This window comes from Phoenix dactylifera, chromosome 15, assembly GCF_051530095.1.
Source record: "Phoenix dactylifera cultivar Ajwa chromosome 15, Ajwa_hap1_PhDact_Kaust_v1.1, whole genome shotgun sequence".
NCBI lineage: Eukaryota > Viridiplantae > Streptophyta > Magnoliopsida > Arecales > Arecaceae > Phoenix > Phoenix dactylifera.
In genome coordinates this window covers 23003171-23058658 of record NC_143204.1, presented here as the reverse complement: position 1 = coordinate 23058658, position 55488 = coordinate 23003171, and the positions used below count along the sequence as shown (strand labels likewise).

Below are 55488 nucleotides of genomic sequence, written 5' to 3'. Positions count from 1 at the left end.
TTACATGAGATTCAACTTCTCCTTCCTGATTTTTTTTTAGCAGGAACTCGCTACTGATAACCATCCCTACAATGCATGTAGTTGTAAGAATAAAAACATTACTGTAATCGGCATAATTAAGTTGTTATAGTCTAATGGTACATGCAATGACAACAAAATTGCAGTATATATTTTTTTGCAACCATTAATATAATAAATTGTTAATATTTCACATGAAATGGTGATTTAAATTTATGCATCAATATTGTTTCATCCCATAAGCAATGAAAAAGGTCAAACAATGGTCTGATTCGGTTGTGGCCCTTGCAACAATAATAATGGGCAAATCAGAGTCATTATGCGAATACTTATATTGCATATGTGAAATAGAAGTGACAAATCTCTCTTTTTGCCTTTTTTTTTTTTCTTTTCTTTTCTTTGGTGCATTGGAGCCCTCTAAAGACGGTTATGGCAGCTCTTATTTATTAGTTCAAAAAAAAGATGAAAAACAAATTGAATGCTCTATGTATTTAGAATGCTAAATAATGAACCAATCAAGAAAGTTGGTCGAAATTTTTTCTTATCGCAGTGAAGTATATGGTGGTCTATTTTTTGTAAAAATAAAGTAGCTTAATTTCTCTTGCAAGATTTCCATGAATAAGTCATAGAAAAGACAAACAAGATTAGTTAATCCACAGGACTTCACTAAAATAGGTTCTGAATCAAAACATGGTAGCGAACTTGGTAGTAAACTTAGTTGCAAAGTTAACGTGATTAGCTTTCAAGATGGGATCCTTTGGCTCTAAAAATATATTAAAAAAATCTAAGTATTTACAAAATTCTTATTTTCTTTCTCTCATATTTTTTTATTAAAATTTATCTTCACTGCCAATTCTAATATAAACCCAACTTTTCAATCGTCTCTCCATCAGCATATCTCCATCATCTATCTTTAATTTTTTATCTTAAATAAAAACAAATTTCCTTTCATTTCACTTTAAAGACAAAAGTATAATAAAATATCTTCAAAAATCAAAAAATATTTATCAATATATATTATATTATATTATATACAATATAATAACTGACATGTGTAAGAAAAAATAAAATTATATAAATAAATCTACGTCAAATTTTTAGGATTAATATGGTACGAGAGCAGAGATTCTGACTTCGAACCCCCTCTCACCCCACCCGCATCGGACTCGTCCCTCCCATTTCTCCAATCCACTTTATTCCCTCATTTCAACCCCCTCCATTTCTTCTTATCTTCCTCTCGGAGGTGAAAATAAATGACTGCTTTTACCTCCCTTCTTTCCCTCCCTTATAAAACAAACTCTCTCTGCGCTCCCCACCCCCGGGCGCCCATTTTTCGTTCTTCGAATTCCGATAATTTCCCTCTAAATTCCCTTTCTCTCGATTGCTCGGTTGTTGTTATTGTCCTTGGAGCTGGGGTATGGACTGGGAATCGGTGCCGTGCGGCCTGAGGATGGTGGAGGAGGTTTTCCGGGACTTCAAGGGCCGGAGGGCCGGGATCGTCAAAGCCCTTTCCACCGGTGAGCTCAGTTAATCTTCCGTTTCCCCCTTTCTCGAGGCATTTCCTTTTTTTTTTAAGAAGATGCCATTTCGGTTCGTTTATGTTGATTTCTTGGACGATTTAATGGCCTTTTTCGTCTCGAGTGATGCAGATGTGGAGGATTTCCACCAGCAGTGTGAACCTGGTGAGGAATTCGCATTTTTTTATGCCTTTTTCTGCCATTTTCTTGTGCCGTTTTCCTGTCGTTCGTTGTCCTTGCATGTGTGGGTTCTCAGAGAGGGTCGGGGGCCATCTTTCGAGCGAAAGAAGAGTTCACCTTCCCTCGCGCGAAACCACCGTTGGATCACCCACCTGTCGCTTTGCGATCTGTGCAGGCGGATGAATGATGAGTTCGGGGCGCTTTGAGAGCTGTGCGATGGATGATCCAACGGTGGATTCGCGCGAAGGAAGGTGAATCCTTCTTTCGCGCGAAAGATGCAACCCCGATCCTCACGTTTCTGTGCGTATATGTTTTATATTTATCGTTGTTAGTTTAGTTTTTTCGCTGTCATTTTTTTTTTTTTGGCAAAAGGTGCAGGTAATTTGGCAGGGTCCTTAATTTGTCCCTTCGTACGAACCTGTACTGTAGCTTGCCTTGTTGATTTAATTTCTAGTAATGTTTTTACTCGAAAATTACAGTAAGCTTGATAATTGCGATTATTTTAGTCTCTCGATACTGCTCAAGACAAGCAGTTCTAATGAGGGGTTTCTTTTGGTTGCGGTATTTATAAGTTTGCATTGTTTTGTTTTGGAGTTTTAAGAATATTCCAATATGAGGTTTTTGAATGCAGTGAAACAGCTTCATCAGTTGTTTTTCTTTATGTGATGTCAACTTGCTCCATTTTAGTCGAAGCCAACTGATTGGATATGGATAAGCAATGTTGTGTGTGATTTTTTTTTCCTTTCTGTATGCACTTATTGTTTGTTTCATTCTTATATGATGCTCATTTCTTGTATTTCGCCATACACGGTTATAATGTCAAACATTAGAAAAGTGGTACATATCATTTACAACGTCCCCTTTATCTGGCTTCGCTTTGGTGTTATATGGCTTTGTTTTAATATAATGTTCGAATGATAAGCTGAGGCGCCCTATCATCTAAAATGGTCAGCACCTTAAGAATGGAAGACGCTAAGATCATTGATAAAGCCAAATCAGTCTTTATGGAGTTACTGATTTTTTTTTTTTAACTATTTTTTTAACATATCTTTGCAATTATGTAAATATTGTAAATCATATTGTAAATAATAGTTGCTGCAATGTGAATAAAGTGGCTCGCCCTCTTCTATTTTTTCTTGCTTTACTAATATATACATATGCTGAAATTATGCTTGACCTGTGCCATTTAACTTACAATCCTGAACCCTGATGTTGTGTCAAGTAGTTTCATATATAATGAAACAAATTCTATCACATGCCTGAATGACTTACTGAGTTTATTTGTTGGCTAAGCAGATTGTCAATCAGATAGGATTTTATGGTTCCATCTGAATGATTCTTGTTGCAGAAAAGGAGAATTTATGCCTCTATGGATATCCTGATGAACAGTGGGAAGTTAAAATCCCTTCAGAAGAGATGCCTCCAGTGATCCCAGAGCCTGCGTTGGGCATTAACTTTGCGAGAGATGGAATGCAAGAGAAAGACTGGCTCTCTCTAGTCGCTGCACACAGTGATGCATGGTTACTTTCTGTTGCATTTTATTTTGGTGCTAGATTTGGATTTTATCAAGATGACAGGTGATTAATAAAATCAAGCTTCCCAGAGAGACTTATAGTAATGACTTCTTATTTATTTAAATATCACTTCTTCCCATTTTTATTTGTCCATTAGATTTTTATATTCGTTCTTTTGCCTTGATTTTCCTTTTAAGCACCCCTAGTTTTTTGATGCATAAAAGTTGAATAATTTCATGTGTGTATTGCCTGCATTTTGTAGCTTATTGAAACTTGTGTCCTTTTTTTACTTAGGTTTGACAGCATCATTATCTTTCTGCTTTTATTTTTTAATGTCCCATGTGTGTGGCTTTTGCATCCCATCAGAACAGCTTGCAAATTGCACATCAGATTTCAATTGCAAATTGCAAATTGACTTTTGCCATAATTATGCTGCATACATGATCTCTGGGCTATAATAATGTCAACATGGCTTGTATAATGGCATGATTCTGTACCAGGTGTCAAGTTAGATAGAATGGAAGTTTTCCAGGGCATCTGTCGAGGAGGCTCTGCAAGTAGACTACTAACTAGGAGTGAAACCATGAAAAAGAAACAAATATAAAAAAAAGAAAATTTTGAAGCTATTTGGTTGCTTAATTCCCTCTTAGATTAGAGTTGATGCTTGTCTGATCCTCCTATTACGATAGGAAAATGTCTCAGCTGCCTGACCCTGAGTGTTATGAATGCCCTCTACTTTTAGTAAATACTGAACCCCCATGCCTCCCAGGCACAAAGTTCACTCTTTTAATAATTAATATACTTTTATATTCAAGATTGTTCTGAGATATTTTGGCATATAGAGATTTCTGCCTTGAAGGGAGAAGGGAGAGGGGTTACAGTTGTGGTCATACATTAGTTCATTACATATACAAAGCATGGTTAACTCTGTAGCAATGCTAGAGCTTTTTTTAACTCACTTTTGCGGATTTAGTTGGATCAAAATATGAAAAGATATGTGTTGTTTTGTTAAAGTCCTGGCTTGAAGCTAATGAAGTAATTTGTTATGTTTCTTTTTTTTAAGATTAAACATGCTAGAAAGTCAGAAAATGTAGGTCTTAAAGAAAATATTTGCTTAGCACAGTTCAATTTAATAATAAAATGTTTTCTGAATTTTTTTTATCATTTCTTAGCTTCAAGTTATTGCTGCAAAATACTTGCCAGCAGCTTTTTTTAAATACACTGCATTTACACATGTTGGTGAAATGGATGTAATATATGTTTTAATTTATTTTATTTGTTTCATAGGTCTGGTTCATTTATCAGTTGTGAGCCACACTTCATCTTCTTTATGTTTTATGCTTTGCAGTCCTCCATGGTTTGGTACTGGTAATCTATTATAATACTTTGTTATAGTTCTTATTTCTGGTATACAGGGCTAGATGTCTGATTTTCATAGAATAGAGATAGATGCATATACATGACTCAGTTGTATTGATAGGTTCTTATTTCTGGTATACAGGACTAGATGTCTTATTTTCATAAAACACAGGTGTGGATATCTGATAGTTCCTATGGATATTGAGGAGGCAGTTTTATTGATATTGGCTCAGTGTTCTGCGATGGCTCATGCTCAGAGGCTCAGGAAGGTTAACATGACTAAGGCAGGTATGGTTGGATAATGATAATGGTTAGACATAAAAAAAAGGGTCCGAGCAGGTTTCTCTTTTGATTTGAATATTGCACCACTGGATCAGTATACATGAAGAGGTAAAATACCAAAGAGTTCTGACAAGTTTGCAGCTATGAGAATCCTGAAATTAATGTATCATATGTGTGGTAGTAAGAGGAAGAGTAAATAGTATAGTGGTGATCTTTATTACCTTTTTCATTTCTTATTTTTCTTCCACTGAAAGTGGCTATATCTGCTACAGTGAGTTGTCACGAGAAATATTGCAATACTGTGTGCGGTTATGATTAAATTGTGTAGGTTATATGAAGCTTAGGCATTGCTCCAAAATGCTGAACATATCACTGACTGAAATGGTACATGCATGGAATGCCGTACCGGCCCGTACCGGCCGGTACGTACCGGTACGTACCGGTCCGGCCGTGGACCGGTACCGGAACGGATAAAAAACCGGTATTTCCCGGTACCGGCCGGTTCGCACCGGTACGATTTTTTTTTTTTTAGAACCACAGCGCCGCGCACTGTGGTTTTTGAAACCACCGCGTACCGGCCGGTACGGGACCGGTACCGGCCGGTACGTACCGGACCGGACCGGTACCGTACCGGTCCGGCCGGCCACCGGTACGCCGACCGGTACCGGTACGGCAGACCTTGCGTGCATGTGCTTAGGAGAGCGGTGAAGGTCCAATAAAGGCATGGATGTTGGTATTTTCTTGAAGAGTCAGCAATGTTGAGGGGAAGAATAAAAGTCCAATGGAAGTTTGTAGCATGAGTAAGGCTTTGGTGAAGTATCGAACTTGATTGTTGATATGATTTGATGATTGCATATATATGGGATCAAATGCTCTCCTTGGAACTAGTTATGGAATTTGGTTGAATATCCTTGCTTTACTATTGTTGCATAGGACTAATTTGGTCAGAAACCCGGAATAGCTTGCCATCCATTGACTAAGTTGGACCTGTTGACAAGTTATCAAAGGACAGAAGTACAATGTAGTTATATGAAAAAATGACAGCATCAAGTAAATTCTTTTGGAACCTAATGTCGTGAAATTTAATGTATCTGACATTTTGTATCCGACTTTCATAGCTCGAATTGTTATTTCTAAATGGACTAATTTCTGTATGTAGGTATGCATGTTTTGAGAGTTATAGTTGTTTTTTCCATCTTTTGGTTTCCTTTTTATTTCAATTCCTCCAGAGTTTTATTATCTTGTCCCATTTTTCTGTTGAAATTAAGTGATGACAGATTCCAATGTTTAATTAATGGCAGTCCAGTAAATTTTAGTTGGTATTTCTGATGCAGGAAGCACCTCTTTGGCTTGATTAACAGACTGCCTACCATATATGAAGTTGTGAATGTAAAGAACATAGTGGAAACAACGGGTACCAATCACAGCAGTAACAAATCCAAGTCAAACTCTAAACTGGTAAAGAACCTTCTGATCCTTGATGGTTCGACTGAACTTGCAACAGGTGTTGCATGGTTATCATCACTCTCCTTAAATATGGACAGATCAAATTCTCCAGAGCAAAGATTTAACTGGTTATATGGTATTAGAATGACATAATTTTCTTTTACCCTAAAATGGCATACCTGCTGTCATAAGATTCATGATTGTTCAGTTTATACAAGATCTTCTATGCATATTAGAAGTTGAGTCTATGCAGACTTTTAACGAGGGGAAAACATTGATTGATTTTTTTTTATCATGTATTTATATTTGCATGACTGTCCTTGCTCATGATAATTTGTGGGAGGGTGGGGAGTAAATAACAGTTTTCTCCATGTAGAATTAATGGGCATGTAAAACATCTTTTACATTTGCATGTTATCATCTGGGCTGATTAATGTAATTACATGGGATTGGTATTTTTGACTATCCTCTTTTTCTCTGTATCCCTTTTTTTGAGTGAAGGCTTGCAGCATGCATATGCCATTTGTTTTCTGAATATCATATGAGAATTATGGCCTTCTTGTCATCTTGATGGGGTGCCAATCCACTTGTAGGCCCATTATCTCCATGAAGGATGGAAATTTGCTGCTTTCATCCAACATATCATTCATTTAGATTTATCCATGTTCGCTTGCAGTCAAATGATTATCTACCACTTTTGTCTTTTTGATCACCTCTGCCCTTTATGTTGTCTGAAAATAAAGCAGCGTGCATCAGAGCCCCAGGCCAAGTATGCAAAGGGGCAGCGGAAGGAAGAAGATGAAGGTCTGGATGGGGAAGATGAAGAAGAGCATGTGGAGACTGTTTGTTCTGCGTGTGGGGACAACTATGCATCAGATGATTTGTGGATCTGCTGTGACATATGTGAGAAGTGGTTTCATGGCAAGTGTTTTAAGTTCACCCCAGCTAGAGTTGAGCACATCAAGCAGTACAAGTGCCCATCATGCGGCAACAAGAGAGCTCGCTCCTCCTGAGTTTTGGTGCAAGATTCTCTTCGTTGCATTTTGGTGGCAAATTTTCTACCCAATTCATAGGAAAAGGTGGTTCGTCCTGTTAACTCATGTAAGAATCCTTATGATAGTCTAAACTCTGGCATGTTCTTGTGCATCCAGATTTGCAGGTCACTGTCGTAAGGAGTACTTGGTAGATTAGTACTCTATGTTAAAAAAATTTTGCTCCTCTTTGCACAGATCTGTGGCTACTTGGATAAAGAAACTTCAGTTCTCTTCGCGGCGGCTGGGAGCAATTCTGTGACTCTTCTTCTGCTCTGTTTCTGTGGCTACAAGGATAAACTCTGGCTGGCTTTCTCCATGTTGTTCCTCCTGGTGCGGACATTCTTCTCTCTCTCTGAATATCTCTTTGGATCTCAATTCTGTCAGATTACATTTCCCTCTATGGGTGTAGTTCTGTTAATCCGGTTTCCATTATCTTTGTTGTACTGTTTTTCTCTCCTTCTCATCTATTCTTTGTAAATATCATGTAAGCTTTGTCTTTTGGGGTATATTTTGGTTGGGTAAATGACTTCTATTCCAGTCTGTTTGGTCTGGAGGAGTCCCATCCCCATTCCTTAGGACGAGAATGCCCCAATCATTTCAAACCTAATCCCTACTATTCTATGGTATTCAAATTTCATTTCGATTTCAGTCACGAACCAAACATAATAAGAGATATGGTTATTCTAATTTTCATTCCAAACCCTTCCAATTCTGATTTTAATTTTGATTTTTTCTAAATGCGGTTTTAGTTGCTTTAATAAATTCTTGGTGGACTTTTCCAGTGTCCTTTCAATAAAAAAAAACTCATGCAAGGATCCTCCTGTTTAATGCTGTACGATCTTCCAGCTGGATGTAGAATTTTATCTATCTTGTAGTCATGCTTAGATGCTTTTTTGTAGGCATTATTGTTCTCCCGTGGTTTAGTGAATGGTGTTGGCTTTTGTTGATTCTTCCGTAACATTCTTCCGATGTTTATAGTTTTGTGCGCTGAACGGTTTCAGGTTCAATTGTCTTGGGATCTGAGGGCCGTTTATAGTAATTTTCTATATGGTTTTTGTCATTGCTTCATGACGTGGCCTTGATAAATAAAGATTGAAGAGGCAAGTTTCTTTGTTGCTGAATTGGTCTTGCTATTTAGGATTTAGGTGTCGGATTCCATATAAATAATTTTATGGCTTTGATCACACAAGATTATCAATAAGTGCCATCATAATATTTAAGCATACTAGGATCATTCAATGCATGTCATTGACTCAATAAGTAGGAGAATTTCAGAGATGATTCCGGTCCTATGGATCAATCTAAGTTCATGTTGTTCGGGTAGCTTAGATTACAAGCTATAATATGATAATTTTTAAAAATTATTTATCTAAAAAATAATTAGATAGGAACATAAATTTTGCCATATTTGGTTGATGAACAATTATTTTTGAAAACAGTATCGAAAAAAGTTTACTATGTTTGATTGGAGGTAATTTTATATGAGAATATTGCAGAATTCTCAACAATTCAAATAATAATAATTTTTTTTAGTTAATTTGTTGGTCATTTATGCCCCGCTTATATAATTATTGTCAATTGTAGCTATTTCGAATATTGAAATATATTTTTTATTATAAATAAATCTTAGTATGTTTGGGTATATAAATAAATATATTAACTATTAATAAACTCTATGTTATATATATATTGATAATTAATATTTTTTGTCAATTATTTATTTATAATTAATATTTATAAATATATATTAATATATTTATAATATATTAATATAAGATATTATAAATATAATTAATATTAATTATAGCATATTAATATACTATGATTGAGGGTATTTTCATCAAAAAATGATAATTGTGGATTACCTCTACTTAGTAACCTAGCGTGGAAAAATAAAATGCCACCCATTATATTTATTAATAAATATTAATTATTAATAAATAATAAACAAATATTTATTAATTATCAATAAATCTAGTATAGGATTTATTAATAATAATATATTTATTTATACACTAAAACATACTAAAGTTTATTTATAATAATAATTTCTAATATATGTATAATGAATTATAATTTTTTTTATTAACTCATGTAAATATATTTTAATATTTGAATAGTTAATATTGACAACGTTTATGTAAATGGGCTATAAATAGCCAACAAATGGACTAAGAAACAAAAGTTATTACTTGAATTGTTTATTCAAAGGTATTATTGAAAATTTGGCAATATTTTTATATAGGATTACCTTAATTTTTTTTCGATGTTATTTTTTGGAGTAATTTGTCTACGAAGCAAATATGGTAAAATTTATTTTCTCCCGCAATCATTTTTGCAGATAAATAATTTACAGAAATCATCAGATTATTCTATGATATGATACACCTAACCAAACAAACCCTTAAAGAAATAGACATAGAATTTATTATTTATTTTACCATCTCTCTTATTCATTTTTGATACCAAATATGGTAATCTGCTATTGAATTTTTTGATGCCAGACTATCCCCTACCAAATAGTCCTTAATGATTGCAATCCAGCAAACAAAAGATAGAAAGGACTAGTTTTCTTTCTATGTTGGACCACTGTGGTATTGATCAATAAAGTACTACGCATTTATTATAATTAATTAATATACCTAAAGTTATTACTTATTAGAGATGTTTTAAATACAATTGAGTTTTTCGTGGTTTCCTAAAACAACTAGTTTTTTTTTTTGGTTAACCAAAACAACTAGTTTTTCACTAATAGATAACAGCTTCAAATATGATTGTAAGAGCATCGATGTGAACTTTGATTTCAGGAACTGGAGATGTCCTACTTATCGTCATTAACATAAAGGCCTTATCTTTCTTTCCTCACCCTCCATCGTCTGTCCTTTTCCCAAAACAACCTCTGGATCTCGCAAATTCTGGGAGCCAGGATGGCACCCACTGCCTACCTCACGCTCTACCCATTGATTATCCACGAGAAGCCTCAATCCATGGGCTGTTATCAAACGACCGCCAATCCGACGGCTATTCTTCATCCTATCCACCGCCTGTGATGAGCTCCAGCCCACCGTTAATCCCAACCCCTCCCTTTATGCGGGCGCCGCCGGCCCACCGTATCGTGAAGCAGCACACCTATCCTGCTTAGCAGCATAATGAAAATAACGGCCGTTATGCTTTTCCCGTTCTTGTAAACATAACGGTCGTTAGGAAATCATAATGGATGTTTGATTTCTGGGTGCTTGCCAATGGATGTTTGTGGGATTTAAAGAACGAACCTGGCTTTAGCCAAAAAGAAAAAAAAAAAAAAACTGGAGATGCCCGTAAACGAGGGTACGGATACATCGACAACAGAACATCTAATTATTAGATGGGCTAGGTTCAGTGAACCAGTCCAATAGTCGCTCGCCACGTTTCCCCTGATACATATGCTCCCCGATTTGGATTGGGCCACTGGACCTGGTCCATAAGGGGACAGGGCTCCACGTCGCGCTGCGTGCCTACCTGGGAACGGCCTTAGGACACGTGTCATTCGGACCTCCTCGCTCGCCGGTAGAAGGAGTCTATAAATATGCAATAAGGCCCCCAGGATCCATAAAGATATCTCCTCTCCGCGCCATACCCGCGAAGCTGTTCCCTTCGTTCTTCTCCACTCTCCCATTTCTTCGTCTCCTCTTCTTTTCTCCCAAACTCCTAACGCTGCTTTTCACTGGAGACGTTGCACTCGCTTCTCGTCCGGCTCTGAATTGCCCCGTTCCAAGGCGATATTGAGAAAAAGAGGGATTCCTTTGAAGGTAGGGTAGTTTATATATTACGTATAATCACTCTCGATAACATCACCATTTCAGCATTATATATATTCTTTCTTTGTATTCAAGATTGGCCTATATTTCTTCTTTTTCTAGAAAATATTTTTTTTGAAAATATTTAGTTTGCCTATGGATATCCATCTTGTACATGAATAAGATTGAAAAGAAAAAAAAATGACTGATGTTTTTTTTTTTTCTTTCACAGAGGATAGTGCTCATAGGAAGAGAATTAGGATCAGGGTTTGGTTGGTGGTTGTGCAGATGGATGGAGGAGAAGTTGAATTTAATATAATAGGTAGGAGAAAACACGGAGATATGATCCTTAGGACGGCGACGGGGGCGGAGGATAGCCGGACGGCGGCGGCGGAGCTCCGCGTCCCGGCGGAGGTGGACTGGAAGATGCTGGACAAGTCGAGGTTTTTCGTCCTCGGGGCGGCGTTGTTCTCCGGCGTGTCGGCAGCCCTGTACCCGGTAGTGGTGCTGAAGACCAGGCTCCAGGTGACGCACCCGCCGCCGCCGTGTCTCCGGGCGGCGGCTGCAATCCTCCGGCACGAGGGGCTCCAGGGATTCTACAAGGGGTTCGCGACGTCGCTGACCGGGACCATCCCCGCCCGGGCGCTATACATGACCGCGCTGGAGGTGACCAAGAGTGCCATCGGCACCGCCACGGTCCAGTTCGGGGTCCCCGAGCCGGCGGCGTCGGCGGCCGCCTCGGCGGCCGCAGGGCTCAGCGCGGCGGTGGCAGCCCAGGTGGTCTGGACCCCGATCGACGTCGTCAGCCAGCGCCTCATGGTCCAGGACAGCGGCGCCGTCGCGAGGTACCTCGGCGGCGTGGACGCCTTCAGGAAGATCCTCCGATCGGACGGCCTCCGCGGCCTCTACCGGGGCTTCGGCATGTCGATCCTCACCTATGCCCCTTCCAATGCCGTCTGGTGGGCGTCCTACTCCGTCTCCCAACGGCTTATCTGGGGCGGGCTCAGCCGCCTCTCCGCGGCGGGGGGCGGCGGCGGAAGAGGGTTGAGGCCGGACTACGGGACGGTGGTGGCGGTGCAGGGGGTGAGTGCAGCGGCAGCGGGGGGAGCGGCGGCGGTGGTGACGATGCCGCTGGACACGATAAAGACGAGGTTGCAGGTGATGGACGGCGGGGATGGGGGGAGGGCGACGGTAGGAGCCACGGTGAAGAGGTTACTGAGGGAAGGGGGGTGGGGGGCGTGCTACAGAGGGCTGGGGCCGAGATGGGCGTCGATGTCGGTGTCGGCGACCACCATGATCACCACGTACGAGTTCCTGAAGCGGCTCTCAGCCAAGGAAGGATCCATTTGAGAGGTATGGAAACGTAGGGGGAAAAAAAGAAAGAGAGATTTTTAACTTATATTGGTTTTTTTTTTTCTCTCTCTCTCTCTCTCTCTCTCTCTCTTTTTCAGGGTGGGGAAAAAATATCACGGTTGTGATTCCACTAGATAATATTTCAATGAAATCTCGTCCAATGTATGCTTTCTCTTAATTTTTTTGGCGTGTAATTCATTTGGAAATTCTTGTGTTGGTGACTGCTTGGTTAGAATGGATATATAGGAATGATAGAAAGTGTAAAGATGTTAGTTTGGATAGATAGAATTTAAGATGAAACAAAAAGGCACCATTTGAGCTACAAGTGGGTGCTTTTAAGTTTGAATATGCTGTTAATGGCGAGTGTGAATTGGTAGCATATTATGGTTTTGGGGACTTGGGAAGTGTACAATCGAGGCTTTGCATTTTGTTTGCTGCGAGCCTCCATGCGATCCTTTCTGTCCTCTCAAGTTATAGCAGCTTCAAAGCAAACAAAAATTAAGAAGGGGGAGTGTTTAATGGTGAGAGGAAGCCGGTGGGGGAAAGGACCTGAATTTTTGGATTGTCTCTGCTGGCTTTTTGGATAAACTACCAGGATTGCTTGCCATGATGATAAGTGTTGGTTAGGAAGTATGATTTATGTTAGTTGTTAAAATGTGGGTGAAAAAAAATTGGGTGCTGCGTGGTATTATTTTTATTTTTTATTTTGTAAATAGAAAAACAAAAACTTTAAATTTTATATTTTTAATTTTTTAAAAAATATAAATATATAGTATAGTTAATTATTTTTTTAAAATATAAATATGGCAGTGGTGCCAATGATGATAGTAATGATAATAGAAGCAATGATAGCTATAGTGGTGTTGGTAGTGTGGACGGCGATGATAATGGTATTGTAGTAAAGTGACAAATAGTGGTAGTAGACTAGTAGGCAACGACGCTAATTGTGATGCAAAGATGATGATGTTGGTGGTGGTGGTGGTTGATGAGATTTTTATATAGTAGTTGTGGTGCAAAAACAATGGCATTAGTTTTTGTATTTTTTATTTTTAAAAATAAAGCAACAACTAAAAAGTTAAGGTGAAACAATTTGCTTATAGGTTTACCAGCAATGTTACTGCTAAGCCTCCAAGGAGTTCGCGAACCACCATCACTTTTATGGGTCGGAAAGGGGAAGTTGCCTCGGGCACTCCGTGAGTTTTTATTTTATAATTTTATTGGATGTATTCATGCATATATTGTATATATTGTATGATGATTCCGCCAAAAAAAAAAAATCCCACCATCACTCTTATTCACAATTTGGCTGCAGCTCCTCTTTCTTAAAAAAGGGAAAAGAAAAAAAAATCGGACCACCATCATGTGTATTCTTCTTTGATATTTTGGAAAGGTGCATAAGTTATAGGAGCAAAAAATCGAGAAGACAAATAATGGCTAAAATTTTCTTCAGCAGCCGATTTTTTTTTTCCATTAATATGATGATTTTTAGAATAGCGAAAAATCAAATGGAGTTGAACACATATACCCATATTTAACAAGTTTCTTCTTTAGCTTACCAAATACTATAGAGATTAAAAAAAAAAAAAAAAAGATGGGAGGGGTTCTGATCTCGTACCCCTCGAATTCCAAATTCCTGGATTGAGCCCCCGGAATTGAGGTACCAAGCAATGGGGTCCGGAAGGACAGTTGACGTCTCTTGTCTTACCTTGAGAGGCATGGATTGTACCATCAAACTAAAATTCGTTGATAATTTTATTTTTTAATGAGCAAATAGATAAGTTGTGTCTCTCTGTGTGTATATATATATATATATATATAAAATCAAAGGATAAGATGTCACACCAATCATTCTTAGATGTACGGGTGGTATCCCTTTTGAAATCTTGGGCTTTTTTTTGTTCCTTTCAATGATAAAGTGGGCTGGCGAGGTCCATCCAACCGGAGGCGGAGGCCGGCCGCCCACGGATGGCTCCACCCGGTGTTTTGGACGCGGAGTGGTGACCAATGACCATGGTTTGTCCCCACCATTTTGGCAAGACAAGTTATAATATTGATATTTGGATTGAACCGTGACCGAGGCAACCGATTTCGAGTCATGGATACTCGCAAGTTGATCCGACTGAGGGGTGTGTATTGTTTTTAGAAACAAATTACACTTATATTCAACACTTTAAAAAATCTATATTTCTCGCCTGAAAATTTATTTTTATCTAATATTTTAATTCATAACTTAATAAAATATTAGTTAAACCATTAATCTTAAACAAAATTCATATGTCACATCAAAAAAATTTAAGAGCAACTAAGGATATGAGAAAATATGTGCATTTTTCTCTCCACCCAAAAGTAATTTTAATTTTTCATATGAGATAAATAATTTTATTAACGCCATTAATTTAATCAGATGTTAAAGATAGATTTTACAAAATATTAGATGTAATCTACTTCTGTTTTTGAAGTTGATTAGATCTATTATTGAAGCAGAACGGATACTTGATAGCCTTTGTATTGGTGCTCCATTACTAACACGTTTGCCTGTAAGACCACAAGTCATGGTAAAGCAGTGCAAGACTCATGGTGTAACAAGAAAATCAACACAAAAAGAAACTTATACATTAGTGTTCAATGTTTTTATCGTTACTTTTTAAACTGCTGCTATGTAAGCTTATAGACCTCGGGAAACACTTGTTAATATTTTTATTAGTTATATTTAGATTAAACTACACTCTTACTCTCTCGATTTTACCTAAGTTCCATTCCGACATCTTCTAATTTAAATATTTTTAATTAGATCTCTCAAGTTACATGAATGATCCGATGTCATCCTTCCATCCATCTTCATCAACATAGTTCGCATGAATTGCACCATGTGTTAATTGCGTGATGTTCTTCTAACTTTTAAGGATCGAAATATGTTAGCACAATTTGTTTGGAGTGAAAGCCTTTGACACCAAGTGGACTCGAAATCAAGGGACCTTGTGTGATTGTCATCTCATACAACCAAGGTTTCTCATACACCAAGTAAGAGAGAAACAAGAAGGTGAGAGGGAAGCATTAATTGTCACCATATGGGCCATTGGAAGGAACCCCAGCTACTGGGTGGAGCCACTTAAATTCCAGCCAGAAAGATTAATTGGAAGGCGAAGCATGATCGATGTCAGAGGGAAGCACCATTATGATGAACACTTTGTTAGCACTATAGCTTATCCTGCCATCTCTTGGAGCCATAATGCAGTGCTTCAAGTGGAAGGTTAATGGTGGTGGAACCATGCGCATGATAAGCTGGGGACCAGGCTTGACACTTCCAAGGGCACAACCACTGGTGTGAGCCGCAGAGCCATGCTTGAATCCATTGCTATCTTCATTGAAAATTATTCTCGGCAGCATCATTTTTGCAATTGGAAGACTGCTTTTGATTAGTTGAGCATGTTTTAAGCTTTTAACAAAATTCTGTCATTATAAGAAATTGTGAGGCCTGGCTTGGACTCTCTGAGGCCTGAGACTGAACCCAAGAGTGCAAATGGAGTTTTATTGGTGTTGCTGGAAATTGGACCCGGGGGCCACCGTGAAGCCGGGGAAGGAGGAGCTCCGCTGCTGCAGGGGGCGGACGGTGGTGCGCCGGCTGGCTGCGTCCTCCGCCGGGGGGCGTGGGAGCGTCCGAAGAGGGGTGGTGCGTCCAGTCCTGTCCTGTCCTGCAAAAAAGCCGGTGGCCGGGCTCCCCGGCGCCGGCCCTCCGATGCCTAAGTCAGAGGGGGCAAGTATGTGGAGAGAGCAGGGGAGAGAGTATGTGGAGAAGACAGAATCTTGTGTTCAATTGTGTCTGTGCTGTTTTCTTCCTTTTTCCCCCGGTCTAGGAGGGTTCTCTCCAGCTCCGGGTTTTTTTCTCTTGCTTTTTGTCCCCCTTTCCTCTTCCCCCCAGGTTCCCTTTTATAGGAGGATTCGGTTACCTGGGAGGTGACATGAGGTTTGTCCTGTTATGTGATAATTGGGCACGATTTGGCCCATTAATGGCGTGGTGGAAAATAAGGCCGAATCAGACCGGAACCAGGGAGTTGTCACGGTCGATCGGACCTGTTGGAGTGGTTGAACCGCCGGCCGTAGCGGGCCTGGGGTCTGTGGATGGTAAGTGCATTTATTACCGAATGAACCGGCGGTCAGGTAGAGCCATGCGCTCTGATGGTTCAGCGATCCGGAGATCGTCTTGGGCCGTGTTCATTAAATGACTGAGTGCATCGGAGACTTGAGAGAGTCTCGTGCATTAATGGCAGGTCGTGCCGAATACCTGCGAAGATCTTATGCCTTGATGGCTTGGAGATAGTGGCAGGTCGCAAGCCGTAGGAGTTGTCAGTCCCTTGGACTTTAGGCGGAGGTTAAACATTTGGTTAAGGCATCGGCTCGGCAAGAGTGCCGAGCCGAGCTGGTCGCCCAATGGGGCGCCCTGTGGCGGGGTTGCTTCAAGTACTCCTGGTCGGCGCCCTTTAGGCGAGCACCTTCTAGCAAAGTGCCTTGGCGCTGTCTTTGGTCGGCACTTTCTAACCGAGCAGCTTTGGGTGGGGCACCTCTTGGCGCGCGCTCTGGTCGACGCCCTCTAGTCGAGTGCCTTCCTGGTCGGCATCCTTTGGCCGAGCAGCTTTCCGGTTGGCGCTCTTCGGCCGAGTGGCTTTCCAGTCGGCACTTCTTGGCCGAGCAGCTTTTCGGTCGGCGCTCTTCGGCCGAGCGCCTCTGTGGATATATGACTTAGGGTTATTCCCCTAACAGAATCTAGCATGGTGGCCTGGCCTTCTTGAACCCAGGCTACCCTGGCCAACACCCAAGTTTAATTCACGCTCTACCGAGCTCCACTCAGCCATGCTTAGCATAACCCATTTTGAGACAGTGGGAAACTCCTTTAGGACTTGATCCTGACACAGTGTCCTTGAGAAGAGGTGCCAACCAGGAGATTAATTACTGCTTGGGTATAAAGCTCTTGAAAATTAGGTGAAAGAGAGCTTGGTTGGCTAACAATAACTATATTTGACCCTCTTGAGACATTATCATGGAAAGCATAGATTTCATTAGCTACAGACTTAGGTGGGCCAAAACACATGTTGAGGGATAATACAAATTTAAATTTGATGCGTGGTATAAATTTGTTTCGAAGAGTTAGCATAAACTTCTATCACCGACTCCTTTTCTATGGATAAAATTTTAAGAACAAAAATTCTCCTTATTTTTTACTCTTTTTTTTTAAATGTTCGTGTGAAGATTCGTGCCGTGCATGTGTTTAGCCCTACATTGGCTATGCGCTGGGTAGATCTTGAATACTTATACAGAGCTAAGGAACCTAATTAATAGTATCTTTTAGCTAGACTTTTTGGGTGTCCTGGGTTGTGATAACGATTCCAACCGGTCCTTCCCTTTCGGGAGTTTTAATCTATTCCAAAGACATAAGAAAAAACTTGGAGGCAAAGATGTCACCTAGGTCAGCCTTGATGGTGCAATCCTGCTGTATTTGAGAAACAGATCTGCACGAGCGTCAGCTTCTTCAGATGTATGACATTACTGAATCTCTTTTGCAGCTGGTGTTGAAGGTATTGGCAATCCATCACAAATGCCTGCATTCTCCAAGTGATGACCTCGTCTTGCTCAACAACTTGAAGTAATATGAGGAGTCACTAGAGAGTATCACATATTTTGCATTCAGTCTTGAAATCATGCAGGGGTGACGCAAATTTAACCAGGTAGAACAGCAATATAATCCAATCCTTGTAGGATCCAAACCCATCCACCCGAACTAAATGTAGTCTAGCCAAGAAATTGGAATATGTGCAGCCTATCCTTATTACTGGTTGCATGATTGTGACTGTAGCCAACATCTGTAAATGAATGCAATAATTCTGCATCAGCTCACTGCGTTTGGATTATTAGCTCCGGTATGAATTGCTAAATCACCCGACGGCAGCCGACACCCTCCGGTCGCAGGTTTCGCAGCGTTCGAAATTGGTTCAGTCTAGCTCAGCAGCGGAGTGTGGTAAACTTGGCTGTTCAGCTCTTAACGAGCACAGGTTTGTGCAATTTTTGGAGAAAAAAGAGTTGGTGCAATTTTAAATGGTTCAATGCGATTCAATCAGATGTAATTCAGAAACATTTTTAACAATCAGACACTGTTTGATTGTGACTGACCATGGTTAATTTATATCATCCATCTAGCCACCAGGCTCTTAAGATAGTAGGTCATAGTGCACTCAGAACAACAAAAGATTGTGAATCAGAAATCTCTGTTGAGGTGAGACCAACAAAAAATTTTCCAAGGCTTATTTAGAAAGTACCTGAAGGAAATAATTATAGTGGTTGTTGATGTCTGTAGTCATGCCTTTTATGAAGAATCTTTTTCCATAATATTACATCTCTATTAAGAGCTGAGGTAGTTGCCTAGTTTTGTAATATCCCCCTTCAGAAAATTATGAATGCTGGCTATCACTCCTCTTTTCGTACCTTGGTCTGGTCTTCTGCAATGATATTTCTTTATACTATTTTAACCTCTTCTTTTTTTTTTTCCTTTTTTTTTTTTTTTGCTAAAGCAAAGGGGAGGAAGGGGTGAGGAGAACCTCAACCGCGTAGCAACCCCCACTGGAGAATGTTCGATATGGGCAGACAAGTTTTACTCATACCCTTCCCAATCGTAGAAAGCCTCATATGTGAGTACGTCACACCAGCACCATCTAAGCAACCGGCAGACGAGATAGCGACTCCACTGGACAAACAAGGCGGAGGGCATCCGGTCCCTACATTTAATCGACGCCCGCACATTTCGAACCTGGGCTACTCTGGTAGAATCAAAGCTCCATTCCCACTGTGCCACCACCTCGGTGGTTTTTAACCTCTCCTTTGGTACAATGAGTGGGAGGCCCAGTTGCATTCCTCGACTTGACATGCACGGATATGGTATACCACAAAGGACGGAAATAAAGATCAAAATGCAGTGCTATGTGAGTTCAGAGCTTTACCCATTTGCGATGGGTAAAGCTATAAAACTAAATAGCTGTTGAGAATAGGCTGTCAAGAATCCCTGGAGGACTGCAGATCCTTCGCTGACCTAGTTGTAATGAAAACTCAGCGTCGATATCGAGCAGACTTCCATATTAAACTCCGCCAAGAATCGGAGTTGTAGAAAATTATGAAGGATCCACTCTTAGATCTTCAATACCACGTGAGAATGGAAGCTTGGTGATGAAAATGGTAGGGCAAAACTAGAAGCAAGGATGCAGAGCAATTTATTATGCGCATGCAATTCTTTTTGGAGGTTATGAACTAGGAAGAGATCGTCATACATAATATGTCCCAAGTAAATGTTATCTGAGTCCAAATCTAAGCACTTTGCAGTGGAATCATGTCATATCTACCCTCATGATTTCCTAACCATCATAATCTATTACAAGTGCTACATGGCCCACATCAATTTTAGTAAGAAAGAAACAGCAGTCGTGACAGTGAATTGATTGCAAAGAGTTTGATTGACATTATATACATTGGGTCGGAAGAAAATTTAGTTGAATTTATTTTTCTAAAACCACTTCAGTTATTATAACAATATTTTTATTTAAATGTACGACTTCGAAGGGGATCTTAAAGCGCTTCATCCTTCATCTTTCATCTGCCTACATAAATCTCAAAGCGCTCATCATTTATCATTAAGCCACCGGCACATATCTCAAAACACTTTATCCTCTATCATCCATCCATCGACAAAGATCACAAAATGCTCCGCTCTTTGGTATCCGTCCACCTGCACAAATCTCAAAACACTCCATCCTCTATCATCCATCTACCTACACGGATCTCAATTGATCCATCCTTTGTCATCCATCCGCTTGCACGGATCTCCAAGCGCTCTCTTCTCTGTCATCCATCTATTTATACAGACCTCGAAGCACTCTATCCATTGTCATTTATTTGATTACACAGATTTCAAAGCATCTCATCCTTTGTCATTCACCTGCTTGCATAGATCTCGAAATGTTTCATCCTCTGTCATCCAACCAACTGTACAAATCTCAGTGCTCGATCTTTCATCATTCATCCGTTTGACTGAATCTTAAAAGCTTTCTCTACATGATTCTCCTTCCCCTCCCCCTTCAATTCATGCTAAAGAACAACCCTTTCCTAAATAAGTGGGAAGGGCAATTCTAAAATTTTATAAAAACCTCGCATGATAATATTTTATAATAGAGATAGGCAGTTGTATCACATTGCATCGAATTTGAAATTTTAGTGGCTAATTGATATTTTTTAAAACTTTTGGGGTCTAAGTATAAACAACCCAAACTTGAAGGGAGTACTTCTATAATTTTACAAAAAAAAAAACCTAAAAGAAACAAGCCTTTGTAGGTTCAAATAATTGTTCCTCCACTATTTTCCTAATTATATATCAATTTAGGTTCTAAAATCTATGATCAGTAGACTGATAATACCGCACATTTAGACATCGTTTTTCTTTTCTTTTCTTTTCTTTTCTTTTGTTCTTGGTAAACTGCATTTAGACTTCGGTGGAAGTCAAATGTGGAACCCAATGAAAATTAGGGACCTAGAACCTTGACAAAGTGATGATGAATGGGTCAAGATTTTTGAGTTCTGAGCCCAAGCTCACCAAACCTTGTCCCTCCAGCTAACCCGTAGAGCATAGCAGCGTAATTAATTCCATCGTTGCCAGAACCAAGAGAGAGTGCAGAAAGCCAGCTGGGAAGAGAATCATACTCCAGCCAGAGGAGGGGAACCCCATTAATTATTTCACCCACACCATCCTTCCGAGTGTTTTAATGCAAAAAGCCACCAGCTTCTAAAGAAAGGCGCATGAAATCCACCAGGTCTACTATGTTATTCCACGCCCTCCACACTTTCACTCCCCCCACATCACGTTCTGACAAAGGTCATGGGGCACTGCCACAGGTAGAAGGGAATGATTCCACTTTTCAGCCTCTTCCTCTCTCTCCCTCTGTCTCTCTCTCAATTGCACTGCTCGATGCCCTTCTTCATGTGTCCTTGCTCTCCTTCATAAGTAGGCACCTGCCACCAAAAGTGGACCACAAGGCCTTAGTTCACACTATATGAAGGGGCTCAGGACGGTCTCTAGGTTTACTCACACAGCAAGGATGGGTCATTTGATCTCGCTTCATGTTGTACTCTCTCTATTCCTTCTCTTTCCCTCGCCGTCCCTTGGGAAATTAGGCCACCATTCCCCTCCATGGCATTCGCCATTTTGGCCGCCCAACCACTACCATGGATTACCACCAGCAGCACCTTATACTCGTAGTCCACCAGAACCTCCAAAAACACCACCATATGGGTACAAGTCCCCACCGCCGCCGCCGCCGGAGTACAAGCCGCCCATATACAAGCCTTCACCACCATCGCCACCACCGGGATGCGAGTCGCCACCACCTTACAAGTCTCCACTGCTGCCTCCGAAGCCATACAAGCCCCCACCAGCGCCACCTCCAATATACAAGCTACCACCACCACCACCACCTAAATATAAGCATTTGCCACCAAAGACATACAGGTCTCCACCACCAGCACCTCCAAAATACATGCCGCCGCCGCCGCCACCAAAATATAAACCTTTGCCTCCAAAACCATCCAAGCCTCCATCTGCGACACCTCCAATATATAAGCCACCACCACTGAAAAATAAACCTCCACCACCGAAGCCATACAAGTCTCCACCACCTCCAATTTACAAGCCGCCACCACCACCATCTCCCGAACATAAACCTTCACCACCAAAACCATGCAAGTCTCCGCTGCTGCCGCCTCCGAAATACAAGCCGCCGCCACCGAAATATAAACCTTTGCCGCCGAAGACGTCCAAGCCTCCACCACCGTCGCCTCCAAAGTACAAGCCGCCACCACCAAAGTACAAACCTCCGCCACCGAAGCCATACAAGCCTCCAACAGCGTCGCCTCCAAAGTACAAGGCACCACGACCACAGTATAAACCTTCACCACCGAAGCCATACAAGTCGCCACTGACACCATTACCACCAAAATACAAACCTCTGCCACCGAAACCTTACAAGCCTCCTGGCCCTCCACCAACCCCACTTCCAAAATACAAGCCACCACTACCACCATCACCATCACCATCACCAGTATATAAGCCTCGAACACCACCTAAACATGAATATTGCGAGTCACCACCACCATCTCCAGCACCCATGCACAAGCCTCCGCCAAAATACAAGACACCACCTGCACATAAGGCCCCGGCGCCACCACACAAGCCTGGCTACAAGCCGCCTCCACCACCATATGAACCACACCCTGTTTACAACTACATTTCGCCGCCGCCGCCACACCATCATCAACCAGGAGTCCACCAGTGACCTGGAACTCGCACGATGAAGGGATTCCTAATGGGCATTCTACTAGGCCGCAATATGATCTACCATCAAGCTCTCTCCCACGCCAGTGCCTTGGTCATGTTTAAGAGACATCTAGTAATGTTGAAGTCCGGTTAAGAAGCATGTAACTAGATCTTTTGATCATTATGTATGGCACAAGCAAAAAATATATGAATCATGACTTGCTAGCAAAGATGCTGGTTTCATCTGTGTGATGAAATGAAGCGTTTGAAACAAGAGATTTATTTTCAACCGTGAGGCATTTATATCACAAAGCTCAGAACAAACTATCTTAACCCTTCAAATACTAAAACATGCTATAAGATCAAACACCATCAAGGCAATAGCCAACATATCCTGCACGAATTCAGCCCGAGCATTCTTAATGACCAGAAACCAGTGATTCCTTCGTCCTAATTTGTTGCACTCCTGTTAATTAACCATAACCATAATGAGCATACAAAAATGCTACCATCTACTAAGTCCAGCTGGCATCTTTCGACCACTGGAAACCTGATCGCAACATTGCTGGCAAGCCAAAAGAGGTCACAACTAGCTCATCCTGTGAGACCGCCAGGTTTTGAGAACCGTGACTCTGGCTTCAAACTAGCTCAGCTTGCAGAGTCACTGGATTTTGATAACCGCGACACGGCTTCAAACTAGCTCAGCTTGCAAAGTCACTGGATTTTGATAACCATAACCAGGTTTCAAACCCCGCCCTCACCCAATTTCGATTAGGGTTTCTCCCATCCTATTATTTCATAAAAGAAAAAAAAAAAAAACAAAGAAACCTTTGGTGGCACTTTGTGCTCACCGGAAAAGTGGTTCAGGCTTTTGTGCTCCTTTGCTTTGACAACCTTCATTTCAGATTGCTGATCTCATTCAAGTTCATTTTCATCTGGTAAGCTCCTGCAAGCACCACGCAAGTTTCTGCACTTATTTATTTGCATAAATGCACCACGCAAGAATATCTCAGGACCTTTCACAGGAAACCCACTGTGATACACACACTGTTTAACCAATGAATATCACCAGATAACAAACAATAATATTTCGGAAGATTAAGCCAGTATGCCACATCAGCTCTTTTCTTCCAATATCAATGAAAATTGAGTGGTTCATAATAATTTACAACTTCATAACGTTTCTCAATAGCATTCACTTGTCCCGGGCAATTGCAGAAGTGATCGAATCCTATGGGCCACAATATTTATCCATGTGCCATATCAATGTGTTGGAAAGTGGTGATTCAACCCAATGGTCAGCTCTAGGTTGGCAGCACGTCAGTGGAGGTCCACGAAACCACTGGAGAACGATCACTGTTGTATTAGAAATTTCTCCCTTTGTATGGCATTTCCTGTAACATTAACAAAAAATCATACAATAAAGATCAGAAATTATGAAATCATGGCTACAGCAAGGTAAAAGATGATCATAAATGATACATGGCTTCTCAAATATCTTTTTTTTTTCTTTCATATATCAGAATTAAGATCATCAATGGTAAAATAACTAAAGTCCACAATGAGTTTTAGAGTGCAATGATTTTAGAGTTTTTTTTATGCTGAAATATATATGAATTGATATATTATATGGTAAAAATTATGGACAACCAAATATGGAAGTTTATTTCGACAGAAATCACTTAAAAAATCTTGCAGACATCACCAAGGACTTGATAATGTATATAATGATTGCATAAATACATGATTGCAAGCAAATTTTCTTCATTTGAGCTCCTTAATGCATTCCTTCTGAAGCAGAAGACAACAACTGGCTGCATGCAAATGGCTTGAACCAAGCATTCCCTCTAAAGATCACACAGATGTTTACTCATGCTGAGACAGCACTACAAATTTTTAGGATCAATTAAGGGTCATTCTTTACAATCTCAAGTGAGATTGCAAAATTAGAGGATCAACCAGCTAACCAGTCCATACTTAAGTTTACCAACTCTTCAGCAAGGAAATGTTCAACAGATGCCCTCGGCAATGTCAACACGACTCTGTTTTTAATAAAAGAACAATGTCTTTCACTCCAATAGAGTAAAAAGAAATCTGAAACATGATCTCAGCCACCATACATAATTTTGTCATCTTGCTCATTAGTTTATAAGCTGCATTGCATCTTGGTTTAACTATTTGCTATTGCATTTGTTTATAATCTTTTGTTTTGCATTATATTAGTCTCATAATTTAATAATCTAAATTGGTCTAGTTAATCAATGGCATTTGCATTGCATCATCTAACAGAGCATATAGGTTGGATCTTTCCTGTGTCTTATATTGATCCAAAGTCAATCTAAGTTATGATATGGTCATTATTAGATCTAAAATTATAAATAGTAAAGGTAAAGCAGACCACTGGATCTCAAGCTACAACTCTTGAAAGGTATAGCATTTATTATACCCAGAAATAATCAAATAACTTAAATTTGATGTCTCAACAGAAGAACTTTTATTGACTTTTAGTAAATTTAAATTATAATATTAAATTATATTATTCACTTGAAGGTAAATTTACTTGCTTAAAGGTAGGGCCATTATTCACTTTTATAATATTAAATTATGAATATTATCACAGAATTTTGTAATTAATGTGGAATTTTGAAATCATATTGAATAATTCAAGTTTTATGCCTCCCATCATTGGATCACTAGCATAATTAAATGACGGTAACCAACTTTGAAACTCCCTGAACATGAACTACGGAAGAGGTTGATTGTGCTAATTGACCATAACCATTGGGTCATGCATAGAATCACTAAAAATAGAATAGTGGATGCCCCAGTTGCTCATAATTTTCGAGCAAACATAGATCACCTCATTAACTATAAAAAATTACATCAAGTGACAGACTGGCAAACAATCTGGACATCCCTAAGCACATGAACAGCTGTTATACTTAGCTTTAGATGTAGGAATTTCATTGAGTCTTCAAAGACTAGATTCCTAGTGCTCCTGTCCAATTATGATCGATTTATCCACAATTGAAACAATTATTGATTTTTACCGATAATCTTCAATTGCTAGATTCAGAGTTTGTTGATCTTAAACAAGTGGATACTTAGCCACGATATATTCAAAAGATAGAACGTTTATCAACCATGACTATTTTGATCAGGTCATAAAGTAAAATGTAGAGCGAATAATCAAACCTCAAGATCGTCAACAGCTTAACTCAAATTTCAATCACATTATGAGCTCTTCCTTAGAACCATGCATTCGCATATCCTTGACGGAGAAGGGAAAATTTAGAAAAAAATAGTTCATTTTAAGATTTTTATTGTGTTTTAGTATTTTATATTCATAATTTTATGTTGCTTGTAGAGTCCTGGTTTAAGTAGAATTGTTGTACAAGAATCCTACTTTATGTATATCTTAAGCCGGGGACTTCACAAATTTGGATTTGATTTCAGCTAATTTAAGTATCTTTTTATAGGGAAGACAATGTCCATATGGAGACTGGCTACTGAGTTGTTATTTGTTGCGAAAACACCAGTGTACTTGTAGAAAAGAGTAATGAAAAAGCTACTAATGGATCCAATACCTTGCCACTAGAAAGCATTAAATGTAATTTTTATTGCAAGGAAAATTTTTCTTGAGGCCAAGTTCAATCTTAATTTCCCTCTCTTCTTGGTGTCTTGATCTCTGCTTACATAATCATTCTCCACATGCACTATTAACTGAATATCAGTTATGGATCGATTATGGACTCCCTTGTTTAGTCTCAACCCATTTGAACACTATTCCTCCTACACTCCCATCCAAAAAACTAGGTGCCAGATTTATTATACCTCTTGTTTGCCCTTATCAGCAACCGTCATCACCAGTATGAGTCCTCAAGCCCAAGAAAAAAAACTAATCTAGCAATAGCTCCCATACAGGAGAAAAAGAAGATTATCAAAAAACTAAACTGAAATTTAAATGAATATAAATCTTATCTTGTGGGAATGGCCCTTACCCTCCACGCAAAACCATCAAGAAAACTTGAAACCCTGAGAAACCTTGACTAAGCCCTTATGTCTAACAACTAGTTCTAACCATTAAACTGAACTCGTTAAACATATATGTCAAGTCCTTGTCACACAACCTTCAAACTAGATAACTTCGCTCAAATGGACCCTCTGCATTGTGTCATTGAGACACCCTGAAATCAAACATTACAAAATTGAAATAGACTCCTTGATGTAAGCTTATGGTCCCCAAAAAATATATGACTATGCTTAGCACCAAAATAACTATTCAATCAAATCTAAAGACTCATCAGTCTCATTGCAAAACAGAAACGGTTGCACAAAAAGAAGGAACCCCTGTAAATTTGTTCTCCTTAACAAAGGAGAAGTTCACATCATGTCTAAATGGCATATTTACTTTAGAGCTAAAAGTACCCATCTACTATAGTAACAATATAGAATCATATATAAATAATTTCAACTAAAGTTTCAAGGATATATGTATACTAGATTAGCAAGTAATTGATTTCATAAAATTGATAAGATGTTGCACTTCATTATAGAGAAGCATTGCAGATCTTCCCTTCCAATATTTCCTTCTGGGCGCACCTGCAATTACCAACTTGGCAATGACATGATTTGGCAGTTCTAAGATGCTAATAGAAATGTGTTCCATGGTATCATTTTTTCCATAATAACAAAAAGGAAATAACTTGGTGGCATGTTGAAGATGATCAAAACAGTCTAAGGCTTTGACCAAAATTAAACATTTTGAACAAAACAATCTGAGTTTTTGCAAGGACTGAACCAGAACAATCAGTCAAAATCTATAAAATTCTGTTTTGTCCTGTTTCAAAAGTTTTGGCCTGTCTCAACAACAATACCAAGCATCAATCTGGCTGTAGCAGCAAATAGTCACTTGGCCAGATTTGGTCATATGATTTTGCATGTTAAAGGGTTTCAGCTAATTTTCTCAAGAACTGACTGAAGTCAATGGACCATTAATTGCCTGCCAAAAGGTATGGCAAATTCAAAAATAAAATTTGATGGACGTATCTTGGTCTTTAGGACCGTCATGTTTAGTTTATTTGTTAATAGTAGGTATATAATAATAAACAAATGACCAAGATTTTGTAGGAAATTAACGACTCTTTGAGTACATGAATTTTATAGAAAACTAATAATCCAATCATTAGAAACAAACTATTTTTGGTAGGATCTGAAAATTTTTGGAGGCGCACAGTGACCACATCTAAAGTTCCTACTTTATAAATATTAATGTTAGTTTATTTCCACAGCCGAAATTTTGTAAAAGGAAAATTATAATTACATGCATTATAAAAGAGTATTCACTATGAAATTGATTTGCTAGGAGGAAACACTATTAGTGGTAAAACCAAGAGGAAGAAACATAGAGATAGCTCACAGCTGGATAAGTTGGCATGTAATAAACTGGCCGAGGCTGCCCAAGAATCATCTGCTGTCCATACTGCAAAAGATGATATTGATGATATCAGTACCTCCGTTCGCACACATCAGGCAAGTAAAAAAAATAATGAAGTTGCAATCCTCATGCATAGATTCAAGTTATATTATAAAAGTTCAGATATAGGCAGATGGCATACCAAAGGAGGACCATTTGGATGGATAAATGCTTGGGGAGACTGCAATTGTGCAGCCTGTGGACTGTAAACAACAGGCTGGTGCCCACCAAAGGTCGGTCCAATCTACAAAAATCATTCCATGTTAATAAGGGGTCTTGTTGTGACAGAAATCTAAAACTGCAATTCAAACTACAAACTACAACAGAAGGCAAAGATGAGCCAGCAATCAAAGAAAAGAAAGTATAGATAGAAATAGGCAATCTGAACTTCTACTCGAAGAAGGGAATGCAAGAAGCCAAAAATGAATCATTCCCCATGAAACTCTGCAAGAAGTACACCGAAGTTCAATACTTATTTTGGAAAATTAGTAGCTCACAGAGACCATTAGTAGGGGTGTAGATGTAACTATTGGTATCCATCAGGGAGAGTGCCAAATCAGTATCAGTTAAGGAGAGTATAAGTTTTGGCAGACAGAATCCTCCTTTAACAAATTAAAAAAAAGGTTTCTCTAACAGCTAATAAATAGCTTCTGGAAGCATAAGTGGAAAAATAAGACTAGTAATTCGACTCATGAGTATTGTTATGACCGATCTGCCAAGCCTCTGCCACAAGTTTAAAAGAGTAAATTCCAAACAACATCACCAAACAGGTCACCAGCATACATAACTTGCAAACAGGAATAAGTGATGAAATTTAATCAATCCTTTTCAAAGCAGAAATTGATAGTAGAACATGACAAGCATCATATTTGTACAATATATGTTAGACAACATCACGACTAATTTAGCACTCCACTCCCAGTTGGAGAAGTGCAAATTTCTCGCATTAATTTGGGACATCAAGTTGCACGACATGGTGGTATGAACATACAATGCACCGTAAAGGTGGGTCAGCGGGTCGACCCCGAAGCAACTGCAGTCAAACCATTAATCTGAAACGTTATAAATAAAATATTTTACACTTTTCTAGAGCCTGATTCTATCCATATCATTGCCCTCTGCCCCCAATTTCCCTCAATCTCCCCAATCCCTTGAACTTTCTTTCATCTAATCTTTCAAGAACCTGATGCCAACAATAAACAATGGCAAGGCTCCTCCAGCAAGCCAACCAACCTAGGCCATCTTGGACCTGCTACTATGCCTCTTTGCCACCTCCTCCATCACCCCTCCCCCTCGAATGACCACAACTTCGCTGCCTGCGACTAATGGTGCACCTCTCTGTTAAGGTGCCCACTCCCACTCCCTCCCAAGGATTGAAGCATTGGTACCGAGGGTGGCACTGGTTTTCCTAGGAATGGTACAGTACCAACCCATACCATACCATCTCTTAGGATGGTGGTGCCTATTGATATCTTAGAGCTATTCAAATTGAGGGTTTTTTGTTCTTTGTTTTTAATTTTTTTGAGGTTTGATATACATATGGATATTAAGTGGATCTTGTTTTCTTTTTTTATGCATAATATTGATATGAATTGAATTAAAGTTCATCTGATTGTTTACCATATTGATCTGATTGACATTTGTTACTTTATAGCAGAATCAACTGCGAAAGCGAACTGCCTCCAATGTAGGAAGAAATTTTGTTCCCTAATCCCTGTGACTCATTAATAAAACATACTTTGACAGATGGATGCAAAGTTCATAGATTTGTAGCTGGAAACTTCAACATTAGTTTTCATCGGGTTTCCAAATTTTTTTGGTTGAATAATTTTAGTATGTTTCCTTTCGTTATTGAGTCAAATAATTCTATTTCTACTATAATTTTGTACCGAGCTTAATGCGCGATCGATTTGTCTTTCACACTTCACGCTGCATCAGCCAACATGGGCCTTCACCTTTTGATGAAAAAATTGTCACCCTGATCAGGACGGGTATCCTACTAATTGTCCCAGCCGGTACCCATTGAGACAACTGGTACATCTTGATTCTATATTGTTTGGTATCCCAGAACTCATACTGGTGCTGATTTCATGTCAAAACAGTACAATGCAACTACCATCCCATTTCACCAGTTTTTGAAGTCATGCTGCCTCCTCTCCTGCACCCACGACAACCATGCGGCAGATCAAAATACTAGAATTTTGATTCCCCCTCCTCAAAACCACTAGAAGCCATCGTGGAAGAAGATAGAGAACCCAACAAGGGGGCAAAGAAGAGAAGGAAAAGGTAGGAGGTAATAGACGGGATGAGGACCTTGCTTCGATGATAGTAACAGCATTGGACTCGAACTACTCCCCTTCCCCAATCCTCCTGGCCAAGTCCGCCACCCTGAGGGTTGGCAACACCACCCTCGCACTCACCGCTCCCAACACTGCCCACTCCTTTACCAGTGATGGCGTCCCCCAGGGCATACACAACCACCTATGGTCATTGATTTAGATGGGTTGAAGATTGTGTTGAACTGAAAGAGTCACATGGGTCAATAGGTCAGATCAATGGTCATCCGAGTTTTTGAGAAATCCACATCTGGGATTGACTTGACCAGTGTAGGCTTACAAGTCATAGGTCTAGCACGTCAACCTGCTCAACCTGATCAGATCTTAAAAAATGGATGTTATTTCTTTACATATTCCATTTTTAAAAATATTTGAAAAAAATACCAACCAAAATATTTACCCGTCTACGACAACTTCATTTTAGAAAATTGCTAATCGAGGCCTCAGATAAACAATAATTTGGGCAACAATGAGACTTTATATATGAAAGGGCTAAAACTAGTTTGCACAAAGATGGAGTAAATAATAACATTATATACTAAAACTTGTTTTAGTAATTTTAGTAGAAGCAAGACTTGATGGAAAGGTTGTCCCTAAAAACTCACCCCCATGCCCATGGATATGCCATGCATATGAGGGGCAGCTGATATGTTGCTGGCATAATAAAACGATCCATCAGATACTGGTGTGTGCAGCCTTACAGAAGCAGATGGCATAAAACTTTTAGCATTAGGATTGAGCTTGAATTCCTGCACCACAAAAACAAAAAAAAAATAAACTACTACATAAAACATTTAGAGGCAAAAGAAAAGAAAATAGGTGCCAGTTAATCAAGTCAGGAACCACAGCTTGTAGCAAAAAATTACAGTCAAACTTGGATTTCAAGCATGGACAATGATCACACCTTAGCATTAGGATTCAATGTTGACTTTTCTGAAGATAATGATCCTACTGATGAGCTTGGTGATAGACCAGGACCACCTGAAACTGAACCAGCACCTACACACTCAGAAGTCGATGATGTAGAACAACCAGGTCGTGGAGAGGTATTTACAGCTTCACTAGCAGAAGACAATTTGCCAGATATTGCAGAATCTGAAGATTCACCAGCTGGACATTTATTTACTTGAACAGAAGATGAAGGATCATATGTAGCAGCACTAGGTGACAGTCCTTTAAGATGTGTTGATGGGTGTACATCTGCAAAACATGCAGAAATTTGCATATGGGAAGACATAATTATATATTTGCAAAAGCAAAACTAGAGCAACACTAAGTTACAGAGGAAAAAAAGTAATGCGCAGACAGGTATAACTGCATAATAACCAACCCTGCAGGAAAAATACTACTTGATACCACCTGCAAAATTTCCAATCAATATATTTCAGAATGGTAGCTACATAGTGTACAATTTTGTACAATCATATATATGTATATGTGCATGTGTATACTTATATGTGTAAGTATGTTGGTATCTATATGTGTATACACATATACATACATACCCACATACGAGTTGCACACTCTAGCCCTCTCCCCATAGTCAATAAGGTAGGTGGGAATAACATTAAAATCACAATACTCTTAATTAACAAGTCGAGTAACTCTTGTTGCTGATAAACCATATGATTTCAATAAACTGACCAAAGCAATAGCGAGAACTGCTTTACCATATCTTCTTTGTTCAAAATATCTAAAATCATGCAGTACAATTTTTTCCCATAGAGGGTCATGTAGGCTTTGCTGCAATCCTTCCTCGCAAAAGTTTCTTTTAAGGTTTTAATTGCCTTTTTTTCTATCAACTATGTGCAAAAGCTACCCAGCACTCCTCTTAGTAGGTCCATCTATGACTTTTTATAAGCATATGTAGGTAAAATTCGTGAAAAAAATAAAAATTCTACAACATAATTGAAATTTCCATCTCCATATGCAATGCTGATGCCTCCAACCCTTATTTTGCTCGGAACCTTTTATAATTTATAATATATTAGCACCCATTACATGCGATGCATGTAAGCGAAAGGTGTAGTTCCAGTGTTTGGGACATTTTCAGACTAAGGGAGAGTGGAGTCGATGCAAGGGTGGAGTCACACCACCGAGCATTCGCAATCTAATAGCAAGATGCGCAAAGCCCATAGTTGACCTCATAAACTTAACATAAAGCAACATTTTTTAAAATGAAACCCTAAATTCTAACATTGGAAACAAATTTTACATATAATAAACACATAAAAGAATGGAATGAACTTCTCTCGAGTTTTAGATTTAATATAACAACCAGCTAGCATAAAATATTTTTCGGTATCCAAAAACCAGTTTCTAAAGGAGTTCTGCATACAAAACTCATCATAAAGTTAATGTTCAGGATAAACTGTTTAATTAGTTAAGACGTAAGCTGTATCTCAAAATATCTTAACTCCATGCTTACTAGCATGTTTTAAGCTTCTGGTAGATGGTTTTTTTTTTTTTTTTTTTGGGGGGGGGGGGGGGGGTTCGCCACATGTATGCTTATAACTATATAAAACTGCAAGTTCAGGTGAAGAAAACAGTGTTTATTAGCTTTTTAAACTACAAGGTCACCCAAAACAATCAATTATATTAATACTAACCAAACATATATATAAAAGCAGAAATGTAAAGAAAAAACATATTAGACTTCTACTGACCCTTGGACTTTGATGTTTGAGCCTCCTCAGAAGCCTGAACAAGGTGAATAAATGAGTCAGATGCAAGTGAAGAGGTGAAGATGTTCATGTATTTATCTTCATAAAAAGTAGTGCTACTCAACATTACTTACAATTCTATCTGTGCACCCATTCAGCAAAATCTTTTCTGCATCTTGATCTTTGGTCGTCTTCTCATCCAATCTAACATAGAGAATGCAAAATTGAAAGATTGATGTGATAAAAAATATAAAATCTCCATCCTTGATAAGCTCATATATGATTGCCAAGCTAGCAGAACAAAAATAGGAAATTTCAGGAAAGAAAAATAACAACAATAATAGTTAGGCTGCAAACCTGTTCTTCTCATCCATGAACGTGGAACTCTTTACAGGACAGACGGAGGTTGGCCAAGTAACATGGTCAGTGAAACCAGAAACATATACATCCTTATCAGCAGGTATTTGAGAATCATCATCCTACACAATACAAAAAATGCAGAAGATTCTGCTCATCTAAGATGATATTATTTTATTTCATTTACTAATCATTATCAAATAAATAATCAAAGAAAACCTTTGCCACTTATTTTCCTGGATTTGGGTCTAGATGTCAAGTGTTCTATACCACCATTTAAGAAACATTATAAAAAGATTACATTTTCTTAGTCCTTTAGAGTTTCTAATCAAGTCAAATCATAAAATCAGACTATAAACACAGTATTATTCCTTCACAAATATACAGAATCTGAGGAGAGTGGTTAAATGAGAGAAAAAAATGCAAGGTTTAGCTGAATAGTTTAACAGTTTAAACTACCATAAAAACCTACAAGTAGAGTTGCAACACTATTTTTCATACACACAGACACACACTAATAATAGCAAGCACATATAGTGAGAGAGCTGAGAAATCACAACTGTAAAACCAAACTGTCATAGAAAATCCATTTTGACTTGTCACAGGATGGGTTGACAATTAAAAAAGTTTGGAAGAGCCCATATTAACTTCTCTATAATGTGATTCAAAAGGCCATATAACCCACATTATTCACAAGGAAACAGCATGTAGCTCTTCAAACATTTCAATAGATAGGGAAGAGAGAGGGAGAAGATACTCAAAGCCATACCGCTGACGAGCAGGTAGATGATGCCTGGGCTTCACTCTTAACTTTCTTGCTTAAAACCTCAGAATATGATCTACCGATGACAGACCCAAAGGAGCCTCCAAAAGTTTCCACATTGCGAGCATCCAGAAAAGAGCTTTCATTTTCTTCATATCTGCCATCATCAACTTCCCTTCGTACCGCAGAATATCTGCTCTCCTCGTCAAGGTCAAAATCTTCATGGAAATAAATACCTCTTTCCTGTTGAATGAATTCAAAGAAGTTACATACCATTAACATGCTAAGAAGCATGGCCCATTAAAAACAGTCACTATGGATGTTACAGAAAAGTCACCTCAGCTAAATGATGATCGTGAGTTTCTTCTCCCTCAATTTCTCTAGCTATTCTTGAAGCTTCAATTTCGAGTTCTCTCATTTGAGGACCTCTCTCAAGCTTTGTTGTGTAAAGCTCCTCATTGAAGGTACTCTTTACTCCAAACAAAGTTTTATTTGTTTCAAACTGATCCCAGTTCCTGATTTAGTAGGTTTTTTGGAACAAAGCAGTCAAATTAATTACAATAAAGTTAGTGACCTTACAGATGCTAATGAATTGCTTAGGAAGGCATAAAATATCAGGTAAATAAAAAGAAGAGTAGTCCAATTTAAGATAGATGGCGGACATATAGAGGTTCTCAACTTAAGAAAGAAAAAACTCTAGTTTTTCTAAGAAAATGCAATTCTGAAACTATGTATTGCAAGCATGCCTTATCTAAGAAATAACAGGAAACTGGTAAACAATTGAATTCATGCTTGATAATGCATATAAAGAACGAAGTGATGCTAAGCACATAATCCGAGAAGAATCCAAACATTAAAATTTATTTGTGATTGGGTTAATGAGATGCACATTCAAAAAGAAACATATAAATTGGACAATAATTTAAAAGCAAAACTTATAAAGCCATCATAACTTTAAAGAGAAAAGGGAGGCATGCCGTTACGATGATGCAACTAGTTACATGAAGAAAATTCTAGCAAGCTGACATTCAAGTTAAAGAAGTTACTAATGCCCACCTATTCCAAGTTCCATCAAATATATTCTCCAATTCGGGGCATGCTGGATCATCTTTGTCAGGAATCCAGCGCTCTAGCTCTCTCTCCACCTCCACATGATGAGGATGAGAAATAACAGAATCTATCAAGAGGTCATTGCGCTTCTCCTTTGCATGCCCATTCACAAATTCATCACTACTTAATGATGCATCCTGATATTTGATTAAACATCAAATGCACCATTATTAAAATCTCTACCAGAAGTAAGACATGTGACATAATTATACAACAAATTGCTAATAGAAGTAAAATAAAAGAAAAATCATTTAGCTGTTTAAAGTTACAGTCCAAATCCTATTTGCGTAAAGAGAGTAACTTTAAAATGGGCTCAATATATTATAATCAGAATTCATAAAGAAGATGAAATAATAGAACATCACAGACAAGAAGCTAACAAAACCTTTGCAAAAATATGGACAAGTTCTCTTGAAGTTATGATCATAGTCTGAGGTTTTTTAACTGCATCATTAATCTGCTTCTGCTCCCTGACAGAACCATCCTTAATCACTCGAGCCATTTTCAAAACAACTCCTGCAAATAATAATCAAATATTTGATGGAAATGCAATATAAGGAGGTGCTGACAGCAAGAACGAGAAGAACATTTGCTTTGCAGGCAAAACAAGAAAGAAAAGTATCTATAATACTATCTACATCAAAATCCTTCCACAAGGCAGAAGCATACAACAAGCACATAAGCATACCGAAATCTTTGTCAGCACTTGCTGAGTGAAAAATTCCAGATATTATAGACCCATTTTTCAAAAGGACTTCCACATGCTGACCAATAAGACATGTCGTGATGTAAATTAGTCGATCATGTAAAGGACCTGCAACGCCTCCTACTTGGCTTCCATTTGCTAAACCTGTATGAGAAGTCTGTTAGAACTAAGAATAGGCAACACCACAAGCAAGACTTGAATAATATACATGAATTACCAAAAGTAGGAGAAGTTGGCTTTCCGGAGTGCATCCTATTAGTATCCATCCTGGCCCCCGTCTCTCTGTCAACTCTCCTACGGCCAAAGCCATTGGAAGAAGATCTAGTCGGCACAGCTTGCTGGAGATTCATTGTCGACTACAGATTCTGACCGAACCTGGAACTATCATAAGATGATTCATCAATCACATCTCAACAAAATCTGATTCTGATGCAAGGAAGATAAAGAACAAGTATTTACAAAAACCCTTTTCTGCTTCGAAGAGTGTGTCACTCATGAAGCGATTCGGGAAGAACAACCTTTCTAAATCGCCAGAGCCTGGACTAAGAAATGAGTAAAGCCCTTCGACAAACACTTTTGGTAAGAAATATGAAGCAAAATACTGGAAACTACTGGAGAGGATCTCCTCATACCAGCATAAATTGTCAGAATACATCAACAAGTGATCAAGAAACTAAAAGATTACATAGCTATTTCCAACGGGCATGGATTCCTGGAAACACGGATCATCAGATGCTCAAATAAGCTTGAAAACCCTAAAAACGAAGCAGAACCTCGGCACCACGGTTGCTAAACACTTAATTAGAGGTAATACCAGAGTCAACATAGAGGGCCTACAGGCTGGACCGAGAGCGGCCCGTCCCAGCCCGATCAAAACTAGGGCGCACGTCCAGACCAATCCATGGTCGACGGAATATATAGGGTGAAAGGGGCAGGCAGCGGTGATCTTGAGCGGAAGCAACGGCCGCCCGAATCCCGGCGTAAGGGGATCGATGTAGAGAGAGGGGGAAGAGAAGTAGGGGGCGGCTTACCAGATCCGGCGAGGGCGTCGTCCCTTCGGTGCACAGCCGGGGAAGCTAAGGAGATTAGAGAAGGAGAACGACGACGACGACAGCAACAACGACAAAGGGGCGGCGGAATACCAGATCCCGTAAGCGGCGGAGGCGGTGGTCCGGGCGGGGACGGGGACGGGGACGGGGACGGGAAGGGCTTTTTTTTTCTCTCGGGGGACGGTAAGTGGGTGATTAAATGCAAGTACGTTCGAATGCGTGTGTTATATATATATATATATATATAGATAGATTCAAGAAAAGCACGGTGACTATAAAAAATAATGATTATTGTTTAGATATTTTACGGTTACTTTGGCTATATCCAGAATAATAAAATCATTAGATAACTATTGATAACTATTTTACGGTTATTTTGGCCATATCGAAAAATTTTCTCACACGCGTCCCAAATGCATGCAAGTGTGCAGGTGTAAAACTAAATTCCCTTCCGTTTTTGCAAATCAACTTGACTATTATCAGTTTAATAAGTCAAATACTAACTTAGCCCGAAGCACTAATACGATTGATACTACGAGAGCACTTAGTTTGGCCTTTTGACCCTATATTATATGATGGATCTCGAAAGATATTTTGGTTCAGATGTTCGGACTAGTCATTAATAGCCATGTTAAGAAAGAGCACTACCCATCGGAACGTTGTAGCGCCTTTCATTTTTCGAGAAATTTTTTTTTTCCGGATTTCATTAGATTAAAAACCTAAATCTGAATCTGAATCTTCCCAGCAATTGAGATCCGCCGCCACCTTGACTTTCTTTCTAAAAAGGATCATGAGAGCAGCTACCCAGAAGAGAAAATAATATTGCCAGAAATAGTGTCCTGCATGCATGGGACATGCAAATCCTAGATATTCTCTTATCAGACAGGGAGACGCTCTTTCTTTGCGGCCAACTTAAATTTGGCCTGGGTACTAGAATTATGACCTCCTGCGGAATGTTCCCATAAGTTCATACCAAAATATTATGCCATTGTTTTTATCCACAAAGAAAGTATTGATACGATTAGCCTTTGGCATCATGAGATAGTATAAATTAAGAACACTGGCAAATATGATGAAGCCACAAGATATTTAGGCCTCCATGAAGGCCCCCCTCCCCTCCTCTTCTTCCGGAGTGGAATGAACGTTGAATTATTAAGTACAAAAAACAGTGATTGTCAATGATACAATTATTTGGTATTGTATGCAGAGCGTTTATTGACAAAGAACGGCGAAGAGCTGCAAACAAAGCAGATATTGGAAACTAGGGACAAGATGAGCTCACTTATGCTTGCAAAGCTCATTCTGATGAGTATGTACTCCTACCGTTTCTCTTTACAAGAGGAAAAAGAGTGTTAGAAAAGCTCTTGAGACTTAAAATCATAAAATCCAGCTAATTAATAATGTAAATATGATTAACTGTCTCCTAAGCACCAGGTTCTTCCCTGCAAATTGAGTAACAAATAGTTATATCAATAAACCCATCAAAGGTTTTGACACTTGCATATTGATTTATCATACCTAGTTATACCAATTCAACCTGCATTTTCTTGTTTTTTTGCGCACAGTAAGATACAATAGCAGCAAATTTTTTCAGAAAAAGAAAAAGACCATAATGTTACTGTTTGTAGAGCCAAAAATTGATACAAAATAATGAATATTTAAATTTTATAAATCCAAATAATGATTGTTATTTTTAATCATATAATGATCATAAAAAAAAAGATAATATATATTATTGATTATTTTATAATATAATGTTATGTTATATTTCATTTTAGCTAAATTTTTAAATTATGATCAAGATTCAAATTTTGAGCTCCAACTCGAGCTCGAGTATGGTTCGATTGATATTCGAGTTGAGTCGAGTTGATCACTAGTATTTATTTATTTTTTATTAAATAGAATTTGATCTTAGATATTAAGATGCGACACCGAGTCAAGTTTTGAGAGCAAATATTTTGAATGGAGTTGGGCTTGAGTTACTCGGCTCCGCTTGGTTGAACCCTTCAACAAGACAGGAGGCCCAAACGACATTGGGCTAGGCATCCAGAGCCCAGAGCTCGAGCAGCCCAACAACCGATAGGGCAAAAATAGCCCCAAGTCCAAAACCTTAAATTCCTCCGCCGGTAATCTCACCACATGTCGCCTTCGAGCCACCCTCATCCATCTTTCTCCGTCTCTACCAAAAATCCTTCTTTACGGGCGATGAGAGTCGGACTCGGCTTCTCCCCCATCATCCGCCGCCCTCCTCACCGCCGACCTCTTCCGCTCCTCTCACCTCCCTCTCAAACCCCTCCTCCTCCCATCCATAAGCCCCAATCGGATCCCGGCGAGCCGCCACCGCCGTCTCGCCGGGCGCTCACCGCCGCATTGTCCGCCATGGCGTCCGCCCACAAGCCCGAGGATTGTAGGGCTCCGCCCGCTCTCCAGCTCCCCGCTCCCCCCGTTTCCAAGGCGCGTTCCCTCTCCAGCTCCCCACTCCCCCCGTCTCCAAGGCGCGTTACCTCTCCAGCTCCCTCGCCTCCTTCTCGATTCGTGCTCTGGTTTCGATCAAAATTTTGATATTTTTCCTCTTTCTGGCAGTTTAAGATCGGTCTTTGCCAATTGGCGGTGACTGCGGAAAAGGAGAAGAACATCTCCCATGCTCGTAAGGCGATCGAGGAGGCCGCCGGGAAGGGGGCAAAGCTCGTCCTCTTGCCCGTAGGTTCTATTAACAGTTTCCCAGATCCTTAAAATAGATTGCTTGTTAAAAGATAAATCTTTTGTTTGGTCTGGTGTTCTGGAGATAATATACTTAGTCGCATTTTTTTTAAATAATCACATCTTTTATCAGATAAATGGCCTAAACACCAAGTCGCTGATTTCAGCCATCAAACAAAAAAGAAAGAAAAAAATAAGGAAAGAAAGAAAATGTTGCAGTACGAGATCAAGGAGCAGTACGAGACGTTAGCATAAGCTGTGCAGACATTTTTTATAACTCTCCATGTTAAGAAAAGCATTTGTGGCTGCATTTATGAAACATGGAGTTTACAGTTAAAAACTAAAGTTGGCATTTGAGATGCCTTGCCTGTGTCAAGACAACCAAATTGGGCATTTGAAGTGTCTCTTCACTTTTTAAACTAAAGCTGGTATGTTAATTGGTTCCTTTAAATCAGAGCTATATTTAGCATTTTAAACACTAAAATTCACATTGACCATGAAAACCAAAAAAATAAAGGTTCTGATTTTGTGTGTGCATTTGCGATGCTTACTGGGCCAATAAAGAAGTGGAAAGTCAGTTCTACTTTTAGTATATGCTGTGGATATTGAAGCTGGTGGTGATACAGCTCCCTTGTTTTCAATGCTGTCTGATGTTGCTCGCAGTCTGCAGATTACAATTGTTGGTGGATCTATACCGGAACACTCAGGTGATCGTTTGTACAACACATGCTGTGTCTTTGATGCAGATGGGAATCTCAAGGGCAAACGCAGGAAGGTGCAATACATGAAGAGTTGTAATGCTAGCTACATCTCATATAAGTTGATAAGTTTGCTGTGCTATGGACATAAAACCTCTTATAGTTCTGAAATTGTAGATATATCTGTTGGTTTTAATATTACTATACAAAATATAAGATGAGCTTGTGATTTCGTTTTAGAATTTTTCAACAAGCTTTCAATTTCTATGCCAGTTGACGCTATGTCTGTTCTATGCCAGGATGTCTTGTATCAATGAAGTAACAATTACGTTAATTTTGATGCCAAATAAAAATTTATTAAATGCCAATTCTATTAACTAAATTGTAAAATTTGTATTATTCTTCATTTTCTAAGATATTTATGGTTCAATATTGAACATTTTTTTCTTTATCTCTTGTTCTGCAAAAGTATCCTTCATGATAAAAGTATGTGGACTCAGATATCTAGTGCAGTGCACTTTATGAAACATGGATACATCTTTTTTGACATTGATATTCTGGGAAAGATTAGCTTCAAGGAATCGAAGACTCTCACAGCTGGGCAGCATCCTACCATTGTAGATACAGGTTTGACATTCTGTGGTGCATTATTACCAATTTAATATGAAGACCATGTCTTACACCAGGTATTCACCCTGAGATAGAAATGTCATATACTTAACAGTACCAACTAGGAGACTACTAAATATATGTCTGAATCGGAATCCTAAAACATGCTATTGCTTATCAGGTGCTTGGCCTGCAAAGGTTCTTCTTTATGCTGTCCGCATAAGGGGAAGAAGTTCAGTAGTCTATTTGAATAATTAAGGTCATGTTTAGTGCACACCATGATTACAATAGCTTAATATAGATTCATTATAGCTCTTATATCTTTTAATTTGCGCTGAAAATTATTAATGGTAATTTTGAACCTTTGCAGTAGATATGATAGTAAACAGAGAATGACTGTACATAAAAATCTTATCTAGTCGCTTATAATCCAACCAACAAGACCTTTATTTTATGTGGGTTTGGCTTTATGATCTCTTTCTTGGTAGTTGTTCCCATCAATGGGATGCATGTGATTTTGATCTTTCATCAGAATTTTCATCAAGCTTATTTTTCTGCTCTTTTGCTGAACTTATTTTCACCATTCCACTCAAATACAAGCCCTAGTTTTATTAGGACCATAGCTTCCATTACGGGGAAAGCTGCTCGCGGAAAAATACAAATGAATCTTTCTTCATCTTGCACAATCAGTCTTGAATTATTAAAATTCAAAATATGTTCACAACACCACACATGAAATATCTTGTCTCTAAAATGGACTTTGTTTTTAAACTCAAGGATGGTCTTCAAGCCTCTGGCAATTACATCATTGCCTGAAGCATCTATGGCATAATTTGGGATTTGGATGCATCATACTGGATTGCTAATCTAGGGGATACTGATTGATAGTACCGGAAGTAATCGTGGCAGTGTGTGGTGTCCTCAAGTCACAAAACTCAACATCTTGTTCTAAAAGCTTCCAAATCTACTTTAATGAATAAAATAATTATTTTCAAGATCACAATGAACACATTTTGTGCAGCAATGAACTGCACAAATCGTAACCAAATCAAGTCATGCTGCCAAAATTTGCTTGTTCATTACTAGTGCCTGCATGATCAAATTATAATCTGGTAGTCACGAAGCTTCATTTTATGTTAAAGCTGCATGGCACTTGGCTGTTTAACCTCTTCCTATCTCAAATTCTCAACTGTATACTACTACTACATTTTTGTGCAGAATATTACTGCCTTTTTTGAAGATTTTTTATTTTTTGCTCTCAGTTCATCTTCGTATAATAAATTTTCTTTTGATCAGTGCTTTAAATTGCCCGGTACTGTTTTTTCATGTTTAATGGTTTCTGACATTTCAAGCATTTCATGATCGTCGGAAGAATGACATTTTTTCACTTTAGTTTAGGTGCTCGTTTGCTGTGCGGTCCTGGGGCATTTAACATGACTACTGGTCCCTTGGATTGGGAATTGCTACAAAGGGCAAGGTAATGCTGCATTCTTCCTGATTGGAACTAGTGTTGATTCTGATTGGAACTAGTGTTGTACATCAATGTATTCTATGATTACAATTTTTTTATTCTTTTTGTTTTTGCAATTATTTTGTTCAGAGGTTGTGAACCACCATGAGCCATTGCTCTCTTATGTCTTAAACCATCTGGTTAAGTACAAATAAATCTATGCATTGTAACAGCTAAAATCAGAAAAATCTTGGAGTTAGACATTAAGCAAAACCCACCTCAGGAGAAAAAGAACATAAATCATGCAGCCATGACCATGCATATGAATGCACGTATGTATTGAATGACACATTCGTATTAGGTTCCTTTGACTCGTGGCCATGCAGTGCCTTTGAGTGTGATTATTTGAAGAGAAATTTTAGGATTCATTTTCAACAACTAAGGTGACAACATGATAGACAATTTCATGCAACCATCATGGAAACAAAAGTTATGAGTTAAAGACTATGAAGCTGCAGGAGAGGGCTTAGCTTTTGTATGCTTGCACACATATACCTTAACCTTAACCAGCACGTCATTACCCATCTATACGTAGCTGGCTGCAAGAATCTAGCTGTAATCTGTCAGACTTTGAGAAATTATTTCTGATCAGCTCTCTGCCAGACAGTAAGTACTACTAGCCAAGGCATCTTCATACATAAAGGCGCCTTCCAAGTAACCTACAAGGCCTTCATCTTTCCTAGATTTTCTGTATGCTAGTGTGCAAGCATGTTTGCTTGGAACTCATGTATAAATTAGATCTGGTAGATGTTTTTATTTTTTCTGTTTACATTCATAAGGTTGCTGATGGGTTTCTTTTTTCATTCCAGGGCTGCTGATAATCAGGTACATGAATCTCTGTGGCCTGCATTTTGGTGAATTCACCGTTAATTGCCACCTAATTGCAAAAGATTTTGAGTGTAAATGGGTCCATTTCTTTATATCTAGTCTGTCTTCCTCCTTTTCTAACATCTTTATTTGCTTAGCCATCTATCTTAATTGACAAAGTAGACTTTTACCTTCGGAAGAGCCTTCCTTTTTAATCTTTCCTGATAGTGACTTATTTATATTTGTCTGTTTGTCTAACGAAAGTGCGGCATGTGCATCTTATGAAAATATGTGGAAGCTTGTCCCTTTTTCAGTGATCAATTTTTTGAGAAAATTGTAAATGACTAAATACCTTTTTCTTCCAAAATTTTGGAATCTACTGTGCTTAGATTGTCGAAGTTTGGAAATTAACACATTGTTGCTTGTCTTTTTCCCATCTGGTTATCAGTTTGGAGAAGTGGTTGCAACCGCTGAGCATGAGGAGGCAATCATTGTAGAAGAGATTGATTTATCGTTAATTGAGCTTATAATGTAATTCTCAGAAGCATACTCTTTTTTAAGTGATAGTTATCAAAATCATAAAATTTACTATTCAAATGTCGTGTCCCAAAATCTGATTAAAACATCAAATATTTTTGACTTTGTTAATGTGAATTTGATTAAACAGAATAGTTTGAATTTTAATATAAATTATCTATCTACAAGTTTGCAAATCAACCAAATGCAAGTTAATAATTAATAAATTGAATTTAGCTTTATGTGAGCACAAGGAGTTGTATGTCGCCACCTTGACATGCCTCATTGGTTGCTTGTGTCACTGTGCATGCATCACTCTTTTGTAAATAAACATAACAACGGAAAATTAATGTCACAACTCAGTATAGTATATCCGGAATGTCAGACAAAGAAAAGATTTAATTAAACTTGAAGTCTCTTTTTAAAGTAAGAAAATCACCATATGTTTTAAGTACGAAGGTCCGTCGTACCGACCATACCGATGTACCGGTGGGCGCCGGTACCGAATCGATACAGCTGGTTCGATTTGGTTCACGCATCCAAAAGTTCAAAAAAAATTGAAACCGGTATGGGCCGGTATGGGCCGGTACCGGTTTTTAATACCGAACTGGACCGGTTAAAGCCGGTACTGGTTTGGTATGGGTTGAACCAGCCGGTATGGGCTGGTTCCGCATTTCATGGTTTTAACATAATTTCAACAAATGGCAAGATATGTAATAAGATATTGCTATTGGGTTCAACCCATCTCTCTGGAATTTCTTTTTAGACTATTTGATTTCAAGCATCTTGCAGTTGCTTTGAAAGTTATTGCCTCATATGTTTTATATAGTAAACTCCACAGGTTAAACCTTCCCCTGGAAAAGCAACGTTGTGGGGATCTATATCAGCTTGTAGATGTCCAGTCTGAAGTCTCAATATATGAAAAGGTGGCATTGCTGTTTCAGTGTTGAGTAACTCAACATTGTCTCCATCAACGTCGAAAAATGTTTCAACCGGATTAGATTTCAGTTTAGACTTTAATTTGTATCATGAGATTCATGACAAATGCCAGTTTTTGGAGGGGGCGTAGTTTACCGCATCCGATAATTTATATAGTTCCTTTCATCCTGAAAATCTGCAAGGCATGACATCTTTCCACAGATGGTGTATTCTCCGTTGTATGAAATAATTTTGCGAACATTGAGCAATTTCTTCACTATATTGCAGTCTCTTTATCGTCAGTAAAATCTATAATTTTTTATATTACAGTATAAAGTCCATATGGTCCATTGTGATATCTATAATTTTGTATCTTTATACTCAAGGACAGTCCTGTAAGAGTCTTTATACAGCCTTGATGAGAGGTTTGCGTCTGTATGGGGAATCAGTTCTCAAGATGAAGGATAAAGCAACTTGCAATAATCTTTATAAGAACGATGAGAAAGAAGGCAAAAAGTTTGTTTTGAGAAGAAGAGTCAGCTCTCTTCTTCTGTGGAGCTTTGCTGGGTGATTTTTGTCAGGCTTGTTGCTCATAGCTTCATAGGAATACTTTGGCAAATAAGATTCATAAAACCGACCCCAATAGTCCGAATAGTTGAGAAAAAGTTAGATCATGGTTCTATTGTGTATTGTGTTCCTTCAGATATTTAAATGATCGAAATGTAGTCTTATTTATATTTAGGGTCCAATCTTTAGATCCAAATGGCTGAGGGTGCAATTGAGCCGAGTCGAGTTAAGGTCTATCCAAGCCCAAATAATATTGGTGTCTAGACCCAAACTGAGCCCAATCCATGACTTCGCATCGGTCGGACTGATGGGGGTCTTGTTGGTGGGATCTCAGAGATACCGACACCATCTGTGGCCGTAGAGATTATCACGAGCCAACCGTTTGACATACATGTGTGTCGATCAAACAATGCTTGGCGTATCAAATTTGAAAGCCATTTCACTCTAAATATCCCTGACAATGTCTTGGGGTACAATCCATGTTAAGATGTAAGCTAAGAGTACTTGCTGGCCCCAACCCTGATGAACATGTATTGCAGGTGATATGTGTCATTTACTTGGTCACTTTACTGTTGATGAAGTGACCTATGGGTGCCAAACCCCAGCTTGACACCTGTCTCTCCACATAGAATGTACATGTCTGAGTTGCTGATGATTTGAAAACATTTTTAACATCATTAGATGGTTCTGCTAATGCATCTAAGCTAATAAGCAGAAACTGGACATGCATTGCAGGTGATGGTCACCTTACAGTTGATGTGGCAGCCTATGGGTGCCAAATCCTAACACCTCTCAATCTATCCACAAAGAATACGTGAGGCTCAATAGTCCCATATCAGAAAGACTCGTTCCAGAGGGTGCCAAACTCTGACACCTCTCAATCTATCCACAAAGAATATGTGAGGCCCAATAGTCCCACATCGAAAAGACTCGTTGCAGAGCCTGGGCATATGAGGCGGGTGTCTACAAATCCTAAAGGCGCATTTTGGATGGAAACCAAAACCGGAGAGGAGTTTGAGTGGTGCGTACGACGCGCATGCGGGCTCCGAAACCAGATAATATTTGGTAGAGGAGCCCCATGTTCTCCCCTCATGTGCCCCCATGTGGGCACTGGGTGCCGCACGTGCCCCGGGGAGGCGAGGGCTTGACATTTGGTATCAGAACCGAGGACGGCTCGTGTCCGATGATGGAAAGGGTGTGAGGCCCAATAGTCCCACATCAGAAAGATTCGTTCCAGAGCCTGAGTATATAAGGCAGGTGTCTCCAAATTCTGCAGATACGTTTTGGGTGAAAAACAAAACCAGAAAGGGAAGCTCCATATTCCCCCCTCATGTGGCCCTCACGTAGGCGCTAGGTGCCTCACGTGCCCCGCGTAGGCGGGGGCATGACAGAATACATGACTGAACTGCCAATGATTTAGGAGATGGGTTGTATATTTCATCGATTCACCTTTCATCGTGTGAATCCACCGTTGGATCATGCAATGAATGCTATAAAATCTATGCAGGTATTTATACAGGATGCAATCCGATCATTCTTTCACGCAAAAGATACAACCCGAACCCAATGATCCAAAACACACTTTCAACATTTGTTCTCTGCATGGCAGGTTGGCGACCAATGCGAGAAGGAACAGCTGAGCCACAGCCTCTGCCACCCTGCTTTGGCTTTGCCTCTGAATTGGCGTACAACAGACAGTAATCTAAAAGCTCCCACCATTTCCTCGTGAGAGCATAAAAGCACAGCAGCGACATGGAAGTAGTAGAACAGCAGTTCATAAATAAAGTTGATATGCAGGGGGAAACACCCTCACGAGAGTTTTGCTGCTCTAAAGCCAGCTGAATCAAGGCAGAGAGAGAAGAGAGAGAGTTATGGATGATGAGTTAAAGTGTGGTGATATGCACGTGGGTGAGCCCACGCGTGCCAGAGAGGTTGCAGGCATCGTCCTTGGGCCGGGAAATGTGGCAGGTCACTCGCGCCGTGGGTGTTTTGGGTCCGATTCCTCCTCATTCCTTCCGGCTTCTTCCCTGTTTTTCCTGCCCTTGATGGTGCTTCGGTCTGAATAAAAGAAGAGAAAGGGAAGACTTAAAAGCAAAAGAAGCAAAACTTCTCCAACAATCTCTCCTTTCCTGCCTTACTCTGTTGCTTTTGTCACCTCATCCACTTTTTCTTTTCCTTCTTTTTTTTTGGATGAGGAGGAGGAAAATTAGGTTAAGAAAAAAAAATCTCATATTTGATTAAAATTTTATATAAAAAAATAAAAAATTAGCTTGTCTGTGCTGATATTTTATTAAAAAAAATCTATATAAAACATAAAAAGGTCTAATTTCCACTGCTAGAAATTGGAATAATTTTTTTCAAAAATATTTTTAAACTTTTAGATAGAATGGAGCAAGACCTTTCACTTTATTAATAGTATAATAAATAATTTATATATTTTTTTAGAAAAATAGATGCTTAACTAAACATAAATCATTTTGTAACGTGCCACTTTCCGTGGCTAACTAAATATACAAAAATTACTTTTCGAGACATCATATATATGGATATCAGTCTCGTAGAATAAATATTCCAGTGAAAAAAAAATCTTTTCATGATCGCAAAAAATTAAATTATGCTAGCGAAATATAAATAGTTATAATTTATTCAAATGAAATCAAATCAAGCTTTTTGTGCAAAATCCTATTGATATTGGACTCTATAGCCATGTAGGGCCAATAAAGTTAAAAGCAAAATAGGACAAATAAAACTTCTATATGGCTGAGTCAGCATGTAATATCATCATACTAGGACGTTGGTGTTACATAAAATGGGTTGCATCTAACTACTTTGCCCATAGACGTGATCGTTCGTTGTTGTCAACGCTTGTTCTGAGGTCGCATGAGAAGTAGGAGACCATCATATAAGCTTCAAGATGCTGACTTCAGTTTTCAGGTTGTTCGTCTATTATTTTGTTGGTGTAGCATTAACACAAAGTCCTTATAAGAAGATCAGAGTCCAAATAAGTAAGTAATTTTTCTAGGATATGCTTTTATATAAAAATATAAAAATATATGCAAGGTTCTTATAGTATGCCGAGTATTCTACAAAAAAATAAAAAAAAATATCCCAAACTATGTCATTTTAAGTCAGAGATTATATAATTTTTATGGCTAGTTTAAATAGTTCGAGAAACCTACATACCTTGTATGTAGACTAAAACACAGCTAATGTAATGACATGAATGTTTCGAAAGTAACGAGTATTTAACAAACAACCCCATAGTTCTCATAATTTGATAAAAGATACAGATTTTTTAAAATCATTTTCCTTAGTATACATAGACTTAGAGATAAATTTAATTTTAATAAATATACTTCTCTTGTTCACATTTCTTTTTATTTTCTCTTAAAAATTATAAAACATTATCTGCAAAAGAAACTCAAAAGGAATATCCATCACTAAGATAGTAATTACTTGCTTAATTATTTGCTGAATTATCCTGTTCTCTATGGCGTTATGTTATTGGTGTCACGGAGTGGATCATTGCAACGTAAATTTACTACAATGCAGGCACCACATTAGCACCAAAAATGCTTAAGTAAATTAAAAATATCACTCAAAAAATCACTAAAAGGTGGTGTAGTGTATTCTCATTGCTGCTTTTAAATTGGCATCGGGAAGCATGCAATTTAATGAAGATAAGTGATTAGTGCAGGAGAGCAGACCAATTTTTCTGAATGATTTTTCTGAGTTACTGTGGCATTCCTCCATCAGCATAAGTAACTATGGGAATGGTGGTGCAGGGAGGCGAAAGGCCTTTTCCCTGGGAACAGGGTTGCAAATGGCTGAACTCCTGGCAAGAGAGCAGTCTAAAAGCTCTCACATCACAAATGGTGGAGAATAGACTGAAACTTGGCAAAAGTTCTTGGCAAAATCAAATTAGGCTTCAAATAATTCATAATTAATGGGTAGCCAATCGGCAAAAACGGTGAGGATTATTCTCAATGGTTGTGGATTTAAATAGCGGCCACTATATAATAAAAATAATTACCATTATTTAATATCTATATCATCCAAATAAATAAAGCAATATATTGGTAACTTCAGAACTTCATGCTGTCTAAGAAATTACACACTTACAGAGCAGACCTGAAAAGATAATTTTATTGTTTTATGTCCAAATACATTTAAAAATTGGCTGAATCAGAAAACAACAATTATCATATCTTTACAAGCTAGGATGATAAACAACCATATCGCAGGGGTATATTATTTAGTAGTTCACTGAAATTTTGAGTGGCAACAGCTTAAGAGTCAGGAGAACTGCATTTTCTCGATGGTACAAGTGGTGCGATATTGTTGAAAAATTATATTGTACATATTTAGATTTAGAAAAACCTAGGTTCTGTTCGACGTTGAAGTTGCTCGTGTAACAAAAATTGTTGAGAAACCTGGATTTTTTTTTTTTTTTTTTGTGGTGAAACGTAGTTACCATAAAAACCCTGCCTATGATACTAGGTACTTGTGAGGCTAGAAAACTTAGACAATCATTATCATCTCTCTAAGCAGTATACTATTACAATGGCTTTCATTATATTAATCTCTTTAATTAGTTCTCTAACTAAACTAATGAAAAAGAAACGATTTAAAAGCAAAAGCAGGAGATATGGAAGAAGTGCAACAGAACATTGTTTTCTAACTTGGCTATTAATAGAACAAAGCTCAGAGATGCTCTCCAAGTTCTACTATGGGGACCATGGGCATCCATTTGATTGAACTGCAAAGCCTATGCAATCTAATAAGTCCTACTTATGAAAAGAGAGTATTTGAAGCAAAATAAGTACTCTAGGTGGATTGCTTAGGCTTTTGCACTCTGCATTAGGTCTAGCAAGTGGCTTCAGGTTTCCACAGACAAAGTGGATGTAGTGTCCCCCAGCTGGCCCAAAGGTTCGAATATGGTGCATAAAAATAGAGTGGTCCTAGGGTTGGAGTGTCATAACTTTAGGATATTAAATATAACTATATAGTTAGTATGAGTAGAGTTGTAACTTATTTAGGTAGGCCATGAAAATACTTGGCTGCCAGGAGCTATGCTGGGGCATAGCATTTGTTGAATACTATTTGCAATATATAATTAACTGTGGACACCTAAAGTAACCAAATGTCCTTTCGACCAGGCTGAATGTTTATCATATCATATAAATAACAATTCCTATAGAATTCCATCTCATCAATAAATAGTTGTTTGAACATGGAAAATGGTAGATCATCGAAGATTACACGTAATCTAGATGTGCTAGCCTGTAATCTAAAACATGTGTCAAGTGTCTCAGTCAATGATTCTGCATCAAAATGTTCTCTTTCTCAAACTCAAATATTAAAAATTATTGAAAGAGAAAAAATGTGCTTCTTTTTCCGGGCAAAATGGTAAAAAAGATTATATATATCTTAAAGTTAATAAAAATCATGAAAGGAGTCAATGAATTGTAGGCTTGATGACTATAAACTATGGATCATGTAAGAGCACTGTCTGGATCTCTCCAAGCCTAAAATCTAGTAAGTTATGATCCAAAATAAGATGCATATCTTCTACTTCAATTCAATGAGTCAAGATATCACTTTCTCACCTACAACAACATATCCCATGAGAATGGAACACCATCCATGACCTTTTATTTTTCCTCTTCTTGTTGACTGCCAACTCTATCGATGCTTCGCGTCATTGTGTGCTTTGGACTACTATATGGTAATCAATCAACTTAGAATAGGGCTGAAAATGGACTGCCTCCTATATATTAGTTGATATAATTTGACTTTACTGTTCTAAGTTTGACTGCTAGCAGCCTTTCTTGGCCTTGTTTTGGTTGAGGTGGTGGCTTGGGTACCATATAGCAAGTCCCTAATCCCTTTTGTTCCATAACTATGTTTAAGAAGTAGATACAACTTTATTCCATGTCTATTTCATACTTATTAAAAGATTATATTCATTCTTAGAGAAAATTATTCAACAAAGTGACATAGTTCAACATATAGCCATTATGAATAGCTAAGAGTCATATAGCCACTAACAACCCAAAAGGCACCGCTAATGAAGTATTTGTAGGTCATTAGAGGAGCAATCATACAAGATAGGAGAAGAAAGTTTGGTCAACTCCTAAGTGGGCCAGTAAAATTTTCTTAGATCATCCACTAAAATTTTCAATACTAATGCCTCCCAATACCTTAAATCCCTAATACTTAATGCAAGTCATACGTGCGCTAGAGAGTATAAAACAAAATTAATCTCATGAAAGAACCTTTTCATGCAGGGGGACCATGCTCCCCTTTCCTCTTTAGGAACCTTAACCATGATATCTCCAGATAGATAGACAAGTAGGGATAGATAGCCATCTATAGAATACAAAAGGCGGCACACAATATTATAATGTATAGAGTACATATCCTTGTTGTTGTGGAGTTGTGGTCCACTCCATTGCTCAAATTATTTGCATTAATTAATCCTCTAATGTGTTTGGCCATCTCCATCTCAAGTCAAAAATTCCAACTGCAAATCTTATCAGGTTTGCAATTGGGGCCCTCGAGAAGGAGAATTTTCGAGATGATGATTTTGTTCGGTCTTAATTTTGTCGCACTCACAATCCTCCCATGCTTATCGGATCATTTTTAGTTACGGGTCCACCGTATTTATAAAAAATGGTCCAAAACTCATTGCATTATTTGTTAATCTAGGTCCTAATGGTATAAACTTGATGCTAAAGTTTTGGTTTCTTCATACTATATTACAGATTTTACTTATCAAATGACAAATCATGAATTTGCATCAAAAGAAACCCGAGAATGACTCTATGCCGCCCGAAAAAATAAAAAAAGAAAATAATAATAATGGTATGCATATAAATTATTCTAGTTTATATACTATAAAAATGTATGTAGTTTGCTAATTTCCCTTTTATCCTCAAGATATGTTGCTTTCTATCATTCTATAGTTTGTAGCTTGCTTATAAACATTTGACTATATTTAGTTCTATATTTTCGTGAACATGAACATAAGCACTAACCAAATATATTGCATGAAAAACTGAATAATTTATTGGACCCTATTCACTCAAATGGTACAAATTATTTTTCAAGAAGAATTAGGTTGATACTTAAGTTGAGTATGAACCTCTGAGTTTATTATGAGACTAAGATTTGGACCAATAACCTGCTTAAATACAATGGGTTGCATCGACTATGATATTAAGCTGAAATTACTTCATGGATTAAGTCCAACATATTCAACTATTCTGGGTAAGGTCTGTTCTGTATGTCACAAACAAACCTGTATTTTAGCTTGTTGGTCTGGCTTCTGCTTGATGAGTTTTAGATGCCAAATCTTGTTAGTGGGTCAAGCTTTTGGGTGTGAGCCACTTTTAAGAACCATTTTCCGACCGAGACCAAATAAACCTGAGCACTGCAGCATGATGTTAGTCATCAACTTCCAAGCTTTTAATTTTTTACCCCCCTTGCTAAAGCATTGGAATCAATTGATGTGATGACTGGATTTCATTGCCCAGGTTGGATTGAGCTATCTCTTTCCTTTTTGACAGATAGTCACAAGAGCCGAAAAGGAGATGAAAAGAGATCATTATCTCTTCATATAAATTAGACAAGGATCGGTTCCCTCAAAAAGCGGATAAACTTTGGATTTTGCTATAATATCACAATGATGACTGTGACGCGATGCTATTGCCTATTAGCAAAGCGGTTTGGGTTGCATCTTTCGCGAGAAAGAAGGATTGATGTTCTTTCGCGACATCAACCATTGAATCGCCTCTTACATAGATCTCAAAGCACTCCAAACTCTTTCATTCATCCATCTGCATAGATCTCGAAGTAGCTATTGAGTGATCCAATGATGGATTTGCATGAAGGGCAATGAAACATTTTTTCGTGCGAAAGATACAACCCTATCCTTAGCAAAAACACATCTACAAAGAGATGAAAAAGATTAGATTTGAGGGGGAGAACTTACGTCATGCCACTCTTTCGTCGGTGCAGCTTACTTTGCCAAACACTGCTATTACAGATGGCGGTGACGCACATGACATGGACACCAGAATAGCATCTGATTCATTTTATCGAACATTGTAGCATCCTTTTCTAGGTTGGGGTTTGAGTTTCGAAGTTTCAAGAACTCTGCCAGAGGTTCACTGCTTGCCTTATTGGTCTTTTTTTTTTCAAGCATTCTTATGGAGTACTTTCATCAAAGAAGGGCATCTTAAGCACAATTTATAGAAGTCCCAAGTGTAATTGGGATCAATTTCTGAGCATTTTTTTTACATGTAAGTGAGGTTATGGCTCACAATGTTGAGAAAAAAACATAAGAAGTTTGTAATTTTCTCCCATTCTATCAGCCGTGATGTAGAGACTAGAGTTGTGCTAGCTACCACCTTAGGAGATTACATACTAGATAATACCTAAGAGCTAAATTAAGAGCTATATCTTATGACTTAAGAGCTGACATGAGAATTTTGTTATGTTCTATTAATTCTATCAGCCATGACATATAGTTATGCTAGCCACCACCGTAGGAGATTACATACTAGCTGTCTTGAGACTATGAGCTATATTTCATTAGAGATTTTCCTTTTCTGTTAAGCACCTGAGATACAAGAAAACATAACCTGAAAACCTCAAATGAGTCAGAAGACACAATGACAAGTCTTAGCTGTTGCTGGAAAAGAGAAGTTTAAGGCAAGGAAAGAATGTTAACCAACCCAATTTTCCAATGGCCAGATGCAGAGATCTAATCATGAAGTGTGAAGTTCTGCTTATTCCATTACTTTGTAGTTAATTCTCACTTGTTAGTTCCAAACTTTTGAGCCAATTTTAGTTCATTTCTCATGTAATACAAACAACAAATAGTGATGATCAACCATACAACCGTCCTAACTCCCAAGTGAATAACATTTTTATTATGTGAAATCAACTTGAGCTTCAATTTTGCTCTCCATACTGAAAGTCTTGGTAACAATCTCACAAGAAAAAACTTCTCTCCGTGATACCTCAAAGAACCAATTGAGAACTCTTCGTATTTAGCTAAGTGACAAATACTTTTCAAAGATTACATGTTAGGTTGGGATGATAAGTATGGGTGATACGTACCTCTGGCCATAATTGTTGAAGTATTTGATTAGAGCTTATCTACAAAAAATCGGAAGGAGTCTTTTAATCTATGTCTTCATAAAAGCCATAAAATTAATGGATATCACAGGCTTAAAAATAAACTAGGCTGGGGACTCTTATTAGATAACCAAAATATTGTTAGATTCCTTCCATCAAGAAAACTACCTTAAGCTAGTTACCTACCGCCCAAAGTCATCCAACAACTAAACCAATGTGCCCAGAAAAGTAGTGATATGAAATTTAATGTGGCATCTCCTTGATACTGATGCTAAATATTCATAATATACCATATATCCTACTACATTGTCAAAAGCCCATGTAATGATATAGAGAGCCTAATTCAAACCTAACAACTAACGTTACATGCAGCACATGACACTCGTGTGCATTGAAACACTTGTTTTCTTTCTGGCTATTAGTCCAGTGCTCCACAGCTTCCCCTGTTCCAAGCCTACTCTGTAGTGAGAAATTGAGGCTAACCACTCGAGAGAGAACTTAACCGGCTAATCATTGTTAACTATAAAAGAAACACATCCCTTTCTTCTAAGCATTTCACAATCATTCTTTACAACCAAAGAGCGTGCGCAACTCTCTCTTTATCTGGAATCTCCAAATCCCTTCTCCTTCGCTTAACAATTGTCCGTTTTATTATAATAACATAATCATTAACATCAACTTCCCTCCTAATCACCTCCCTCAAAAATAAACATATAAATAAATAAAAATACTATA

The 55488-nt window shown here is 38.5% G+C and overlaps 6 protein-coding genes across 25 annotated transcripts in view; 4 read left to right on the top strand and 2 right to left on the bottom strand.

The window, feature by feature from the left end:
* The first annotated feature begins 1179 nt into the window (after positions 1 to 1179).
* On the top strand, positions 1180 to 7998 carry LOC103705781 (PHD finger protein ALFIN-LIKE 5-like). 2 transcript variants are annotated; one of them, XM_039134361.3, is made up of 6 exons: positions 1180 to 1535; positions 1668 to 1700; positions 3064 to 3292; positions 6205 to 6328; positions 7063 to 7417; positions 7546 to 7998. In XM_039134361.3, exons 1-5 carry the CDS (start codon positions 1436 to 1438, stop codon positions 7327 to 7329), a joined length of 753 nt encoding a protein of 250 aa, XP_038990289.3. In that variant the 5' UTR covers positions 1180 to 1435; the 3' UTR covers positions 7330 to 7417; positions 7546 to 7998. The 2 variants fall into 2 exon arrangements, with proteins under 2 accessions (XP_038990289.3, XP_089783629.1); XM_089927503.1 differs by having other exon boundaries at positions 7060 to 7417.
* Positions 7999 to 9233: 1235 nt separating this feature from the next.
* On the top strand, positions 9234 to 12657 carry LOC103705782 (uncharacterized). The gene is made up of 2 exons (XM_039134357.3): positions 9234 to 11138; positions 11359 to 12657. The coding sequence occupies exon 2, from the start codon at positions 11415 to 11417 to the stop codon at positions 12474 to 12476; it is 1062 nt and encodes a 353-aa protein (XP_038990285.3). The 5' UTR covers positions 9234 to 11138; positions 11359 to 11414; the 3' UTR covers positions 12477 to 12657.
* Positions 12658 to 21368: 8711 nt separating this feature from the next.
* LOC108511253 (uncharacterized) lies at positions 21369 to 23110 on the top strand. The gene has a single exon (XM_017842439.5). It carries the CDS (start codon positions 21563 to 21565, stop codon positions 22838 to 22840), a length of 1278 nt encoding a protein of 425 aa, XP_017697928.3. The 5' UTR covers positions 21369 to 21562; the 3' UTR covers positions 22841 to 23110.
* Positions 23111 to 23838: 728 nt separating this feature from the next.
* On the bottom strand, positions 23839 to 37498 carry LOC103705780 (polyadenylate-binding protein-interacting protein 4-like). 2 transcript variants are annotated; one of them, XM_008789634.6, is made up of 15 exons: positions 37264 to 37498; positions 36450 to 36613; positions 36215 to 36376; positions 35912 to 36042; positions 35473 to 35663; positions 34754 to 34931; positions 34423 to 34659; positions 33654 to 33775; positions 33431 to 33500; positions 33300 to 33333; positions 31538 to 31833; positions 31239 to 31382; positions 28440 to 28541; positions 28241 to 28303; positions 23839 to 24215 (listed from the first exon to the last, which is right to left on the bottom strand). In XM_008789634.6, exons 2-15 carry the CDS (start codon positions 36580 to 36582, stop codon positions 24186 to 24188), a joined length of 1893 nt encoding a protein of 630 aa, XP_008787856.3. In that variant the 5' UTR covers positions 36583 to 36613; positions 37264 to 37498; the 3' UTR covers positions 23839 to 24185. The 2 variants fall into 2 exon arrangements, with proteins under 2 accessions (XP_008787856.3, XP_008787857.3); XM_008789635.6 differs by having other exon boundaries at positions 36450 to 36607.
* Positions 37499 to 39413: 1915 nt separating this feature from the next.
* Positions 39414 to 45375, top strand: LOC103705779 (omega-amidase, chloroplastic-like). Of its 18 annotated transcripts, none has more exons than XM_089927536.1 (7): positions 39414 to 39776; positions 39865 to 39981; positions 40652 to 40756; positions 42682 to 42765; positions 43608 to 43623; positions 44054 to 44136; positions 44951 to 45375. In XM_089927536.1, exons 2-7 carry the CDS (start codon positions 39923 to 39925, stop codon positions 45069 to 45071), a joined length of 468 nt encoding a protein of 155 aa, XP_089783662.1. In that variant the 5' UTR covers positions 39414 to 39776; positions 39865 to 39922; the 3' UTR covers positions 45072 to 45375. The 18 variants fall into 18 exon arrangements, 9 of the variants coding, with proteins under 9 accessions (XP_089783662.1, XP_089783666.1, XP_089783667.1 ...); XM_089927540.1 differs by having other exon boundaries at positions 40652 to 41306; positions 42687 to 42765; XM_089927541.1 differs by having other exon boundaries at positions 40645 to 40756.
* Positions 45376 to 55020: 9645 nt separating this feature from the next.
* LOC103705778 (protein BIG GRAIN 1-like) overlaps positions 55021 to 55488 on the bottom strand; it is a 2108-nt gene continuing 1640 nt past the window's right edge. Inside the window, exon 1 of the mRNA XM_008789627.5 lies at positions 55021 to 55488. This exon is cut by the window's right edge and continues 1640 nt beyond it. The gene's annotated coding sequence lies outside the window, so the exon portion shown is untranslated.

What these genes read in the sequence shown, in the direction of transcription:
- LOC103705781 (XM_089927503.1), top strand. Translation starts at nt 1,436, where the DNA reads ATGGACTGGGAATCGGTGCCGTGCGGCCTGAGGATGGTGGAGGAGGTT. An exon ending in GGATTTTATCAAGATGACAG is followed by an intron (nt 3,293 to 6,204) that starts GTGATTAATAAA and finishes TTTCTGATGCAG; the next exon opens with GAAGCACCTCTTTGGCTTGA. An exon ending in CCAAGTCAAACTCTAAACTG is followed by an intron (nt 6,329 to 7,059) that starts GTAAAGAACCTT and finishes CTGAAAATAAAG; the next exon opens with CAGCGTGCATCAGAGCCCCA.
- LOC103705782 (XM_039134357.3), top strand. Translation starts at nt 11,415, where the DNA reads ATGGATGGAGGAGAAGTTGAATTTAATATAATAGGTAGGAGAAAACAC.
- LOC108511253 (XM_017842439.5), top strand. Translation starts at nt 21,563, where the DNA reads ATGAAGGGGCTCAGGACGGTCTCTAGGTTTACTCACACAGCAAGGATG.
- LOC103705780 (XM_008789634.6), bottom strand. Translation starts at nt 36,582, where the DNA reads ATGAATCTCCAGCAAGCTGTGCCGACTAGATCTTCTTCCAATGGCTTT. An exon ending in GCCAACTTCTCCTACTTTTG is followed by an intron (nt 36,377 to 36,449) that starts GTAATTCATGTA and finishes CTTCTCATACAG; the next exon opens with GTTTAGCAAATGGAAGCCAA. An exon ending in TTTGATGGAACTTGGAATAG is followed by an intron (nt 34,932 to 35,472) that starts GTGGGCATTAGT and finishes CTACTAAATCAG; the next exon opens with GAACTGGGATCAGTTTGAAA.
- LOC103705779 (XM_089927534.1), top strand. Translation starts at nt 40,575, where the DNA reads ATGCTGTGGATATTGAAGCTGGTGGTGATACAGCTCCCTTGTTTTCAA. An exon ending in TCAAGGGCAAACGCAGGAAG is followed by an intron (nt 40,757 to 42,681) that starts GTGCAATACATG and finishes TTTTCACTTTAG; the next exon opens with TTTAGGTGCTCGTTTGCTGT. An exon ending in TCGTTAATTGAGCTTATAAT is followed by an intron (nt 44,137 to 44,950) that starts GTAATTCTCAGA and finishes TGTTTTATATAG; the next exon opens with TAAACTCCACAGGTTAAACC.